The sequence below is a fragment of the Nelumbo nucifera genome, chromosome 1, assembly GCF_055504915.1.
Source record: "Nelumbo nucifera cultivar China Antique chromosome 1, China Antique-T2T, whole genome shotgun sequence".
NCBI lineage: Eukaryota > Viridiplantae > Streptophyta > Magnoliopsida > Proteales > Nelumbonaceae > Nelumbo > Nelumbo nucifera.
In genome coordinates, this window is record NC_142649.1 from 41,612,101 (window position 1) to 41,684,189 (window position 72,089).

General features: G+C 39.7%; 2 protein-coding genes across 13 annotated transcripts; both read right to left on the bottom strand.

Moving 5' to 3' along the window:
- Positions 1-2,019: 2,019 nt before the first annotated feature.
- LOC104588545 (Calcium-binding EF-hand family protein) lies at positions 2,020-31,903 on the bottom strand. 5 transcript variants are annotated; one of them, XM_010246512.3, is made up of 8 exons: positions 31,660-31,903; positions 31,516-31,555; positions 30,772-30,936; positions 5,241-5,355; positions 4,694-4,943; positions 4,067-4,269; positions 3,458-3,632; positions 2,020-2,398 (listed from the first exon to the last, which is right to left on the bottom strand). In XM_010246512.3, the coding sequence occupies exons 5-8, from the start codon at positions 4,890-4,892 to the stop codon at positions 2,283-2,285; spliced, it is 693 nt and encodes a 230-aa protein (XP_010244814.1). In that variant the 5' UTR covers positions 4,893-4,943; positions 5,241-5,355; positions 30,772-30,936; positions 31,516-31,555; positions 31,660-31,903; the 3' UTR covers positions 2,020-2,282. The 5 variants fall into 5 exon arrangements, with proteins under 5 accessions (XP_010244814.1, XP_088752680.1, XP_010244812.1 ...); XM_088896554.1 differs by having other exon boundaries at positions 31,504-31,555; XM_010246510.3 differs by lacking the exon at positions 30,772-30,936.
- Positions 31,904-62,194: 30,291 nt separating this feature from the next.
- Positions 62,195-71,464, bottom strand: LOC104588543 (phosphatidylinositol/phosphatidylcholine transfer protein SFH13-like). Of its 8 annotated transcripts, none has more exons than XM_010246508.2 (16): positions 71,321-71,418; positions 71,166-71,207; positions 70,423-70,526; positions 69,939-70,242; positions 69,570-69,669; positions 68,913-69,179; positions 68,598-68,675; positions 68,381-68,482; positions 68,245-68,294; positions 68,067-68,166; positions 67,840-67,932; positions 67,626-67,739; positions 64,356-64,491; positions 63,752-64,134; positions 63,594-63,668; positions 62,195-62,880 (listed from the first exon to the last, which is right to left on the bottom strand). In XM_010246508.2, the coding sequence occupies exons 3-16, from the start codon at positions 70,427-70,429 to the stop codon at positions 62,863-62,865; spliced, it is 1,827 nt and encodes a 608-aa protein (XP_010244810.1). In that variant the 5' UTR covers positions 70,430-70,526; positions 71,166-71,207; positions 71,321-71,418; the 3' UTR covers positions 62,195-62,862. The 8 variants fall into 8 exon arrangements, with proteins under 8 accessions (XP_010244810.1, XP_010244811.1, XP_088752684.1 ...); XM_010246509.3 differs by having other exon boundaries at positions 71,166-71,204; positions 71,321-71,417; XM_088896558.1 differs by lacking the exon at positions 71,166-71,207 and having other exon boundaries at positions 67,836-67,916; positions 71,321-71,461.
- Between the last annotated feature and the right edge of the window lie 625 nt (positions 71,465-72,089).

Genomic DNA, 72,089 nt, shown 5'->3' on the forward strand with positions numbered 1-72,089 from the left:
CCTTGTACCGGATGGCACCGACATCCGGTACAACAACAGGCAACAGCAACGCCCACGATAACGCCTCACGCCTGTGGTGATGACCCGACGAAGGCAACTCTCATTCGCCATGCCTCTTGCTTATTTTTCTTCTTCCACCTTTAACACTCTCTCATTCTCTCGATTTTCCCAAATCCCAACTGCCATTGTGAAGTTTTGGAAGGATGATTCTCTGCAGTGCCATTGTAGCGACCCACCATTAGCAATCTTGCAATATGCAAACTGTTACAAAGCAATGTTGATCGCTAACACTGATGACTGTTGGAGACACACCGGTCTTTAGGTGACCATTAACTAGCAGTGGGGGTGCTCATAAGAAACCGAATCAAGAAAATTGAACAAAAAAAAATGTGGTTAACCGAATTGACCGATATATAGTATGTTTATAATTACAAATATTAAAAAGCAAAGAACTGATCATCCGGTTAAGTGGTGATATTGGTTTTGGTTTCGGTTCAAAGAATTGCAAAACCCAATGATATTGGTTTGGTTTTAAAAAATAGCCAACCGTGAACACCCTTAACCAGCAGATCGAGAGTCCAACCTTTTCATTTTCCTTTTACTGTTAAATAGGAAAAATTGAAACATGACAATCGACAAGAGACGGTAATATGACCTCTCAGGGTCACTCTAGTTATTACTCTAATTTAGGGCCCAGATGGACAACTTCTGTTAATGGTCATTAACGGTGATATAACAAACAGAAGCTAAGTTTTAAGTTACACCTGTAAGTCTGTAACCTGTTCACGGAACTTTACATTGTTTTGGGGTCTCTACATATTTTGATATAAAAAAGCTGCATGGGGTCTCTACATATCTTGAAAAGTTAAAAGAGAGATAGAAAAAAAGTTTAGTTTTAAAATAACAACCCTAAAATAAAGAATGCCCGATTTAAATACAAAGTGGATCATCCCTAATGAAAATGTTGGATTTCCATCAGATGACACACAAAATAAAAAAGAAACAATAAGGAAGATCATGCAAATGTAAATAAAATCTACAGGCCTTCTTGTCTTCTTGCTGCATGGGTTGAAAACGTATGAATTCTATCCTGCCTGGCAAGGTAACTGGTGGACGCATTACTCTCATACTGCGTTTGATGTGGCAGGAACAGACAAAGGGATAAGTCCAGACTATTATGTATGAAATATCCCCCAAACCAGGTGCCAACTATTAAAAATTAAGACGCCAAAAAAAGTTTTCAAAATTAAGATGGGCAGAAGAATGGATAACATATTTTATGAGATGCATTGGTTTTGTACAAGAAAATCCTCAGACATACACATGACATTCTATTTTTTTTTTTCTTTTTAAGTATCCAAAATATCAGTATCCACTCATACAAGAAATGAGTAGTTAATTCTATTTTTTAAAAAAAAAAGTCAACTTTAGACACAAGGCTACTTATAAAAAAAAGCATCCACTTCATAGATGTAGGGCCCATGTTAATCTTTGTAATTCAAATAAAAAGTCATTATAAAGACCTTTAAATTACAAATTAAACCTATTTTAATTAATTAAATTAAATATAATTACTGGGTACATAGTGAGCTCAAACAAAATGCTATTAGTACTAAAAAACAAAATGATGCGATGGTGTAGTTGCTAGTATGGGATTCATTCTCCAGTCAAATATGACGAGGGTTACCAATGGCGCAAAAATCCCTACACAGCACCACGATTCTAGCAAGAACGGTAATAGAAATTATGTAAAAGTCATCAAGTGTTCGCCTAGGGTGATACCTACAAAAACAAATGTTCCATTTGATAGAAAATAAGCAACCTCATATCAGTGATATAATTGGCCATCTCCATTTCAAATCATTGACAGACTCTGAGAGCAATGTAGAGTCGGAGATACAACCCTTACTTTCCTCAGATTAACAATTTGCAATTAGGAGCTTGACAGGAACAGTTGGCCTTTGTGGATGACACATCAATTTCTAACAAGTAACATCTGCCCAGAGACATCATATATTCTTTTTCAGAACCATCACCGATTGATTATCTAATTATAATTGCATCAAATACAATGGTTCACGCCAGTCTATTTACACGAGTTTTGTTGCAAACCCAAGAGGAATGACCAATGTGATTGATTCAAAATGTTCATCAATACTTAAAACCATTATTGGGAAATCAAACCAGGACCTTACATCATAATTTGACTGCTCAGACAAGCTTAGCTTGCAGCTTTCAAGTGCAGGAAGGCAGTATTATAGGGATGTCATCTATTCTGTTATTTACACTTTCTCTTCTCCTTCTTCATCTTCAATGTCATCCATCCCAACCCAACGGGTGAAAGCAAAAAGGAACTCCTTGAAGGTGACCATTCCATTCTTATCCCAGTCCATCTCTTCTGTGGAGACCAAATTACTAGGATCAGATGAGTTTAGCAATAACCAAATCATGAAGCCAAAAAAAAAAAAAAGAAAGAGTTTAGCAATAACAAGATAATTGATACTTGGTTAGGTTAGGTAGCCTGCAAGCTTCATGTAAACTACTGAGATCACCATTATATTACTTACAAAATAAGGAATTTGGGACTCTTGCTCGAATCTTGGGCCACATGGAATAAATCAAACAACCTTCAAGGGAATGAACAAAATTGAAGAGTTCTAGGTTGGTTGACAGGAATACAAATCCCTCAAGGGTCACCTAGAGTGCCAAAGTTCTCATTTTTCAGTCAATAAAATATATAGATGGAAAAGATATAACATGGAAGGGCCTGGCAACCGATTGACTCTATCTCAGCAAATCTATGACCACAAAAAACCTGACACATCAAAAACTATGGCGCTGGCCATGCTGACACTTTACACTTTGGCACTGTAGTTGTGAAACACTGTCAGTGCTCCAAATAGTCAAAAAAAAAAAAGAAAAAAAAAACTATTGGAGCTTATCACTCCTAGAAATGTATAGTGAAGAAAATCCAATAAGGTACGAATATATTATTTTTTATATTTTCTTTCAATTTATTATTTTTATGTATTTAAATTATTTATGTTATTTAAATTATAACTGACTTTGTCTCTGTGCACGCACACACACACACACATGCTCATTTAGGGAATTAGTCTGGCTAGTCAGGTAGTTTGATGAGTTTCCTTAAACGACCTGAATTCTTTCATTTGAAACTTTAGTTGATAGCATGCAGGTCTTGGTGGCTTCTATTCATGAGGTAAGCTTCATCCCGAAAACACTTGCCAAGTTTCCACAATAAGCACTTCTTTTTGGCAACATTTACATTATAAAATTAGAACTCTGAAGTAATCAAATAATCACCATACAAGGTGGTGGTTTGTGTGTGTGTGTGTGTGTGTTAATATATATATATATATATATATATACATGCACACACACATATAAGGGGGAGGGGGAGGGAGGGAGGGAGGGAGAGAGAGAGAGAGAGACTGACCAAATCTTTTCATGGCTATTCGTCCAGAAGAGCGTTCCCCCGAAGTAGTTTCATTTATGGCCTGAACCATCTCATTCTTGCTAACATAGCCATCCCTGTTCTTGTCCAAGAACACGAATGCATCAACCAATGTTTCAAATGTTGCCTCAAGATTAGGGAACCCCATCTTTGATTTCTAGAAACATGGTTATGGAAACGCAATAGCTGATCTTGCTTGTGTCAGAACTGATAGTAATGAATATTGCAAGATGGATTCTCTTTCACTGTTTCATACACATGATCACATCCAGAGAGCTAGAAATTACCATTCAGATGGTCACTCCTAGAATTCTTTGTGACCACTAGTCCTAGTCTCCTAGATCCTTCAAAAGGTAAATACCATCATTTTGGCTTCAAGAGCAAGGAGACTCCTTAAAAATACTTCAATGGTGTTGGGGTCAGGGCTAGGCACTTTTAGTTGTGGAATAGAGCCTTTGGTATTGGGGTTTGTGCTTAAGGCTCTGTTCCCTTTGCATACGCCTTGTATACCTCTCTTTTATATTCTAAACATGGAAGACAACAAATATAGATGAAAAAGGGAGTTGGAAAAAACTATTGTATAGTGGATACAAATTGGAGAGCAGCCGGATCCTCTTTGAGAAGATAGACAAGGCAGAGGAGAACAATGAACTCATTAAACTTCATTCCCATATTCTCGTGGATATCGCACGCCTCAAAGAGGTCACTGATCTCTTCCTCTGTAAAAGATATCTCCAATTTGTGGAAGCAATGCTTCAGCTCCTCTGGATCTATTGCACCATTTGAATCCTCATCTGTCATAGGAGGAAGGGGGATATGAACACAAAAAACTGTTAGATTAGGCATCTTCAGTGTAATTGGATTTCATCTGCATCAAAACATGTATGAAGAAACTATATAATTCAAATGAGTTTCCATCACTTTAGTTAGTGATAAAATGCCATAGAAAACCTGACAAACAGAGGTGTAATATAGCCAAATTATGATAATGGAAATGCATCAAAGTGAACAGGCCAAAATAAACAATAAAACAGTGGTTGTGTAATCCAAACAGAAAAACAAAGGATAAATGAAGCTTTGTTGTTTCCTATCATCTGACCTGACAAGTCTATCTGCTACAGAAATCTCAGGCAGTGTCCTTGCTAGCTACAGTTCAATTTCCAAAATTTGAAAAATACAAACTAAGAAGGCATCTATAAACTGGAAAATGATACTTACCAAATTGTTCAAAAATGGTCTTGCAGTTTCTAAAACTCTCGTCAATTTTTGGGAATTTCAAGACTATGCTGTCAAATGATTTCATGACACATCCTTTGGATGCCCTCCTCTGCATTGCTTCTACCATTTTTGCCTCAAGCTTTGTTTCTGGAGTCCAACCCTTTCTAGGTGAGTCACCCTTCCCCAACGTGCCACCCATTTTCACGTTGTTAAGAAAATTTGGGATGTGGTATACAAGCCAAGTATGTGCCTGGGAGGACATTGGAAATGAAATATCAGTAGATAAATAAGGTCATCTCAAAGACTCCGAATCTGCTACAGACAAGACGAATACAATGGGCTACATAACCCAATCAAGAGTGAACACATTAGTGGTCCATATAATCCCATTTTACACGTCTTCTTTGTATCAGATCCCAACCATATGTCAAAGAAAAAGAAAAAAAAAAGGAATAAGCTTTAAATAAATAAATAAATGTTTCTTCCTGCATCAAACTCTCATTCCATTTAGTGAGATAAAGCACAAATGAATAAAATCATGCCAAACCTTGATTATCCTATAACTATCTTTGTTTTCCTTTTACTTTCAAGAAAGCTGCTTCTACTCCTTTCCCAGGATTCAGGTGCTATTGAATGCTTTTCATGTGCAGTCTCCCTTGTTCCTGCAAGTAACCACTCACTTAGCTCCAACATAGATACTTGTATCTATTGTTTCTGTCAAAAAAAAAAACTCATTCTATCAAATCTTTTCTTTATGATGAAAGAATCTCTGAGAATCCATCAAAAAGTGGTGCCTATAATGCATTAAACTAAGATTTTCAACAAAACAAATTTCCATCTCTGAAATTTAGCAGTTTCAAAGATCTTCACACTCAGTAATAATCAGTCAGATGATGTTGTGGAAGGTCTTTCTTGTTGAGATATTGGGCTGGATGGCTCCCTAGATGCTCCTTTCTTTATTTCTTTATTTTTATTTTTGTGGGCTTTAGTTATTATGGGCCTCAGGCCCCTTTTGTTGTTTTTATTTCTTTTGTTTCTCTTATCATTATTAATAGCCCCCCAATTAGGGGCATTCATGTAATCCCCCCTTTAATTATGATAGGTCTAATGAAAGAGAGAAAGGGGCTGGGAGAAACAAAAGAAGATCCATGGCTTTCTCCTTGACTCTCAGCCACTCCTACCAAGTGAAGATGCTAACACTAGCATTAGCAAGCGTTAACCATTTTACTAATGCTAGTGTAAAGCCAAAGGGTAGTGAGGATAAGAAGGAGAAGGCAGCCATATGTGATTAATGCAAGAAGCCTAAGCATACTAGAGATACTTGCAAGAAACTTCATCCCCATTTGATGCCAGAGAGGTTAAAAAATAACAAAAAGGGTGGAAATGCTAATGCAACCATTATAGAAAATAGTGAGAAGAGGCCTAGTGAGGAGAAGTCTATATTGTTGAGCAACTAGCAGTTGTGAGAGCTGAATTTGAAAAGTATGGGAAACTTCTAAATCACTTGGAAAGGGAAGTTAGCTCTAACTCTACAGACAATTCAGCATCTACAGCCTTTGCCCAGTCAAGTACTTGTGCCACTAGTAATCATGCATCCTTCTTAGGTAGTCATTGTATCCCTCGTATTATTGATTCTGGTGCATCTAATCACATGACTAGTATACCTAATCTTTTTTTGTTCCTATCAGCTTTTACTGGCTGAGATAAGATTTCCCATGTCAATGGCTCTCTTGCTCCTATTTTTGGAAAGAGAGACATTAGAGCCACAGAGACCCTTACCCTTAGGGGTGATCATTCTTGGGCCAGCCCGACCCAACCCAGCCCACAAATTTCTGGGCCTGGACCCAAGTTTTTGTGTGCAAGCCCGGCCCGGCCCAGGCCCGCATCAAGCCTGAGAAATTCTGGGTTGGGCTTGGGCCCATCACTTCAAGCCCGACCCGGCTTGCAATATAATATAATACATATTTTTAATTATACATTATATAATATATACATATATATTGCATTACATTATATGTTACATAAATACAAGTATATTTTATTTTATAATAAATGCTTATTATTTTATATAAGATATAATTTTAAGTATTAACATATAAATAAATATTAATAAGTTGACCCATGTCAATACATGTGTGAACACTTGAGCTAACTCAAGTATGTGAATTATCCTCCTATGCAAGGCCTTCATTCTCATTGCTTGAGCAATATGGGATTGGAAAAACACTCAATGGTAGCACTCACTATTTAGTGTTGTTCCAAGTCCCACATTGCTCAAGAATGGGAATAAAGGTCTTGACTTCATCTATAAAAGGATAGGTAAGCCAAGCCAAACCAACTCTAAGAATCAAATGAGGCCCATGCCTTTTTTGTAAGTAGGCCCAAAGCTTAGCTAAGCCCAATTTAACTTGGGCTTGTGCCATTTTACATTGGGATTATAGCTGATAAGGGCAACTTTTGCGCCCTAATATCAATAAAAGTAATACTTTTAATAAAATTTCAAAAATAGGTCAACTTTTTAAAAATAATATCAAATAAGGGCAGAAACACTGTTCATCTTCTTCCTCTTGCAAACCATTCATCAGCGCCGTCACCCGCCGCCGCCTCCAGCAACCTCTGGCAACGCCTCCGCCCACCTTCGCCTCCATCTCCGCTGCCACCTTTGCCCACCTCAGCTCGAACTTTTTTAAACTTTATTTGCCGTAGACTTTAGTTAGTGTTGTATTGTATGCAGACTTTAGAATTAATTATACATAAACCAAGCATTAGTCCATTATCATTCTGTTACTGGAATGGGTTGATCAGATGCATCTCTTCTCCGCTTATACAACCCATAAGTTGCTCTCTCTCTCTCTCTGTGTGAGTTGGAATCTCTGAGGAACCAAGAGGGAGAAGCCAAATAGCCAATGGGTTGTCCCCAAGGAGAAGATCCACAACCGGAGAAGATACCTCTCGACAATACATACCAGCAGGAACCATCTTACCCACTGTCGGAAAATGATTCAACAATGCAACCACAGTTCGATCAACCACCACCTGCTCCTCAGCCAACACAATACCCTCCATAAAACCCTCAGTATCAACCAGCACAGTACCCACCACAAAACCCCACGTACTAGCCTCAGCCTCAGCCAGCAACCTATCCATCACAGAAGCCGACGTATCCTCCTTCTCAGCCAGCTTCCTACCCACCACAGAACCTGACATATCCTCCTGCTCAGCCAGCCTCCTACCCACCTCAGGCATCTCCAGCAAACAACATTCCCCAGGCCAGTCCCTAGCAATTCCCTCCTCAGTCTCAGATGGTGCAGTTCCCTCCGCCAAGTCCACAACCTCAATACCCACCACAGCCACAGTCCCCCTACAAGACTCCACCAGGACCACAACTACCACCACCACAACCTGGTATTCCGGTAGTGCAATACCCAACGGTCCCCACTAAAGTAGGCTGGAAGACCGAGCTATTTGACTGCAAGGACAATCCCACCAATAGTAAGGATCTTCTTTCTTCTTAATTTTTACATCAATTTGCTTTCTTGAAAGAAAACTTAAGAACGATTGCCAATTAATCTCTTTCTCTGTTGCAGCTCTCATCACATTTTTCTTCCCTTGCTTGATGTTCGGGCAGGTTGCAGAAATAGTTGACAGTGGCCAAACTTGTAAGACAGACAACATTTCAGCATTAAGATTCATCTTTATGGGTTCTCTCCTTTATTTTCATCAACCATACACTTTGAGTTCTTCATCGATGATTTCACCACCAATCCCACTGGTTTCAGAGACCTAAGCAAGTAGTGACATGTGTTTCTTGTTTGATGATGAATGGATTAAAAAAGTTAAATGTTGTTGGAGGCGGAGGTGGCGGCATTGGGTAGAGGCAGAGGCAGAGGTGGGCGGAGGCATTGCCAGGGGTGGGCGGAGGCGGAGGAGTTGCCGAAGGTTTTCGGAGGCGGCAGAAAGTGGCGGCGGGCGACGACGCTGATGAATGGTTTGCAAAGAGGAAGAAGATGAACAGTGTTTTTGCCCTTATTTGATATTATTTTTAAAAAGTTAACCTATTTTTGAAATTTTATTAAAAGTATTACTTTTATTGATATTAGGGCCCAAAAGTTGCCCTTATCAGCTATAATCCCTTTTACATTTACTACATTTTATTTAATTTAAAATTTAAATAATTAAATAAATTTTTATTATTGGATGTCATAGCCCCAAACTCAATACTCATTAGGCCCAGAAAGCCTGTAAGCCAGGCCCTGGCCCATGTAAGGCCAGGCTTGGGCTTACAATCTAGGCCCAGGAGCAGGCTAGGTCAGGCTCGGGAATAGGTTAAAGCCCTTACATTAGTGGTAAACCTAACCCAACCTGACCCATGATCACCCCTACTTACCTTGCCCTCTGTCCTCCATGTACCTAAACTTAACAACCTTCTTTCTGTTAGTAATTTGACTAAGTCATTGAATTGTTGTATAACCTTTTTTTCCCACATATTGGGTTTTCCAAGACCTGAAGTCTCAGAAGGTTATTAGGAGTGACCATGAGGTGAATAGGATATACCTGCTTGACGTGCCTAAAAAGAACAAGTTATCATCACAAATGATGGCTTTGGTGTCAATTGTGTTTGAGTCTTTTCATAAAATTATGTTATGTCATTTTCATTTTGGCCATTTGTCCTTTTCCTCTTTGCATGTTTTATTCCCTAAGTTGTTTAAAAGTGTTAGTCTTTCTAGTCTATAGTGTCAGTTATTAAAGCATTCTAGAAATTCTTATGCCTTAAATAATAAAAGATCCAAATTTCCTTTTGATATTGTGCACATTGATGTGTGGGGGCCATACCATATACCTTCTATGGGTGGTTATAAATACTTCATTTTGTTTATTGATGTTTTTTTCCAAATATACATGAATTTACTTGGTGTGTTCTTGTGATGAGGTCCCAAAGTTAATAAGACAATTTCATGAACTTGTTCTCACTCAATTTAAAACTCGTACCAAAGTACTTCGATCCGATAATGCTAAGGAATACTTTGAGAATGATCTTTCTATCTATCTTGTTGACTTTGGACTTATTCATCAAAGCTCTTGTCCTCGCACCCCTCAACAAATGGGGTAGCTCTTGTCTACCTATCTTGTTGACCTTGGACTTGTTCTTGCCAGAAGCATTTTGTTTGCCTCCCATGTTCCTATAAAATATTGGGGAGATGTTGTTCTTACAACAACTTATTTGATTAATCATTTGTGCTCAACAGGTCCTTGGATTCAAATATCCTTTTAGTCTTCTTTTCCTCAATGAGGATATATTCTCTATCCCTTTCAAAGTGTTGGTTATACTTGCTATGTGCATATTCCTAGTTCACAAAGTATTCCTTAGCAGGAAATGTATCTTTCTTGGGTGTTATGACTCCACATAGAAGGGTTACCACTGTTATGATCCTCTTAGTGGCACCTGGTTTGTTTCCATGGATGTCACATTTGTTGAGTCATCTCCTTTCTATCCAGTTCCTTCTCATAGGGAGAAGTCTCCTCTTTTTGATATTCCACTTCCCGCTCTTATTCCTGGTGACATCTCTAGGAGTCACTAGCTATTCCTAGTTCTTTAGTTCCTTCTTCTCTGGTTCCGGTTCCTTCCTCCTCTCATGTCTTTCTTCTCCCCTTACAAGTCTTCCTTTGTCTACCACCCATCTGATACTTCAGTATACACATGGGCAAGTTGTTCCCCTGCCATCACAAGAGCCTCTTGGACCTCCCATCACATATGAGGCGATGGATCCAATACTTTCTAGCTTGCCTTCACCCACTATACCAAACACTTGCCTTCACCCACTATACCAAACACTGACCTTCCCAATTCCATATGAAAAGGTAAGCATAAATGCACATTGTATTTCTAAACACCTTATGGCTTGCTATCTATTATTATTGTTTTTTAGCCTCCGTTTCTTCTTAACCCATACCCAAAATGTGTTAGAAGCATTATCTAAACTATAATGGAGGGATTCAATGAGAGTCAAAATGGAAGCACTTTGTAAGAATAACATGTGGGAGGTTGTTTTTTTTTTATCAATAACACCAGCTTCATTAAATTAAAAGAAAAGAGGGAATATGGATACAAAAGGGGATATAAAATATCTTAGCTCCCCAAAAACAGAAAACAAAGGGAGTGCAAAGAGAAAAGATTAAAAACTAGCCCAAAAAACAGACTCCCTATTCACTCCTTGCTTGGCCAACCCATCCGCAAATGAGTTGGCACTCTTTCTTCACCCAGTTGTACTGAATCTCAATGTCCCTACCCAGCCATAAGAACAGTTTTTTTTCATTGTTAAAGTTCCACAAATCACTGTCCTTTGTCTTCAACTGAGAGGTATAAAGCAAGGCTAGTTGCCAAGGGTTATACTCAAGAGTATGGGTTGATTACTTGGAAATCGTTGCTCCCATCAATGATTTAAAAGCACAAGGCGCAAAAAAAGCATAGGAGTCGGCGCAAGGCACAAAAATACAAAAAATGATAAAAATAAAAAAAAATATGTTAGAAAATTCAAAAACAAATTCCAAAAATTCAAAAAAAATATTAAACATAATATTAATAAAAAATATAAACTTAAATTTTAAAATAAATGTTTTAAAAAAACTATTATCTAAAATTAAAATACATAAACATAAAATGTAAAGCATATTCAAATGAGAATTTAAAAATAAAATCAACCATATAAAACATTTTCAAGCATGTAAAACCTCTAAGCTCTTTTGTCACTCAATTGCATTACTTCAAGTAGCTAATGTAATGTAAAGCATATTACATTCCTGATTCTACGAGCCGCCTTTGTGCCACACCCCTCGATGCAAGCCCAAACAAGTCCATGTTAGGTGTTAAATTCTTAGTTCTCACACAAAAAATAATAATTTATAATTTTAATTGCTTTTTAAGAAATATTTTATTATGATGAATGAATGAACAACATTAGCAAATAGGGGGTTCTCGGAATTGTTTGGGCTAATGTTCATTCATTCATCCTAATAAAATATTTACTTAAAAAGCAATTAAAATTATAAATTCATAATTTTTTTGTGTGAGAACTAAGAATTTAACACATAACATGGACTTGTTTGGGCTTCCCTCGAGAGGCGTGGCACGAGGGTCCTGGGGCTCCGCCCCCGGCCTTCCGTTGCCCAAATGGATTCTATTCGAGTTCTCTTATGATGGCTTCTTTGTCTTGGCCTTTATATCAGTTTGATGTGAAAAAAGTGTTTTTGAATGGTGACCTTCATTAAGGGTGTATGTCTCTCTCTCTTAGCATGTATGGTAAGGAATTAGCAAGGAAGGTTTGTCAATCGAGAAAATCTCTCTATGGGCTCAAACAATCTCCACAAGCTTTGTTTGAGAGGTTTCGTAATGCCCTTGTTGGGGTTGGCTATGTTTAGACCCAATCCAATCACACCCTCTTTGTGAAGAGGAGAGATTCCTTAGTTACTATCCTCATTGTTTTTGTTGATGGCATTGTTGTTATTAGAGATGATGTCGAGGAGATTGGGAAACTTAAACATTTTGTCAATACTGAATTTGAAATTATAGACCTCGGTGCACTACACTACTTGGGTATTGAAGTGGCAAGGTCGAAAGATGGGATCTTTATTTCACAAAGAAAATATGTGCTGGATTTAACAACTGAGACAGGTAAATTTGGTGCCAAACCTGCTCCCACACCTATTAATGCAAATCACAAGTTATCTACCATAGATGGGGAGTTATTATCTAATAGGAGTGTGTTTCAGAGGCTTGTGTGGAAGTTGTTATACCTATGTATGGTGCAGCCTAATATATCTTATGTAGTGAGTGTTATCAACCAATTTGTGCACGCTCCTAGAGACTCATTTGGGTGCTGCTAAAAGGATATTATGTTATTTGGAGGATCTTTAGGGAGAGGTCTTTTATTTGCTAACCATGGACATAGGAGGATAGAGGCATATACAAATGCAAATTGGGCAGGTAGCATTGATGACAGGAGGTCTACACCTAGATATAGTACCCTCGTTGCTAGTAATTTAGTTTCTTGGAGAAGAAAGAAAGTGTTGTGGCAAGATCTTCAACAAAAGTAGAATAAAGAGCAATGACTCATGAGGTATCAATGACTCATGAGGTATCAAAATTGCTATTGCTTAGATCATTGCTAGGAGAGTTGGGAATAGACCTGTTCATGGGCCGGGTAGCCCGACGGCCCGACCCGGCTCGACCTGCACCCCGGTCGGGCTTGGACATGTAGTTGTTTCGAGCCAGTCTCGGGATTTGTCAAAAAAGCCCGGCCCAACTAATTTATATATACATATATATATATATTAATAATTTAATATATACATTTTTTATTTTTTTCTTAGTGACTTCTCTCTCTCTCTCTCTCTCTCTCTGCTCAGTCGCTTCAACAATAGCAGCAACATGAGCTTTAGACTTCGGGCCCAGGCCCAGGCTTCGGGCTTTTTATGAGGGCCGGGCTCAGGCCCAAGTTGTAGGCCCAATGGTCGGGCCGGGCTCGGGTTCGGGCCTTAAAAAAATCTATTAATGAAGAGAGAAAGCCCGGCCCGACCCATGAACAGGTCTAGCTGGGAATTAGTTATGGCAAACCAATTATGTTGTTTTATGATAACCAAGCTACTATAAGTATAGCTCACAACCCCATTTAGCATGATAGAACCAATCATATTGAGGTAGATAGATATTTTATAAGGGAGAGAGTAGCATTTGGAGAAGTTTGTCTACCATTTGCTACTTCAAAAGAATAGTTAGAAAATATTCTCACTAAGGGAGTTCCTAAGGCTAAGTTGCAACACTATATATGCAAGTTGGGCATGAATATCCATGCTTAGATTGAGGGGGAGTGTTCAGATATTGGGCCAAATTGCTCCCTAGTTTGTCCCTTTCTTTATTTCTTTATTTTTATTGTTGTGGGCTTTAGTTATTATGGGCCTTAGGCCCCTTTTGTTGCTATTATTTCTTTTGTTTCTCTTGTTATTATTAACAACCACCCTATTAGGGGCATTCATGTAATCTCCACTTTAATAAAAGAGGGAAAGGGGTTAGGAGAAAGCACGATTTCTTACCTCCAATTTGCAGTTACTCACCTCCAATTTGCAGACGATATCATAGTATTTTGTAAATGGGGAGATCTTAGGAGAGTTAGGAAATTAAAATAACTAATTCGGGATTGATCACCGATATATGCTTGCATCATGGTAGATAAACAAGCATTTTATTAATATTGTAATGTCACGGAGTAGCATATTGCAATCTAAAAAAAGATTTTTTCTGAAGGAAGATGGGTGAGAAGGACTTTACAGAAGTTGGAAGATAGAGGTCGGAGGTTCTGATTGAAGCAAAGAGTTTCAAGTTTGAAGAAGGTAAAAGTATCTTGAAGATCAGAGAGAGTAACAGGGCGACAATATTGATGACGAAGGAGGTTATAGCATGGGTGAAAGGTTTTGTTGATGGTGCTATTCACTCATGTAAGGAGGAAGGCTAGAAAAACTCTATGTCAGTTCCTAGTAAGACCTTTGCAATTGAACTAAAAAGGAACTGCAAAGGTTGGTTCATAACTGTGACTGAGTTTTTTGGTAAAAATGGAAAACAAATGGTCTGTGTACCAGAAGGGAAAAGGTAGAGAGGGTGGATGGCTTTCATGGATGAGTTGCAAGCTTTCCTTGTTTCCTCAGCTAGAAAGAAGACAGAGGAAGTGAAGGCATCTAGTAAGAAGTCCAAGGGTCAAGGCAGGAAGACCCAGGAGGAGGGAGGTATGGTGAGACTACTGGGAGTGTTAACACACAAGGCTCTAGGTCTCCTGGTTTGGTCGTTGTATGCTCTTCAAATCACTAGAGAATATGGGTAGGAGCAGGGATGGATGAATGGAAAAAAAGAATGGTCTTAGTGGTTGATAAGGGAGTCAAAGACTGGAAGGAAGTATTGAATGCAGTTGCAGGGGAGTTAGGTATTGGCAATGAAGCAATGTTAATCCCGTTTACAGAAAATAAGGTCGTTCTTGATGTAGGTGACCAAGAGGTAAGCTTCAAAGCACTGGCTGTGGACGGTGGCCTTATACAGGTCCAGAACTGGAGTCCAAGCTGTAATGAAGTTGCAGTCCAAGATGGGTGCACCCAGTTGAAGCTTATTGGCCTTCCTTTCAATCTCTGGCGGGACTCTGTTCTTGAACAAATTGTCTCCATCAAATTTGCAAGGCCTTTTTGCTCCTTTCTGAAGGGATGGGATATCCATCACATGGACGCCCAAGTCTTGCAGAATAGATAGGGCGAATTTCAAAATTTCTCCCATCTTTGCAAGGAATCGAATTCCCTTTATTTAGAAAAACATGTTTTTCAATGATCAATCTTGAATCAAGAACCAAACCAGATCTGAACCAAAAGGAATAGGAGGGAGGATGTACCTGATACGGAGAAACAGTATCTCCAAATGGAGGTATTCACGCCCAAGGAAGGATCCAAAATCTGCTCCCACTGAAGATGGCGCAGTGCAGGATGGAGCAGAATCAGCAATGTTCTTCCAAAAGAACTTGACCCTTCACAAGAATCAACTGGATGGCTTGTGAGTACAGCTCCAACCAATCTTTTCCCAAAAGATTGGAATCAAGATCAAATCTTGATTTCTCCCAAGAACTGGAGAACGAACTGAAGGTGATGGCAGCAGCAGGAAGGAGGTGGCAAAAGAGAATTCGCAGGGTGCAGAAATCTCTCTTCTTGTGATTTTCAGCTCTGAAGAAAATTGAACATCAACCACTAACTGTTGCCGCCCCTTTCTTCTTTCATAATCTTAAAGGGATCAGCTCCTAATCCCATTAGGAGTTGCTAATCCAAATCATATTTGGATTAGAAGTCCCTTTAAGTGATAAGGGATAACCCTTATCTTATCTGCAGATCAAATCAGTCATCTCCTAATCTAATTAGGAGGCTTCCAGATATAAATCTCATTTAAATCTTGGACTCTCTAAGTGGATAAGGTCTAGGCCCAATCCTATCAACTGATCCATCTCAGAATTCACCCCCTTTAATTGACTGATCAAATCAGCCCAATTCGAAATGGGCTTAAGGCCCATTTAAGGTTATGTACTCACTTAGCCTTCCAAACTGTTGCCCAGTTGGGCTTCCTTGTATGGTGTGGGACCCAAACATTGATCTACACATCAGCCACATGGGTTCAGCCTAGCCTTTGTTACAAGGCCTGGCCGAATACACTGTTATGGACAGTGCACCCCCTGAAACCCATCTTATGGGCTCATCACTTACCCTAAGTGGTCCCTAGGCCAAGCCACCTTGTAACACCTAGGGACTTGTGGGCAGATGCAAGATTAACCCATCAGGTATTATCCTCAATGGTCTTACACTTAACCTCTCAACCCATAATGATCAAACACTGCCCGACAAGGGAGGACCTCTCCCTCGACTGCAAGGAACAGTGTTGCACTCTCCGCTTACATGGATCCCGAGAATTAAAACCTTTTGCAAATCATTTCGAAACCATAACATATATATATATATATATATATATATATAAATATATTTTGCAAAACAAAATCTCAACAATTGAAATCAGCTGCCGGCAGTCTTGGTTTCCATCATGGAGAGTGCATCCCCGATCATTACCTTTGTCCGACAAAGGGGTTGATTCTGTCACTATGATCACCCACTTAGATGAATTCTCGGACTGTCCCAACATACCCAAGTTTTGACCCCCACCAAGGATCTCACTGATTGGTACATCAAAGACAGCCCAATCTGACACCTAATGTAGTATCATAATCGAGTCTAGGGGTTAGGTGTAACTTTCCAGTTTTGCCCATCTATCTCCAAGGTCCAGGGCAATACTGAAAATCTGGTCCGGTTCAAAGGTTCTATTAATCATACACTGCATGTGCTTCGAGTCTCACCCTGGTAGCTGAGACAAACCACCCCAACAGTTGGCCGCACACCAGTGTCAGCCTTGGTAGGATAAATCTCCCCAGACTTACCCAATGGCTGTGAACATTCTAAACTAACACAAGTCTCATTAAGTGTCCAGTTTAAGGGTATTATACAGAAACACACTACAGGAACATGAATCAAATGTGTACTTTATTCATTTACAATAAATTCATAATGTACATAATTCTGATTGAAGCTAAGGGCATACAACTGTCTAACACTTTCTTTAGGTGGCGTATGAAAAGGGGAAGGACTATGTGGAGAGGGCAGCAGTATGCTAGTCTTTATGGGAAAAAAGAAACTCCAGAATCTTCTCTGATGTAGAGATAGGTGTTGAAGAGTTAAGGGCCCTGATCCACATAAGGGTTATTCAATGGATGAAGTCCCTAGAGTTATTCACAGAATATACAATGGATGGCATGCTGAGGAAGTGGGGTGAGATTGCTAGTTGTACCTAGACTAAAGCAAGGATGAGTGTATCTTAGATTCCCCCACCTGTCGGTTTCATAAAACTAAACTTTGATGGAAGTAGCAAAGGGAACCCCGGAAAATCAGATATTGGGGGTGTCTTTAGGGATGAGAGTGGGATTTTTTCTTCCATGTTCTCAAGCCCAATTGGAGTGGGTGACTCTCTCAGAGCTGAGATCCACGCAGTTATGGAAGGTGTCCAGAAAGCTAGGGAGATGAATATTAGAAAACTCATAATTGAAGAGGACTCGGAAGTGGTGGTTGGTTGGCTGAACAAAGAAGATAGTGGTTTATGGAGTTATAGTAATTTGAAGAGGAAATTCAGATGGCTGGTTCGAGAAATGGAAGTTAAAATCAGTTGGGTAAAAAGATCAGCTAATTCTTTTGTTGATGTGTTAGCTAAACAAGGGGTGGACAGGGATGTCATGTTCTGGGCACAGATGTAATTTAATTTTCTTCTTTTTCTATTCTTTCTTTCTCTCTTGGTTCCTCTCTTGGGGCTCATGATGTAGTTGGAAGATAAGAAAGTTTGTCTTCATCTCTGTAAGGTGATAATTAATGAATCGTGTTATTGATCAAAAAAAATTCAGAAGTTTGAAAAGGTGTCCAATCTAAAAATCAATTTGGACAAAAGTTGTGTAGTAGGGATTAATATGAAGGAGAGTGTCCTAAATTTGGTAGTAGAGTGCTTAGAGTGTCAAATTATCCCTTGGCCTTTGACCAATTTGGGACTTCCCTTAGGAGCCAACACTAAGGAAAGCAGATTTTGGAACCTAGTTGTAGAAAGATGTGAAAAGAGACTAGCCGCCGCTTGGAAGAGGAGTTGCATCTTGGAGGGAGGATTGCCTTGACAAGATCTACTTTGGCTAACTTACCTATCTATTTCCTCTCTTCTTTTAGGATCCTACCAAGGGAAGAAAATAAGTTAGAAAAAATTATGAGGGATTTCCTTTAGGAGCTAGGAGAGACAAGAAAAGACCATTTAATCAACTGGGATATTGTGTAAAAGTAAGAGGGTGGATTAGATCTTGTGAATGTGAGAAAGAAGAACACAACTCTCTTAAGAACATGGTTATGGAGATGGCCTCTAGAGAGGGAAAATTTGTGGGCTGAAGTAGTGGATATTCATGGGAGATTGGAGAGTGGCTGGGATGTTGGTGTATCACATCAGGCTACTTTGGAAGCACCTTGGAAAGCAACCCATAACTTGCTTCCTCAGTTCCTCAATTTTATCAAGTTTGATGTTTGCTCAGGGAACCTAATTCACTTTTGGAAAGACATTTGCTTTGGTGGTCGACCTTAGGGATTTGTTTCCTTCATTGTACTCCATTTCCTTGTACAAAAATAAGGTGATTTTGAGTTTTCTAGTCCATTCTACTTCACCTTTGAACCACAATTGGGATTTTGGGTTTCAAAGGGGGTTGAGGGATGAAGAAGCCACCTATTTGTTAGAGCTTCTCTTACTTTTGGATAAAGTCTGCCTAGAGCCTTCTAAACCAAACGAGAGAGTTTGGTGTCCATATCCTAAAGACTTCTTCTCTTGTGCCTCTTTTTTTAAAGCTCTTTGCCTGTTCTCTTCCTCTTCGTCTTTTCCTTGGAAGGAAGTTTGGTTTCAGCCGATTCCCCCTAAAATTAAGGCTTTCTACTAGGAAGTAGTATATGGGAAAATTAACACTTTTGATTACTTGCAAAAAAATAGGCCTTTTTTGTGTATTTCCCCAAATTGGTGCACTTTGTGTAAATTTGATGGTGAATAGGCCTTTTTTGGGAGTGGTTTTTCTCTTTGTTTGGGTGTAGGTGGAATATGGCCAATAGAAATTAAGATGTTATTTGATCCATCTAAATTTGCTCGTCCAAATAAAAGGGGAAGAGTAATGTGGACGTGTACTAGAGCAGCAGTAGTTTGGACATTATGGAAGAAAGAAATGCCAAATACTTCCAAGAGGAGAGAAGTAAACAACAAATTATGGATTGTGTAAGGACTAGAACTATACATTGGCTACAAACTTTGGAATTGTTTAGATATTTCACTTTTGACAACATTTGGAGGAATTGGTTTTCAGTGGCTTCTAGTTTAGTGCAGAAGACTAAAACATAGATGATTTGGACACCACCCATGGAAGGCTTTATGAAACTAAACTTTGAAAGGAGCAGTCAAGGCAACCCAAGACTATTTGGAATTGGAAGGACCATAAGAGACAAGGATGGGAATCTAAGAGAACACTACTCAAGACCATTGGGGAATGGAGACTCTTTAAGGGATGAACTGTATGCAGTCCTACAAGGTGTATAGATTGCAAGAGAGATAGATTTGGAGAATTTGTGATGGAAGGGGACTCCAAGGTGGTGGTGGGTCGGCTTAGAGATCCAGATTCAGTTATATGGTGCTATAGAAATGAAATGAAGAAACTCAAATGGGCAACACAATATATCAATTTGACTATAAAATGGGTGGGAAGGGAGGCTAATGCATTTGCTGGCTTTCTAGCCAAGCAAGAAAGGAGTAGTACCATAACCATATTTCCTTAAAAATTATTCATAATTTTCAAAAGAAAAGTATAAAGTTCATATTAAAGTATAGAACATCAACATATTTATGAGAAGAAAAACAAGAAGGAAAATAAAACTCAAAAAATATAGGGGCTGAACCCTTATTTTTGTTATAGGAAAAGAAGAAAAGAAAAAGTATTGGTAGTAGTAGTAGTAGTAGTAGTAGTAGTAGTAGTAGAAGAAGAAGAAGAAGAAGAAGAAGAAGTAGAAGAATATATGGAAGAAGAAAATGTGCTGATTAAATAAAATTAAGTTCTTCCTTACTTTTTGGTTCAGGTTTTGAAGTCTTTGAGGGTTCAATACAGATTTAGCAATGTTTGTGTTGATTAAACCCTAATAATTAAGAAAATAATAAAAAGAAATTACAATATAAACTCACAAAATGATTATTTTAGTTTAATAATGTCAATTTCATAATTATAAACTCAAAAAAGAATGAAAAAAAAAAGTATTTTATAGTAGAGAGTAGAAAAGTGATTGGCGATTAGGCAAGGCAAGCCTCAAAGGGCGCCTTGTCGCCTAGGCATCACCTTGACAACTATTCTAGGGATCAGTTGTATTGGACCTAACTGTGATCTTTGTGCTATTTTTTTCTTTTAAAGAGTGAGGCCGGACCTCATGCCTCCCCTTGGGATGCTTGTAACAGTTTTTATCTTTTTGTTAATAATGAATTCTTAATGAACTTTTATTTATCAAAAAAAAAAGCATGATCACTTCTTCCAAAACCTTCTTCCTTTCTTCTTCTCTGTTCTTCTTCTTTGTTGTTTCAGATCTATTTTCCACTGCTTTTGTTTGATTAAACATACTGTTTTACAGCATTAACTGTCAACTTTACTAAACCAAGAATGGTTCCAAGTTACTCATTTGTCATGATGGGCATCCTACGGGAAGATTTAGGATTGTAGTGAAGTCTCTATTCTCAAAACAATGAACCCAGGAATTAAAATTCTAGAAAGGAAAAGGAAATCTTTCCCAAAACCAATTAACAGTAATGACATAGAATACGTTGCACTTACCTTTTCTCCCCTCTAGTCCAAGTTTTTCTTTTATATTTATCTCGCAAACATATATACCATTTCTATTATAACTTACACTGCAGAGGAAAGGGTATAAAGCCAGGCATCTACCTTCATTGGATCATTCCTGATTTTTAGAAAACAATTGAGATATAGAGGAAGAAACCATAACCTCCTGATTACATACTTCCAATATGGGGAGATATCAAATTAATAAGCAGAAGTACAACTCACCATGCACAGAATCAGTGGCAGAGAAAGGATTTTCTCTCGGGGTGGTATCTTCTTGGTAAGGACAAGGAGATGAGATGGGAGGTAGAGGAGCCAGGGTTTGGAGAGAAATAGCATGGGAGGAGATTGAAGGAGGGAGAAAGGGCCGGAGGGTTTAGGTCAATTACAAAAGGTTTTTTTCAAATGAAAAAGTAAACAAATATCCTTTCATTTTGGGATGTCAAGTGGAAAGGTGTTGGAGAGCAGGAAGTTAAGTGGGTGAGACCTTAACATTTAATGGGGAGGACACATGCCATGTGTGGTTAACAGGCGACTTTTTATTTGGGGGGCGGGGGGCAAGGACCCCCACCTAATAACTTGTCTCCACCCCTGCAAAGAATGATAAGGGAAACAATGAATAGACGGTAAAGAAACCATTTTCTAGCTTAGAAGATAACTTCACTTAGATTCTTACAGGTGTATATGGAGTTATGAACCCAACAACCCAAGAAATCTCAACTTTGGGATGAGTTAGCTACAGTGAGTACTTATGGTCAATTCCCCTGGTGTGTTGATGATTTTAACGTGACCAGATTTGTCCACAAAAAATCAAATGGTGGAAGATTGACGAGAAGCATGAGATTTCTCTTGTTTTATCTGTGAAAGTTCTTTGACAGATCTACCCCATCAAAATGCTGGCATCACCAGGTCCAATTTGCACTTGAGGTAATCAGATGCCACCTTGATAGATTCTTGATTTCCCCCGAGTGGGAAGAGCACTTTCCTAGAGCTATCCAGGATTCTGGGATTCATACCATTTCTGATCATTGGCCAGTAATCCTCAAGACCGAGAAGGTTCAGTGATCCAAAATCCCTTTCAGAATTGAGAAGTTCTGTTGTCTGTGTGCTTCATCACTCCTTCAAAAGAGGTTGTTGAGTAGTTGGAAGAATGCAGTATAGATGGTTTGAGTAGGTATATATTTTTTAAGAAGCTGCAGTATGCTAAAGGTAAATTGAGAAGATGGAGTAGGACCAACTTCAAGTCCTTAAAAAAGGCAGAATTTCAAATGAGCTTAGGGAGCTGAATAGCAAAGAGGCTATTGTTCAATTGGATAGAGATGGATTGGAAGAATGAAATAGGGTTCATGCACAGTAGGAGAAAAGTAACTTTGCAGGAAGAAATTTATTGGAGGTAGAGACCGGGAGTTCAATAGATAAAGGAGGGTGATGGCAATACCCAATTCTTTCATACATATGCTAATGCTAGAAGAAGAAAGAATCATATTTCCAGAATTCATGTAGATGGATAGGAGATAGAGGATCCCAACCAAATCATTGAGAAGATTACAAGTTACTTCAAGGATCTTTACTCTTTTGAAAGATGTTGAAGACCTCTTACTTCAGTTTGGGAGGGCCCCACACTATCAGCTAACAATAAATCTTGGTTGAAACAGAATTCAGTGAAGCTGAAATCAAGGAGGCTGTATTCAACCACGAAGAGGAAGGCCCCAAATCCACGGGTTCTCTTTGGTTTTCTATCAGGAGTATTGGGATATTATTAAACGAGACTTGGTTGAAGTGTCTGAGGCTTTCCACAAATCTGCCGAAATTAATATGGGGAATAATGAAATTTTCATCAAACTCATCCCAAAAAGGAAGCCATCCTTGGTGTTAAAGATTTCAGGCACATCAATCTCATCATAAGTCTTTATAAGATTGTGGCAAAGGTTTGGGCTAAAAGACTGAAGAGAATGATAGGTGAGTTTGTTGCTCCCTCCTAGAGTACCTTTACTAAAGGAAGAGTGGATTGTGTGCTTATAGCTAATGAATGTGTAGAAGAGAGGAAAAGAAGAGGGGTTTAGGGGGAGTGGTTTGCAAGATTGCCCTTGAAAATGCTTGTGACAAAGTGGATTGGGGCTGTTTGTGGCGCATTTTGGAGGTGAAAGGCTTTGGAGAAAACTGGATTTGTTGGATGAAGGATTCATTCAGACAGCTTGGTTCTCCATTCTTATAAATGACCCCTAGGAATTTTTTCAAAGCCACTAAGGGCTTGAGACAAGGCTGCCCCCTCTCCCCTCTCTTCTCCGTGGTGGGCAACATTCAAAAGGCTGTTCTTTGAACCTAATTCAAGGTTTCAAAGTGAGAAGGGAAAACATTCATATAACCCATTTGTAGTAGGCCTATGATACTATATTTTTCCTTGATGGGAAAGCGAAGTATCTCCTCAATCTTAAAAGAGTTCTGAAGTGTTTTGAGGCAGTTTCAGGATTAAAAACAAACCTTGAAAAGAGCAACATCATTGAAACTAATATTCAACAGGATGTCTTGATTGACCTAAGAGATGTTATGGGATGTAATGTAATATTGATCAATGGCTGATAAAATATCTAGAGTTTCCGTGATCTTTCTTAAAAACTTCTTGGAATGTGATCTCTTAGGTCAATCACATAACTTCTCCTTTCAACATATCACATAACTTCCTGCTCCTTCAATATCATCTCTCTTTCGGTTGCCACATCAAACTTATTTCAGGAAACGGGTAGCTGCTCCAGTTCCTATGCTCACAACTTCTCTTCCAAAGCATAGTTCTACATCTATTCCAGTCCTTGTAAGGGTGCCACCCCCTCTTGTTGATTATTGTTGCTTCTTCCACAGGCATTCCTCCCTTATGTCACTCTACTAGAGTTTCCACCACCTGGCATCATAATCATCACCATCATTCATGCCTTATCCCAACTATATGGGGTTGGCTACATGTATCCTATTTTGTCAATCCATTCTATTTAAAGTCATATCCACTATTAAACTATTAGTACTTAAATCATAGAAATGTATATTTCAATTAAAAACAATAATAATATTTGTATAAAAATACAAAAAAATGATAAATTTTTCATATTTAAATATATATATATATATCAACTAAAAACCAAAAATTGCAAAAAGATACATAAAATAATAAAAAATCAAATATATATTATTTCAACTAAAAGAAATAATTGCATAAAAAGACAAAAAATAATAAAAATTCAGAAAGTTATATATTTCAATTTTCAACTAGAAAACAATAATTGCAAAGAAATGCAAAAAATGTTAAAAAGCTTCTAGTAGAGAAAAGCCTAGTAGAGATGACGCGAAGAAGCCACGAGAGGCATTAATTGCACATAGACTTTTTGTCACAATTCTCTTGATGGAGAGAGAAGGAGGTTTTTGACACTTCAACGAGTGAAACTTCATCATTGGGAGGAGATACAATATAAGGTATAGTGGATTATAAAGGTCATCGAGTTGTCAAACCCAAGAGCGGCAGTTGGAAATCTACAACGTTCATATTAGGTTACTTCTTTTTGTGATTAATTGTCTTGTTGTCGTTGGCGAGATTGATCTTTGAAGGTATAAGATTCAATGGACCGTAGGAATGGAGATGGCAGAGAGGTTTGCTTGCTATAGGATTGAATCCAACTTGATAAACTATTTGACAGGGCATCTCCAATAGTCGGCAATGATGACCACCGCAAATGTGAACATGTAGTAGGAGACGGCATTGATGCTTCCCTTCAATTCTAGAGAGAGAGATAGGCAGAGTGGTGGAGACTGAGAATTGGAGGAAAATGGTTATTATATGATTTTTAAACCCTAAATGGCCTAAATGATTAGTGTATTGACCCTATGAGTACCCATGACCCACCCTAACCCAACCCTTTTACTTAACCCATATTGACCTGTTACTAAAATGGGTGGGTATGGGTGGGTCAAACGGGTAGGAATCAAAATTGCTAAGCCATCTACCCTCTTTGAGAATGATACATAGGAGCTAGTTCCTCCTCTTGATGCTCTAGTTATAGGAAGCCAGTAGGTTTATTCAATAAAGTTGAAGTCCGATGGTAGCCTTGATAGATACAAGGCTAAATTGGTTGCTCAAGGTTTCAAGTAGGAATATAGAATTAACTATGGTGACACATTTACTCCTATAGCCAAGATGACGACAATTCATCTTTTCTTTTTTTTTTTTTGATAGGAAACGGTAACTTTCATTAGAAAATTGAAAATATTACAGGCTTACCACCCACAAAATGGATGGAAAAAGAAAATCAATAACTTACAAACAGGCCAAAACAAAACCTCCCTAGTAACTCCTTGCTTAGCTAAAGTGTCAGCCATTCCATTTGCTGACCTTCTTACCCAATTAAAATGCACCCCAATCTCCATTGCTAAGCTAATAATCTCTCTTAGAGGCTGTCTAAGAGACCACACTCCCAGGTTTCTAGTTTGCATCCACCCTATTACCAGCTTGGAGTCTCCTTCCACTTCTAAATGTTGCATTCCCCACTGTTTCGCCAATTTCAAACCTTGAAGTAAGGCCATTACTTCTGCCCTTAATGAATCTCCCACCCCAATTGGGCCCAAGGAAAGGGCCAAGACTTTTCCTTCCTCATTTCTGTACACACCCCCAACTCCCAACTGACCTAGACTACCGAAGGAGCTTCCATCAAAGTTTAGCTTCAACCTGAAGTGAGGCAGTGGTACCCAACAATCTTGTACCACAGGGGAGGAAGGCGAGGATATAGCTATAGTACTCCAATTTCTAATTAAGTTCGCTGAGGAGAAATCCTTGGAAGATTATGTACTTTCAGCCAGTGCATAACCTTGATGGTGACAACCTCCACAAGTACTTCCTTGGATTTTTCTTGCCCTAGGAAGATCCTATTGTTTCTCTCTTCCCAAATTGACCATAGGATGGCAGCTCTTGTTATTCTCCACACTACCCTGCCCCGTTTTCCTTGGTTATCGGAAGAAACTAGAGTCATAAAGGTTTAGCACACCCGAGGGGGGTTCCATCTGTAACAAGACAAAGAAGAGAACCAATCCCACAAATAATAAGCAAAAGGACAAGAAATCAAAAGATGAGTAGCCGTCTCACCATCTCTTAAGCAAAGGTAACAGACATGTGGGAAAGCCTTTTTCTTTGAAGTATATCCATAGTATTGATCTTTTTGAAGAGCCCCTTCCTAGCAAAAAGCCCTAACCTTTGGCGGCATAGGAGAATAGCATATTTCTTTAGCAGGAAAAAAGACAAACACAAAAGAAGACTGAACTAAGGCGTTGAAAAAAGATGAACAAGAGAAAGTCCCTAAAGAGGACTCTTTCCAAATTCTACTATCTGGGCAGGAAAGATCTAGGAAAATTGAATTCAACAAAGTGAATAACTCATCTGCAGAAGCCAATTCTGAATCCCTCAACCCTCTTCTCAAACCCAAATCCCAAGTCCCCTCAGACACACGAAGTGAGGAATGGTTTTGAATTTATTTAGGGAAAGAGAATGCATTACTGGGAATCTATCCTTAAGGGGGGTGTTCCCAAGCCAAAGGTCCTCCCAAAACAAAATTTTATTACCTGAGCACACATCAAATCTGATGAAAGGCTAAAAGGAAGACAAGACTCCAGCAATTGCTTTCCAAGGGGAGAAATGAGAAGCCCTAGGGTCGACGCCAACATCCCATCCATTAGCTTCCATTCCATGAATACTTTCCACCACCAAGTGCCACAAGCTGTCTTGCTCCAAAGGAAATCTCTACAACCACTTTCCTAACAAAGCTACATTTCTAAATCTGATATTGCCAATGCCTAGACCCACCACTTCCTTTTTCCTAGAAACTACTTCCCACTTCACTAAATGGTCCTTTTTTGAGTCACCCAGTTCCCACAGAAAATCTCTCGTGAGCTTTTCTAACTTATTGGCAACCTTGGCAAGAAGCTTAAAGGTAGATAGAAAATACACCGGAAGGTTTGCCAGAGTGGACTTGATTAAAGTGATTCTACTCCCTAGTGAGATATAATTTCTCTTCCACACTGCTAGCTTCTTAGTGAATCTTTCTAAAACTGGGTACCAAAAGATTTCTGTTCTAGAATTTCCCCCCAGGGGCAAACCTAAATATACCAGAGGCTAACCACTTACCTCACAACCTAAAGCCCTAGCCACCAACTACACTTCATCATCCCGTAAATTCACCCCCACTACACAACTCTTGTTCAAATTGATTTTCAGATTAGAGACTCTCAAAATGCATCACCACCAATCTCAAATTATCCATCTCCTCAATTTCCCCTTCACAAAAGAGAATGATATCATCCGCAAATTGTAGGTAAGTGACAATCACTTGTTGCCTCCCAACTCTCCATCCTTTCAGTAGATTTCTTGAATCAGCCCTAGAAATCAAGACACTTAGGATATCTACTACTAAGGTGAAGAGGAAAGGTGACAAAGGGTCTCCTTGTCTAAGGCCCCTCTTTGCAAGGAAGAAGTCCCTAGCTACTCCATTCACTAAGATTGAGAAGTGACAAGAGGTAACACAACCCTTCATCCACTTACACCATCTCTCCCCAAAGCCTCTATTCTTCAACACTTCTAGCAAGAAATCCCAATCCACCAAATCATAAGCCTTTTCTAAGTCAAGTTTACAGATCAGACCCTTTTCTCCTTTTCTTTTTTTGTAATCCACACATTCATTGGCTATTAAAATATGATCAATAATTTGCCTCCCTTTCACAAAGGCTCCTTGATTCGGTGAGATTAAGGAATGAACAACTTTCTTGAGTCTTAGTGCAAGAACTTTAGAAATGATCTTATACAAACTCCCAATCAGACTGATCGGTCTAAAGTCCTTGAGCTGAACTGCAAGCACCTTCTTAGGGATCAAAGCTATGAAGGTAGCATTTGCACCCGCATTTAATTTTCCTCTTTCAAAGAATTCCAAGAAGACCTCCACTAGGTCATCACCTAAAATGTCCCAACAGTCTTGATAAAAAGCCATAGTGAATCCATCCAGGCCTGGGGCTTTTGATCTTTCCATAGAGAAAATTGTTTCCTTTATTTCTTGAACCTCAAATGGTCTTTCCAAGGGTTCCAACAATTCCCTTTCTCCAACATGCCACTCAAAGTCAGTTAGAGTCTCTCTTACTCTACTGGGGCTGTCATAAATGGATTTAAAATGCTCCACAAAAGCTTTTGCAATTTCTTCCTCTCTTGTCAGCATTGCCCCATTCCATTCCAAACTTTCTACTATGTTCTTCCTCTTTCTTCCACTTGCCAAGTTATGGAAAAATCTTGTATTACCATCTCCTTCTTTCAATCACTTGCATCTTGATTTTTGTCTCCAGCTTATCTCTTCTTTTCTGAGAATTTCCTCCAACTCTTGTTTCAACTTCCATCTCTCTTCCCTTTCTTCACGCCTCAACCCTCTCTCTACCTCAGCAACATCAAGTTCTTAAATCCTTTTACTAATAGCCTCCTTTTTGTCTTCAATTCTACCAAACTCTTCTTTGTTCCAAGCTTTGATCCTGGCTTTTAGCTTTTGTAGCTTCTTATAAAATCAAAATCCCTTCCATCTAAACTCCACCTGATCCTCTTCCCACCATTCTTTTACTTTCTTTTGAAAGCCTGGATGTAACAATTCATCTTTTCATCTACAACAAAGAATTGGGTGGTTCATTAGATGGATGTGAAAAAGGCCTTTTTGCATGGACATTTGAAGGAGACAGTGTATATGAAGCCACCCCCTAGTTATTGTGATGATCCTAATCTTGTTTGTTGCCTCAAGAAGTCACTATATAGTCTCAAACAAGCACCTAGGACCTGGTTTAAGAGACTAGATCGATTATTATTGATGTTGGTTTCACTCAGAGCTCCTCAAACTACTCTTTTTTCACCTCATAGTGTCCTTAGGGTATCACTTGCTACTCTATGTTGATGATATATTCTCATAATTGGTGATGACCAAGGTGGTATACATCAGCTAAAGCAACTTCTCAGTCAATCCTTCAAGATGAAGGATCTAGGTCCTATGACATACTTTCTAGGCATAGAAGTTGATTATAATTCTTGTGACTACTTTGTTAATCAGCAAAAGTATGCTACTAACTTGGTCAAGCTTGCTCATCATACAAATACCAAGTTGATATTCCAAGTCAATAGGATGCTACTTTGTACCCTAGGTTTAAAGTATTGACATATCTGATATGCACAAACAGACGTATCAGGTGTTCTGATGCAACAAAACACTCTTTTTTTGTTTTTTTTTCAAAATTGGTCTAGGGTCGATCTTAGGCTTGCCTACCACCTAAAAATGCCCAAATTCCCAAAGCCCCTTTATTTCCTCTCTCAAAGCCCCATCGTATGGGGCATATGGTATTGAAATTTTGAACCTTACCTATATAGTCGACTTGTGGGGGGCCTTATTTATCTCACCATGACACGCCCAGACATATCTTAGAGTTCAGATTGTTAGCAGTTTGTTCCCTCTCCTCGCTAGCCATACATGATAGTTGAGCATCCTATTATCTAATATGTTAGGGGTACCTTTATCTTATGGTCTTTTCTTTCCCTCCACTTCATCTCTCTAGCTATCAACTTATGCAAATGCTGACTGGATTGGTTGCCCAGATACTAGACACTCTATATTGGGTGATGTATCTTTCTAGGTGATTAAGTTATTTCTTGGAAATGTAAGAAGAAGTAGCAGACCATTTCCAATTCTTCTACCGAATCAAAATATCAAGCCATGTCTTCGGCAAGTAGTGAAATTATTTGGCTCGTCACTTTTCTGTTATCTCTATATTGACGAATCATCTATTATCCCCTCATTGGCTAACAATATTAGCACAACCAAGATTGCTTCTAATCCAATTTTCCATGAGAGGACGAAGCATATTGAAGTAGACTGCCACTTTATTTGGGATCTCCTTACTACATACCACATCTCACTTCCTCATGTTTCTTCTAACCTTCAATTGGCAGACATCTTCAGAAAAGCTATGACAAGAGCCAGACATACTTTTCTTATGGGCAAACTAATGCTAGTGCCCTTGCATCAGTTTAAGGGGGAGTGTAGAGACAATGAGGGTTAAAGTTGTAATTTACTTGTTCTTGTTGTACACATTCATTTATTCTTGTATTATATACTTTTACTTCTTGTATCATAAGGGTGAAAGTGCCATTTCATTTCTTTTTAATATAAATACCTTTCTCTTGGTTTGGTTGAACACAAGAAACACCACAAAATCTATTTGTCTTCTCTTGTTCGAACTGCACTGACAACTTTATGTATAGTGCAAATAGTTTACATATGTCACCTATCTAAAAGAAATAGCTTACATATATCTTGATTTGGGCTTTTGGCTTTTTGTATCAAGCCCTTGCTTTTTTGTGTATCCTCTCTTGTATTTCTCTCCTTTTGAATAAAATCATTACCCTTTTTTCAAAAAGAAAAACAAGTCGTTTACCATCAAATCATCATACGGTCCCAAGGATCTATTGCCTAGAAAGGCAAATTTTGTCACCAAAAAGTCAATCCAATAATGAAATAGAAGAATACCTACTTCAACAATAGAAACACAAACACCATGCAAGATAGAGCCAGCTCCATGTCATCATTTGATGTTGTTCAAATTAAGGACTAATACACAGTGACATGGAACCGTGATTGGTAATAAACATAGACATGGTTATCAGCATTGGTGCCTAAAGATGGGAGCTTTACATTAAACTAAGCATTGGAAAATTTTCTCCATCTTCTCTACTATCCCATATGACACATTTTACCTACAACAATGACCATAATCTGCAATTCTGTTTCCCTATCTATTAGTATTTACTTGAAACTTTGTCCAAGGAAAAGTCTAGCCTCTATTTGTGGAAGTTTCTTGTTCATTTACTTTGTTAATTGTTATAGATGGCTTTAGCTACCCTATTAAGCTGGCAAAACAACATGGTTCCTCCTTTTCATCAGTCCTATCCTATCCCTATCATTGGCCCTGCTATCTATAACATAAAGATAGCTTCTTCCTTGAGAAACAAGAACCCAATAGAAAATGTATGAATCATACCTAAGAATGCCTGAAAGAACGATATTATGAATTTATGTCCAAAGACAAATTATCCCTGTTCATCAAAAAGAACTGAAACTCCAACCCTCCTGAGTACTTCCAGAGATAGGGTTAATTGAACCCAAGCAATCTTCAGTTTAACCCAAGAAAATCAGTCCCCGTTGCCTGTTTAATACATGGCAAACGCATCATTAACTACCAGGTATTGGAATTCCAGATCTCCTTAGCATGAGACCTAAACATATCTAAAAAGAAACATGAACCGAAAACAATCTTAAGACTCTTCTTTCCTCTCATTTCCTTGGAACTCTCTTATCATCTTTGCACGTTTTAGTAAAGCGCCAACCCATCAAAGTGATCCATTACAAAAAAAAAAAAAAAACTGCATAGCCATCAAAAGGAGAAAAAAAAAAAAAAACACATTTTTAAGTATGTAAAAGAAAAGCATAGAATAGTTGCAATTTCTATTAAATGATGACAACAGAAAAATAAGTAAATCAAAAGTGAAATGGATAACCGTTAAAACAATAAAGGACATGAAAATCGATATTCATAAAGGATCAAAAGTGAAACTTCCATCGACTAAACAGAAATAAGTAAAATAAATGAGATACTTCACAACCGAAGATGCCTCTTTATCAGATTTAATCTCGAAAGAATCCCATTTCTTTTTATTTTAACTATGCCTATAGACATGGAGTGGATAGTATAATAATTTGGCATGAAACTCACGACAAAAGTCACCTGGGTCTTTCCAGCCTTTTGTTACTGAATTTCCATAGAGCTGGTAAAAGAATAGAATAACCAAATGCCACCGAGAACGCACAAGTCAGAAACACTGAGGAACAGAAGAATTTCAAACAATAGATTTAATACATGTTTGCAGACCTTTGCATGCACCCAATATTTAATCGACAGAGAGATGTCTGATCTTCCCACTCTTCTTTAACGAATCTGCAAGGAACAAACCAAACAAACAGAGCAGAGAGAGAGAGAGAAAGATTTAATTGTAATTAAGCTTGCTGCGGATGTTGTAAGTGCTTGCTATGGGATATCTTTGCACAAGAGGGGAAAGTGGAGGAAATGTGCTGCCAGAACCCAGAGGACACTTGCCTTGGGGAGAAGTAAATTGAGTTCGTTTGAGTCCCTCAGATTTTATTGGTTTTCTACCCACGACGTGCGCCTAACCCACCACGCATTATCTGTCATCTTTACACTTGTATGGCTGTACTTTCTCAACGTACAGAGAGGGGTCATCCTAACAGTGCATCCCACCGTGTATAGCAGAACATCCCGCCGTGCATTTAGAATATCATCGATCATTAATAATGGGAAAATTCCAGATTGTACCCTGTACTTTACGAGTAGTTTCAAGTTAGCTGCTGAACTTCAAAAATCATGTCACCTGTACTTCAGGGTAGTGTGAAGTTAATCCATCAACTTTAAATCGTATCACCCTATCTAAATTTTAGAAAATGTTAATTTAGTACCCGTTGTTAATAATTTATCAGTTCTAAAATTACCGTTGAAGAAGACAATGTCCTTCCTTGGACGGATATAACACTGTAATACGATTGATCAGAACCGAATATGAGAGAGATGAGTTCGTCAGCTTCAACTAAGGGCGGCAAGGGAATGCCAAAGGCTTCCAAATCGGTTTTCAGGTCTCAGAAGGCCGGTCTACAGTTCCCCGTGGGGAGGATTGCCAGGTTTCTCAAAGCCAGCAAATATATTGAGTGTGTTGGTGTAGGAGCTCCGGTCTATCTCTCGCCTGTTATTGAAAACTAGCTTGTCTTCATCGGTTGGAGCCCAGCTAACATTCGTATAATGATTAACCAGTCAATTTGTCAAAACCCAGAAAGCAAACGAACATATTTCAAGCTTTGGTGGAGCTTGAGTACATACGCGATGTTCATAGTATGGGAAACGTTAAATGTATGCAAAGCAATTTTAAGAGATGTATTTAGATAGCTTTATATATTTATATACGTATGTGTATTAGAGAAAAATTAAGAAACGAGATATATACGCTTAGAAATATTATAAATACTTTAATAAATCATAAAAATACTGAAGGAAGGTGAAATCCATCATATAGATGGCCGAACCATGTCAGATGGTTGGGTGAAATTTCAAAATTTTTTTTGTAACCTTCTGGGAATCGTATTCTCAGTTTTAGAAAAATTGCCTTTTTTTTAGAATCGTCCTTGCATCGAAACTAGACCAGATATGAAATCAAAAGAAATGAAGAAGTATACCTGATACGGATTCCACAAATGTAGCTCCCAAAGTGGTAGTTCACGCCCAAACTAAATCTCAAAACCAGTTTCCATTGAAGATGGTGCAACTTGAGTTGAAGCCAGTTCAGCAACGTAATTTTCAGCAAAACTACAACCCAACACCTTGGATTGTATAAGAGAGGTGAGCACGAATTTTCTCTGTATTTTTCTTGCAAAAATCAGAGGTGGAACTGATCAAGATCAGTCCAAGAAGTGGATGTCAAATTAGGGTTTCTAGGGCAACAAGAACAGAGAGAGAGAATTGAGAGCAGAGTTAATTGGAGCAGATTCAATCTCCTATTTTCTTAGTCTTAAGGATCATCACTCCTAATCAAATAAGGAGGTTCTTAATCCAAATATTTATTTAGATTTGGACTGTCTATGTGGATAATACTTATCCTCTTATCTTAATGGTTGATCCAGACTCGTATTCAAACCCATATTTGCCCAAATCACATGACTGCTCAATCTATCATGTGACACCCTGATTAATCCAATTAATCATGGGCTTTAGACCCAATAAGCAAGTGGCTAATGTCCCTAGGTAGTTGCTAGTCCATTTAGGTTCACTTTGTATGGTGTGGGACCCCAACAATGACCTTACATAATCCCACATGGATTCGGCCCAGCCTCTATGAAAAGGCTTGGCTAAATTCACTATCAAGTACAATGAACCCCTGAATCCATCAATATAGACTCTTAATGGGCCCAATATTTACAGTAAATGATCCTTGAGTCCAGCCATCCTATGAAGGCCCAAGGACAATGGATTTAAGTAAGATATAGTCCATCAGGTAAATAGCCCTTAATGGTCTCTTACACTGAACCTCTCAGCCCAAAATGATCAAACACTACCCGACAGGGAAGGACCTCTCCCATGGCTGCGAGGTGTAGTGTTGCACTCTCTGCTCGGATGGGTCCTAGGAATTAAAACTTTTGCAAACATTTTTCTTAAAAACATAATATTATATATATAATATAAATATAAAAATATATTTTGCAAAACAAATCATGGTTGAAATCTACCGACAGTTTTGGTTTCCATCAGAGAGAGTGCAGTCCCAATCATTCACTTTTTTTTACTAAGGGGCTGATCCTGTCACTATGATCTCCTACTCGAGTGAATTCTCAGACTGCCCCAACATACCCAAGTTTTGACCCCCAAAGGATCTCACTGATTGGCATATCAAAGACAGTCTGATCCAACACTCGGTACAGTACCATAATCAAGTCTAGGGGTTATGTATAACTTTTCAGTTTTGCCCATCAGTCTCCAAGGTCCAAGGCATAACTGGAAATTGGTCTGAGTTCAGTGTTTCAAACAAACATACACTACATGTGTTTTAGGTCCAACCCTAGCAGCTGAGAAAGGATGCCCCAACTTTCTTGGTAGCACATTAGTGTCAACCTTGGCAGGATAAACTCTCCAAGTTTAACCAACAGCTGAGAACATTCTAAATTAACATGAGTCCCATAAGTGTCTAGTTTAAGGGGTAATTACACAAAAACACACAAATCATAACATGAAACAATTATATACTTTTACTCATTTACAATAAATGTATCAGTACATCAATTTGATTGGAGCTAAGGGCATACACTATCCAACAAATACATCAACACTAAATATAAGACGTCAATGAGGTGTATATACATTAAATTAATATATTTTAATGGTTTTATGAAGAAATATATTGTAGCTAATTATAATTTCATTAAAAATCCTATGCTTAACTATAACATATAAATTATAACTCTTAAGTTCTAAAGCTTTATGGGATGGGAAAAACCCAACTCTCCTATCCCACCATAAAACATGCATTGGCACAACTTCTATGTGAAAATATAATTAATAGTTATTTATTATTCATTTATGATGGTTCACAATCTAGTCACTCCTAATTGGATGGAAGCTTAGATGTCGGTCTGCTTAGATGGTCGGACAAACTGCAAGAAAGTATGATCAGAGGACTCGGGGTGGCTTACCCGGTGTGGGCACTCTGATGCTTAAGTTAGCTAATAGACTTTGCAAGTTGAAAAGCTTATAAGCAAGAGAGCTAGTGAGCTAATATTGCACATACCTTTTAACATTGGGGTTGAAGCCCTTAAATAGGCGAGTTGTCTTAGGTCTTACGAAACACCTCCGAGATCCCTGGCCCGCGTTACCAAGAGTCTGTTCCGCACCCGGAGATGGACTTTGTGTGAGCTGATAAGCCTTATCAAGTCTGTCTGATCCAGGCGGGATGAGGATGAGGCTTTGTACGTGCGGTGTGATCCCGGAAAAGGTCAAAGACAGTTGGCTAGCTTCTAGAAGTTGGCTACGTGTCACCTCGATAGGTCGGGCCATCACTCACTGCTCAGGCCTCGGTCTTGGCCGAGGTGCCCAAGGTACCCGAGCGGACCTAGCCGGCTGAGGTGGCAAGAAATGCCAAGTCGTCATCTAGAAATCAGGTCATTCCACGTGTCCGCATGCTAATAGGTTGGGCCAAATTACCCCTCATCAATTGCCCCCCACTCCCATGCTAGAGGTGATCAACTCAGTGCAGGAGTTCATGACGAGCCTGGGTAAATTTGGTCTGGTCTCCAACTGGGTTGACATCTGGTTTATAGGTTAAACCTGATTGACCCAATTGGCTCAACAATAGAATTAGATCACGTCTCAGGAACATGTAGATGTCACGCAAACTATAAAGTCTGCGGACTTCAAACACACGCTCAACTGAATTTGACCTTGAAAGTCGAGCGACTACCCTCTTGGGAGTCGTTGGATCAGATTAATCTGGACCGTCCGTGTTCGGCCATACTGGCTATAAATAGGGCCCTTGGGGACCCATTTTTCCTTGTCTTGCTTAAGTTCTCACACTTGGAGGTCGTGCACTAACTTTGATGTCACCAGGTCGGTCTTCAGTCTTCTATCTTCAAGGTTGGTCGTCGGTCCTCTTCCCTTAGATAAGCCATCCTCCTTTGTTCTAGCTCGTTCTTTTTCTTTAAATCATGTCTAGTAGTAGTGTGTTTAGTGAAGAGGGAGTAGAGTCTGATCAGGCCGAGGAGGGTACCTCGGCTCAAGACCTGAAGTCCGGTTCGGACAAGGTGGGTACCTCGATTCAGGACCGGCGAGTCTCCCATAAAAGGGCCTTGTCTTCCCATTACATAGCTTGTCCTAGAGAACCAGACCGCTTTGGTCCTTCCACGATGTCTACCGAAGAAGTCAGTGCTTTGGCTGCTTGGTACAAATTCCATGATTGGTATGGTTACTACCTTCCCTTAAAAGGTTTTCCCTAGGACCATGATGACGAGGAGATAACCGTCTTCACGGAGAACCTAAAGGATGAGCTTTGCTTTGCACTTCACCCATTCATCGTTGAAGCCTTGAAATTTTTTGATGTCACCATTAATCAGCTTCACCCGAACTTGGTCCGTACCCTGGTCAGCACCATTTCTCTTTTCCATGACTTCCGCCTCCCTTTAGAAATAAATACCTTCAGCTTGGTATGCTCAATAGAACAAAATCCCGTTAGTCCTACAGCCAAGGACAAATTTAGTTATTATAAGTCCTTCCGACCTGGATACAAACTCCTTCACAAGTACCCCTCAAAATTCCTGACCTAGAAAAGGAGATACTTTACTCTTGCTGTTGATAGGGGTGGCATTTCCCAACGCACTGGAGGAAAGGCATTAAGATGTACAACCTAGCAGAGTTTGGCCTGAAATTAGAGGATTACTTGACCAAGGAGAAGCTGGTTAAGGCCAGGCTTAGTCCTCTAGGTAGGTCACCACTTCGGGTGAAGGCACCTATTTTCATATTACTTCACTTTTGTGTTGCTTTGACTGACTTTCTACTTGTCTTCTACAGGCATCATGATTGATCTTTCAATGAAAGGGCTCTTCTCTGACATGAAGAAGAGGAAGAGGAAGGCACCCTGAGGCGATTCTTCTCATGAACCGACAGCTGAGCCCACTGCCCCTGCTAAGGCTGAGGAGGTTCCAGTTATTAACTTGGTCAAGGAGGACCAAGAAAGGAGGTCACCACCTCGTCAGCCAGAGGTGGCCTGATATTCCGAGCTGCGGTCCAATCATCTCGGGGCCGGCTCTTCAAGTGAAGGCCTTGAGGAGAACCAAAGCATCATTCCAGACCAGTCTCAAAAAGATTATGGAGGCTACTTTCCCCGAGGAGGTCTCCCATCTTGCCGAGCATTAGAGTGCTAAATTGGGCGCGAAGATAATGCGCTATCTCATGGTAGTATGTCTCGACCTCATTACTGTGTTGTTGCTGATGTTATCTCTAATACTTACTGAAATTTGTTCCTTTTGTAGGCCAACTCTATGACTCACGCACTCCTGAAGTAGTCCGAACAACAGCTTTCGAGGGTGAAGAGTGTCGAGGTGGTGGTGGCTGAGTATCAGGTCAGAGTGGAGAAGGTCGTTGGTGTCATCAGCAAATTAAAGGATGAGGTGCAAGCGAAACACGAGCACTCCAGAAGACAGGCGCTTGATATAGAGCAACTACAAAAGGAGAACAAAAGGCTAAAGAAGGAAGTCGAGGAGAAGAAGACCACTTCCGCTAAGCGAAAATCTATTCTCCTTAAGGGGATCAAAGATGCCAAGGTTCTCATTGTCAAGAAATGTAAGGCTTCAGTGGAGTTTCACGAGGATAGACAGAACCTCAGTACCACTGCCTTCGGCAAGGGCTTTAAACTCTGTTGCTGGATGACGAGATAGGAATTTCTCGAGCTCGACTTTGGATCTATCACCACCTCGGTCATCACTTCGGCGATGTTGGATAGGGCCAAAGAAGACCCAAACTCCGAGGAGGAGGATGACAACTTCAACAAGGGAGTTGCGGGAAAAGACGATTTGGATGCTGATGCAAATGAAGCCATGGAAACCGACGAAGCCAAGGATGACACCACTACTACTGAGGAGGATGGGGGCAAGGAGCCCTAGAATACTTGATCTCTCTCTTTGACTCTTTTCTTGGACCCCCATTGTACAAACATTACTCATTGAGCCTCCGAGCCCGGTCTAGTAGGCTTTTCACTTTTTTTACATTGATGTATGAACTCACATTTTGAAGTAATGAAAATGCAATCTTTCTTTTGACCACCTCACATACAATCATCTTCTAAACATTGAACTTCAAAAAATTTTCTAAGTGTAGGTTCTCCCGAAGGTGCCTAACTTCTAGAATGGCTAGGCATGGTATGGGGTAACCCAGAGTGAATGTGAGCCAAGGCGACTAGGCATAGTATGGGATGTAATCCAAACTGCCTATCCACCAACAAGGCATAATAAAAGATGTCACTAAACCGCCCATATGCTTAAAAGTGACTAGGTCTTATTTTATCGCAGTGTTGAGGTCATCACCAGCTCGATACAAGGGCCCTTAGGCTTAGAGTGACTCAACATCCACTTTTCCATACATAATTTAGCCATCGTGCAGCCTGACCAAGTTGCCGAAGCAAGCGGTCATCCATACTTAGAATAACTTTGATGTGGCGGATGCTTGATTTCCGAGCTCATATGTAGTACTTCCTTAGGTTATCGACGTTCCAAGCGCGGGGTACCTGCCTCCCTTCCAATGTCTCGATCTCGTATGTCCCTTCACCGAACACCCATCATACTCTGTAGGGACCTTCCTAGTTCGGTCCCAGCTTACCTACACCGGGCTCAAGTACCATGACTTTCCGAAGTATAAAGTCGCCAACTCGGAAGTGTTGTCGCTTGACTTGGGCATTATAATACCGATCTACTCGTTGTTGGTAAGTTATAGTCCGTATATAAGCCAAGTCGCGCACTTCTTCGATCAGGTCGAGGTTGGTCTATAGCTCATTGTCACTGGCCTCCTCGTCGTACGCTTCTAACCGCAAAGTCGGTACTTCGATCTCGGTAGGGATGAGGGCCTCCGTACCATACGTCAAGTTGAATGGGGTCTCTTCGGTTACAGTATTAATGGTAGTATAGAAGACCCAAAGGACACTATGCAGCTCGTGAACCCACAAACACTTAGCTTGAGAAAGTTGAGCTTTGAGTCCGCGGAGGATTGCCCTATTCGTTACCATGGCTTGTCCATTTGCCTGTGGATGTGCTAACGAAGTGAAATTCTGCTAGATCCCCATTTCAGCACATCAATTCTGAAACTTTATGTCCTCGAACTGCTTCCCATTGTCGGATATCAACACCTTCGGTAGTTTGAATCTGCATAAAATATTATTCTAGAAGAAATTTTGTATGTTTCGGGTTGTGATGGTCACTAGTGGCTCTGCCTCCACCCACTTCGTGAAATAGTCAACCACCACAACTAGGAATCTTCTTTGCTTGGTCGCCAGGGGGAACGAATCGAGGATGTCTATACCCCATTAAGTGAAGGGCCACGGGCTGGTGAAGTATATTGGCATGCCTCTGGTAGCTATCACATTTCCAAACGAGCTCAAGTGCATCCGCCTTCATTGTAGGCCAATAAAATCCTTGCCTTAGTGCCTTTTGAGCAAGTACTGTGCCCCCTAGGTGTCCTCTACAAAGACCTTCATGGATCTCGTGTAGCACTTGGCTTGCTTTTAAGGGCTGCAAGCAGCGCAGGTAGGGGAGCGTAAAGGATCTCCTATATAGCCACTCACCAATGAGGACATAGCGAGCTAACTGACACTCTACCCTTTGAGCTGCCTTACAATTTGCTGGTAGGGTCCCATGGAGCAAATAATCGATGAGCGGATCAATCCAGCTCGGTTCTACGGTCAACACGGGAGCGACCTCTTCTGTCGCCATCACAATGCTAGGTTGTAGCAAGTCTTTAATGTACACTGTCCTCATTGTGAGATCGCTTGTGCTGGCTAGCTTAGAAAGTGCATCGTCCTTAGCGTTTTTTTATCCTGGTACTTGTCGAATGAACTAGGAGTGGAAGCCGAGTAGGATCTCCCTCACTTTGGCCAGATAAGCTATCATGGCGGGTTCTCGAGCCTCGTACTCACCATTCACCTAGTTCACAACCAACTGAGAATCGCTGCACACCACGACGTGCTTTGCGCCGACCTCCTTTGCCAACGCCAGCCCGGCTATCAGTGCCTCATACTCCGCTTCGTTGTTTAATGTTTTGAATGCAAACTGGAGGGTGTACTCCAGCTTCACCTCGCTTGATACATAGAATATGAGTCCAACTCCTTTTCCTCGTTGATTAGATAAGTCGTCGACATGGAGGATCCATGGCTCCTTGTCCTAGGCCGAGGTCTCTCTGGTCAGAATGGGTGTTGCGCTGGTGGATGCATCTGACGTGTTGGTCAGCTCAGTCACCTAAGCGGCAGGCATACTGAACGTGCACTCGGCGACAAAGTCAGTCAAGACCTGTTTCTTAATTTTTGGGCATGGCTCAAACCAGATGTCGTATTCACTTAGCTTGATGGCCCACTTCATCAACCATCCTGAGACCTTGGGCTTTTGAAGAACATGCCTTAGAGCTTTACCAGTTAAGACGACAATAGTGTGGGTAGTAGGGACATAGCTTTTGAGCTTCTATGACTAGTGCAAATGCCAACTTCTCGATGTCGGGGTACCTGGTCTCAGCTACCTTTTACTAATATAGTAGATGGGTCTTTGGACCTGGTCTACTTCCCTTATTAGTATTGAGCTGACTACCTCATCACTCCTAGAGAGGTAGAGTCTTAGCTCGTCTCCAGGTTCAGGTCGGGTCAATACAGGTGGTGAACTTATGTACTTCTTGAGTTCGTCAAATGTGAGCTGGCACTCTTCGGACTACTCAAAGTCCTCGTTCTTTTTTATGGCCTTAAAAAAAGGTAAACATCGACTAGCCAACTTAGATATAAATCAGTTCAGGGTGGCAATTCAACCAGTTAATCGTTGTACTTTCTTTATTGACTTAGGTGGTGTCATATTTAAAATAGCCTGGATTTTATCCAGTTTGGCTTCGATACCACGTTGGTGCACTATATAGCCAAGGAACTTGACCGATGTGACCCCGAAGACACACTTGTCAGGGTTGAGCTTCATGTTATATTTTCTTAAGATTTGAAAAAACGCAATTTAAATCATTAATTAAAGAATTTGAAAATTAGGTCTTCATGACCATGTCATAAACATAACACTCAATTTTATTGCCTATCAAAGGCTCAAAAACTTTATTTACAAGTCGCTGGAAGGTTGCTCCATCACTTTTTGGTCCAAAGGGAATGACTTTATAATAGTATAGCCCCAACTCAACTCTGTTACAAATGCAGTTTTTTCCTGGTTAGGTATGTCCATTCAGATTTGGTTGTAAGCGGACTAGGCATCCATGAAGCTCAACAACTAATGCCATGAGGTCATGTCTACCAGGCAGTCTGTTCTAGGAAGTGGAAAACTGTCCTTTGGGTAGGCTCTATTGAGGTCGGTGTAGTCGACGCATATGCGTCACTTGTCGTTGGCCTTCTTCACGAGCACAAGATTGGCTACCAAGCTTGGGTACTGGACCTCTCTAACGAAGTATATTGCAAGGAGATTCCCGAACTCCTCATCTACTACCCTCCACCTCTCTACGACGAGGTTTCTTTTCCTTTGCTTGACTGGCCTGACTAAAGGTTCCACATTAACTTTGTGAGTAATCACACTTGGGTCTATGTCGGGCATTTCGGATGCCAACCATGCAAAAACATCTAAAATTTTAAGTAAAAAACCAAAGTAGACTGAAGTGGCTCATTCAAGCGAGCGCTGATCTGGACAGTCTTTGTGGGCTCAGTGTCAGAGACCGGGACCTGGACTGTATCCTCCATCAGTGCAGCTCGCTCATCGATATGCTCGAGAGGTGGCTCCAGCTCGACATCGTCTGCCAGCTCCGCTTTTCCCTTTAGTGCCGCAATGTAGCACTCCTGAGACTCCAGTTGGTTGCCCCGTATGACCCCCACTCCATACCTCGTCGGAAATTTCATCGAGAGGTGGTAGGTCGACACCACTGCATGAAATAAATGCAAAATGGTCCGACCTAGAATTGCATTGTAGGGGGACGGGGTGGCAACCACGAAGAAGGTGTGCTCAAACCGGACGGTGTTGGGCTCGGTTCCTGCTACAACTGACACTTTCATTCTGTTAGTGAAGGCGTATTTCGGTCTTTGTACCTGTTGAGAATGCTGATGTGTACTATTATGTTAGTTTGAGTGCCTCTTACTTAAATAAGGGCACTTATGTCTTTTCCAATTATATTAATAATATAATAATAGGTCTGGCCGAAACTAGGGTTGACTCTTTCCTAATTCGAACCAGACCTTTTCTCTTCTTCCTCTTTCTTCCTTCTTCTTTCCTCTCTTCCTTCTTGTTGTTTACTTTACTTTTCAACTAACAAACAAAACAGACTTCTAGGGCAGGCCGAACTTCAACATGGTATCAGAGCCACATTAAACAAATCAGACTTGCTAGAATTCTATTTTCTATGCATTCGAACTAGGGTTTCTCTTGGATTTCTCAGCCGTTGGTTGGAGACTAGGAAAAGGGCTGAAAAGGAGTGATCGCCCTCTTCCCTTGGAGGTTTCTATGCCTCTGGTGGTGTTGTTGGTCACTGGTTGTTGTGGTTTCTAAGCCCTCCCCTAATTAATGTAGGGTTGGTGCGTGTGGTGCAATGGTGTTTCATTCCTTTGTGTGGTTGGCCTTCTGGCGATGAGGTAAGGAGTTTTTTTATGCATAATTTTTGTTATGGAACACATGGAGGTGCGGTACAGATCGTATGATGGGTTTTCGGATTGCAGTAGGCTAGGGTTTATGCTGGTTTGTGTGTGATTCGAAGGGAAGTAGTGTTTACTTAATGGTGAAACTTCCGGTAGCTGTAGAGTAGGGTTTGTTGTGTTACAAGTACGGCTTTTAGCCTTTATTATTGCATAAATTAGTGTGCAGATTTCAGTGAAATGTCTGTGTGTAGTGTGCAGTGTGTAGTGCTCAAGATTCAGTGATAAGGGAATTCGGAAATGGCAGATAACAGTGATAGTAAACCTAGTGTGATGATATCTACTAACTATCTGAATGTCTCAATGACCTCCATTAAACTGAATGGAGAGAATTATGTCCCTTGGGCCAAGTCTGTAGAGGTTTTTCTGAAGGCGAAGAAGAAGGTAAAGCACATAAGAGAGGAGAAACCCCCCAGTAATTCTCAGGAGTATGAAGACTGGAAGCAGGAAGATGCACAGATCATCACATGGTTGTGGAACAGTATGGAACCCAAAATCAGTGTGAACTTCATGTTTCTTGACACAGCCAAAGAGGTGTGCGATCATGCTAAGAAATTGTATTATAGTCGGGATAATACAACTAGGATATATCGACTGTATCAGGAATACTTCAATCTGCAAACAGGGAAATCAGAGCCTTGAGGAGTACTATGCCAGTATGAGAAATATCCGTAATGAGTTAAATGTCTATCATCCTCTCACCTCTGATGTCAAGGTTCAACAGCAACAGAGAGAGCAGCTTGATGTGACTCGGTTTCTGGTGCAGCTGAAGTCTGAGTATGAACTAGTACGAGCCCAGATACTAGGAGGATCTGCCCTTCCATCTTTAGAGGAGGTGTTTGCTCGTCTTTGGAGGACTTCCATTGGATCTATGGAAAACTCTAATATCTCAGAAAAATCAGCATTTGCAGTGTCAAGAGGTCGAGGTGGCAGAAGTGGGGCTCGAGGAGCCCAGCTTGGCTGTGGTGGCAGTAGTGGTCCAGTGTATGGTCGGAGTGGTAGTGGTGGATCTACACATATCCGTGGTGGTGGTCGTACTGGAGGCAGAGATTCAGGGGGAGCTCGTGGTAGAGGACGTGGCTCGGGTCCATGGAGGTGTACTCATTATGGTTTGGATGGACATACTATTAACTACTGCTATGACTTACATGGTCCACCCTTGACATGGGCCAACCATGCCATGACTAATGACACCAGTTCCAGCTTTAGACAGGAGAACCGGTCAGCTGACCAGATGCCTTCTACCTCTTCAGATGGTCCAGGCAAGGAGATGGTGAGTGTTCCTCGTGATGAGTATGAAAAGTTTGTTCAATCCACGTCGCAGCAGAACACAACTACCTTTGCACACTTAGGTATGGATTATTTAGCATCCACACCCAACCCATGGATTATTGATTCTGGAGCCTCTGATCACATGACGAGAACTCTAGGTATGTTTTCATCTCTCACTCATTGCTCAACATCACAATCCGTTACCCTTGCTAATGGCTCCACATCATCTATTCGTGGTGTTGGTAATGTTGATCTAGACCCTGTATCCCTATCCTCTGTTTTATATGTACCTAAGCTTCCATTTAATCTTATGTCTGTTAGTAAGCTGCCCAAGTCCTTTAATTGCTCCATTACATTTTACCCCTCTATGTGTGTTTTTCAGGATCTCAAGACGGGGATGAAGATTGGTGGAGGGCATGAAGTTGGTGGACTGTATTATCTTGATGGTGGTGGAAGAACGTCAACAGCCCTTCAATCATCTATTTCTCCTCTTCAGTGGCATTGTAGATTTAGTCATCCTTCGCTGAAAGTGTTGAAGTCCTTGGTCCCTTCATTGAGTCAACTTTCTGTTCTAGATTGTGAGTCGTGTCAATTTGAGAAACACCATCGTATTCCCTTTAGTTCTAGGGTTGATAACCGTGTGTCGAGTCCTTTTTCTTTAATTCATTCAGATATTTGGGGTCCTTATAAAGTGATGTCATATAATGGATACAAAAATTTTGTTATTTTTGTTAATGACTTTTCAAGAATGACGTGGCTCTATTTAATCAAAGAAAGAAGTGAATTATTTGCCATCTTCCAGAAATTTTATGCTGAGATCTGCAATTAATTTGGCATTCACATCAAAATTTTCCATTCTGATAATGGTCGTGAATACTTGTCTTCATCTTTTCAAGAATACTTGGACAAACATGGCATTATACACCAAACTTCATGTACCTACACCTCACAACAAAATGGGGTTGCTGAGAGAAAGAACCGACATCTTGTAGAAATGGAACGCTCACTCATGCACTACATGAATGTTCCCAAACCCTTTTGGAGTGATGCAATGCTCACCTCTTGTTTCTTAATTAATCGGATGCCCACGTCTATTGTTGATGGTTGTTCTCCTTTTAGTGTCTTATTCCCCAACATGTCTTTGTTTCCGCTTCCTCCTCGGGTATTTGGGTGTGTCTGCTTCGTCCATAATCTAGGTCCCGGGACTGACAAGTTAGATGCATGATCCCTTAAGTGTATCTTCCTTGGCTATTCCCGAACTCAGAAAGGGTACAAGTGTTACCATCTCAGTTCTCATCGTTCCTTGGTATGTGCTGATGTTACTTTCTTCGAGTCTACTCCATTCTTCGTGGGGTCCGGTGATGCTGCTTCCTCCACATCACCTCCTCCTCTTCCCCTTCCTGTGGTTGATCCTCCTCCTCTGGTTCCAATCGTGCCTACGTCCTTGCCTCTGGTGCCATCGTCCGTTGACTGTCCACCTATCTGTCACGTGTATACACATCGCCCACGTGTACCAGCTGCGACTCCTCCGGCTTCATCACCGTCAATAGATCCAGCTCCAGATCTGACACCAGCCTCCGACTTTGATCTTCCTATTACCTTACAGAAAGGTAAACGTACCTGCACCCTTCACCCTATTTTCAATTTTGTTTCCCTTACTCACCTCTCCGCCTCCCATCACCAGTTCATCTCTTTGTTAACCTCAGTGGTTGTTCCTAAGGATGTCCAAGAAGCCCTTACCTCTCCAGAGTGGTGCCGTGCTATGGAAGAGGAGCTCTTTGCCCTCCTTCAAATCACACTTGGGACCTCACTGCTCTTCCTCTTGGGAAGCAGGCTGTCAGTTGTAAGTGGGTGTATACCGTTAAGTACTTGCCAGATGGTCGTGTTGAGCGCCTGAAGGCGCGACTGGTTGCAAAAGGGTACTCCCAAACCTATGGCATTGACTACACAGAGACATTCTCCCCGGTTGCTAAGATAGGGTTAGTTCGTGTTGTCATCTCCCTTAAAGCTATGTATGATTGGCCTCTATATCAGTTAGATATCAAAAATGCCTTTTTGCACGGTGATTTGCTCGAGGAGGTCTACATGGAGCAACCACCAGGGTTTGTTGCTCATGGGGAGGATGGTGAGGTATGCAGACTTAAGAAGGCTATATATGGACTTAAACAGTCCTCTCGAGCATGGTTTGGTAGGTTCAGTGAGGTGGTCAAGAAGTTTGGTATGAAACAGTGCCAAGTTGATCACTCTATCTTCAGTCATGACTCTCCGGTAGGCAAAATACTACTGGTGGTGTATGTAGATGATATCGTTGTGACTGGGAATGATAAAATGGGCATTGACAGATTGAAGGCATTCCTACAGGAACACTTTCAGACAAAGGACCTTGGCAAATTGAAATACTTTTTGGGTATAGAGGTAGCAAGATCTAAGCATGGCATTAATTTGTGTCAGAGGAAATATGTGCTTGATTTACTACAAGAAATAGGTTTGTTGGGTACTAAACCGACTGAGACACCTATGGAAACAAATACGAGGCTGAGCAGTGATATAGGTGAAGTATTTGAAGACCCTGGCAGATACCGATGACTTGTAAGCATACTAAACTACCTAACCATTAGTCGGCCAAATATTTCATTTGCGGTTAGTGTGGTGAGTCAGTTCATGTAGAAACCTTTGGTCCCACATTGGAATGCAATGCTAAGGATTGTGAGGTACTTGAAAAGGGCTCTTGACCGTGGTTTGCTGTACAAAAGTGGCGGAAAACTAGAAGTAGAAGGATACACCGATGCTGATTGGGCAAGTTCTATGTCTGATAGATGGTCTACCACAGGCTATTGCACCTTTCTGGGGGGTAACCTGGTAACGTGGAAAAGTAAGAAGCAAATAGTTGTGGCAAGAAGTAGTGCAGAAGTAGAATATAGGGCCATGGCACATACTGCTTGTGAATTAGTGTGGCTAAGAAACCTTCTACAGGAGATAGGATATGACATCAGTACTCCAATGAAGCTCTATTGTGACAATCAGGCAGCGGTTCATATCTCTTCCAATCCGGTGTTTCATGAAAGAACCAAGCACATCGAAGTTGACTGTCATTTTGTGAGAGAGAAGGTGTTGAATGGAGTGATAGAGACTGCATATGTTAATACGGGAAACCAGTGGGCAGACTTGTTTACAAAAGGTTTAAGTCGGGGGAGAGTGGACTACATATGTAACAAGCTGGGATTATATGATATATACTCACCAGCTTGAGGGGGAGTGTTAGTGAAGGGGTATTTCGGTCTTTGTACCTATTGAGAATGCTGATGTGTAATATTATGTTAGTTCGAGTGCCTCTTACTTAAATAAGGGCACTTATGTCTTTTCCAATTATATCAGGAATTATGAGTAGTTCCATCCAGCACATCACCCATTCCATTGTTATGTGACAGACAACACTGGAGCCATTGCTCAGGCTAAGGAGCCACGAGCCCACTCGAAGTCGAAGCACATCGAGAGGAAGTACCATGTACTGCGGGAGATAGTTGGAAGAGGGGACATCTTGATTCAGAAGGTAGCATCAGCGGAAAATGTAGCAGACCCATTAACTAAGCCACTAACACAGAAAGTGTTTGAGAAACACGTAGAAAGTATGGGACTCCGGCTTGAACCCGATTGGACCTAAGTGCAAGTGGGAGATGTTAGACAGTTATGCCCTTAGCTCTAATCAGATTGATGTACCTTTTTGACATTTATTGTAAATGAATAAAGTACATAATTGATTCATGTCATTGTGGTGTGCTTCTGTGTAATACCCTTAAACTTGACACTTATGAGACTCGTGTTAGTTTAGAATCTTCACAGTCGTTGGATAGATCTAGGGAGATTTATCCTGCCAAGGCTGACACTGATATGCCTCCAAGTTGGTTGGGGTGGCTTGTCTCAGCTGTCAGGGTGAGACCTAAGGTACATGCAGTGTGGGTTTTCTTGAAACCCTGAACTGGACCAAAATTCCATTATTGCCCTAGACCTTGGAGATGGATGGGCAAAACTGAAATGTTACACCTGACCCCTAGACTCGATTATGATACTGCACTAGGTGTCAGATTGGGTTGTCTTTGATATGCCAATCAGTGAGATCCTTAGAGGGGGTCAAAACCTAGGTATGTTGAAACAATCTGAGAATTCATCTGAGTAGGTGATCATAGTGACAGGATCAGCCCCTTTGTCGAACAAAGTGAATGATCGGGGATGCACTCTCTCTAATGGAAACCTAAACTGCCGGCAGCTGATTTCAACCGTTGAAATTTGTTTTTGCAAAATATATTTATATAGAGATATACATATACATATTATGGTTTCAAAATGTTTGCAAAAGGTTTTAATTCCCGGGATCCATGTGAGTAGAGAGTGCAGCATTGTTCCTTGCAGCCGAGGGAGAGGTCATCTCTTGTCGGGTAGTGTTTGATCATTATGGGTTGAGAGGTTAAGTATAAGACCATTGAGGGTAATACCTGATGGGTTAATCTTGCATCTGCCCACAGTCCTTGGGTTTCTCTTTCATGACCTTCTATCACACCTTGTAATTCTTTCCTTTCAATCCCCTCAATTTGAGCAATTAAGCCAACTTTTTTCTCTTCCAATCTTCCAAACTCCACTCTTTAATCTCCCCTTTCAGTCTTTGTAATTTTCTCAAAAACTTTTGTCCTTCTCAAATAGGTTGTGGACTTTGGGATTCCCACCACTCAACCTTTTACTTGAAATCCGGATGGGTGAACCACATGTTCTCAAACCTAAAAGGAATAGAGCATCCCTCGATAGACCTCTGAGACAAGCAAATTAACCAATGATCTGATGTAATTCTAGGTAGAGACTTTCCTCTCAAACCTACCCAACGCTCTTCTCAATCAGGAAACAAAAAGAACCCTGCCCGGTCTGGAGAAATAGGGTTAGCCTGGAGATTGGACCAAGTAAAACAAGATTGACCTAGTGGGAAATCTCTTAACTCAAATGCCTCAATAAAGTTATTAAATTTCCTCATACTTGAAGTGACCCTCTGTCTTCCTCCACTTGATTCATCCAGAAATTTGATCACATTAAAGTCACCTCCTAAGCACCATGGGCCATCCCACAAACCTCTAATATCTGCTAATTCTTCCCGCATCACATTCCTTTCTCTATACGAGTTTGGCCCATAAACATTGGTAAGGACCCAATCAAACCCATCATGATTATTTTCCAGTTTTACCGAGATTGAAAATCTTCCCACTAGCTCTTCACAACAAGTAAACATGTCATCCTTCCAGGCTGTTATTATTCCCCCAGAAGCACCCCAAACTGGTGCAAAGCTCCATTGATAGTTTCTTTCTCCCTGAAAGCTCCTAATTCACTTCCTATCAACCTCCTGACTTTTTCCTAATTCAAACCAGACCTTTTCTCTTCTTCTTCCTCTTTCTTCCTTCTTCTTTCCTCTCTTCCTTCTTGTTGTTTACTTTACTTTTCAACTAACAAACAATTTCATTAATCAGTCTGTAAATATGGTACAAAAGAGAGAAAATTTCTTAACTCCCCCTACTGAGGCTAAAGCCCCAGACAAAAGTCTGAAATTACAACTGAGCCCAAAATAAAATTTCCCTACCCACCCCTAGCTTAGCTAACTCATCATCAAATGGGTTAGCAGATCTCTTCACCCAACTGAACTTCACTTCCTTCTGGACACCTTCCACAATTGCACAGATCTCAGAACTGAGAGAATCCCCTGTCCCTATTGGGCCTGAGAACAGAGCTAAAACGGTACCATTCTCATCCCTAAACATGTCCCCAATACCCCGGATTCCCTCTGTTACTTCCATCAAAATTCAGTGCAGAGGGGGAGCCGGTTGCTCTAGCAGTTCGGGGAAGTACAAATTCAAATGTTGGAGGCTCTTTTAAGAAGAGTGATTCACAAAAGAGAGTGAACGACAAAGACAAGATTTGGTGCACTCATTGTCAGAAGACCAAGCACACTAGAAACACATGTTGGGACTTCCATGGGAAGCCTAAATGGGCTTAGGAATTGAGCAAGAAATCAGCATCTGATCAAAGTAAGAAGCCAACCCAGCAAAATTAGAAGAAATATACCTCATGAGCAGCACTCTGGTTCTGACCCCAAGGAAGAGATTATCAACTCTTTTCATGACCATTTGGAGTTATATGGTAGGACATTTCGCCTGATGGATTCTGGCCCTACTCCTTCTACCTCCTTTGTGTCTACATCAGGTAGCACTGCCATTGCTTTCCATGTATCATCTCATAATCTGATTCCCCCTGAATAACAGACTTCTAGGGCAGGCCGGACTTCAACAGATTCTATCGAGGGGCTTTACCACATCTCGTTGAAGCCGATAAATGGCACATTTGCTGGATGTAGATCCTTCCGGTCTAACTCCATCTTTTCAAACGCCTCTCTAATGTGTTGCATGTTCCTAAATTACCTATCAATTTAATTTCTATTAGCAGTGTCACTCACTCCTTGAATTGTTCAGTTACCTTCTTTCCTTATTCATGTGTGTTTCAGAATTTGGCCTCAAGGAAGACGATTGGTAGAGGAAGCATGGTGGATGGTCTCTATGTGTTGGAGAATAGAGCAGTCTTATGGCTACTGAGCCCTTGAAATCATCTAGTGAGAGTCATGCCTACTTATGGCATATTCATCTTGGTCATCTTTCTTTTGAGTCATTAAAACTTATGTTTCCAGAGTTATTTAAGTCTTTGACAATTAGTGAGTCACAATGTCAGACATGTCAATTGAGCAAACACAGTAAAAGTTTTTTTTCCTTTAAGAAATAAAAGATCCCAATTTCCATTTCATATTGTCTATTCTAATGTTTGGGGCCCTATTACTCTATCTTCTGACACTGAATATAAGTATTTCATTACTTTGATTGATGACTACTCTAGATATACTTGGGTTTATCCTATGCGATCTAGAGATGAAGTGCCAAAGATTGTGAAAGATTATCAATGCATCATTTTTACTCAATTCCAAACTGAGATTCATATTTTCCAGTTGGACAATGCAAATGTGTACTTCCATAATGATCTCACGGAGTTCTTTGCTTTGTGTGGATCTCTGCATTGAAGCTCTTGTGCTAGGACACCCTATCAAAACAGTGTCACTAAAAGGTAAAATTGTCATCTTCTCGAAATGGCCCATGGGTTATAAATCCATATGAATGTTCCGAAACACTTTTGGATGGATGTCGTTATGTGTGTTGCATATATCATCAACTGTATACCATCTCGGTTACTAGAGTATAAGGCCCCACATCAACTGTTGTTTCCTACGGCTCCTCTGTCCCCTAATCAAATGCATGTCTTTGGGTGTCGTTGCTTTGTTCATGACTTGTCCCGTACTTGCGATAAGCTCAATCGTTGTGCCATTCCTTGTGTTTTTCTTGGTTACCCTTTATCTCAAAAGGGCTACCAATGCTATGATCCTGCTTCACGCAAGTGCTATGTCTCCATGGATGTATCCTTCTTTGAGTATTAACCTTTTTTCCCGGTTTCTCCTTAGGGGAAGAGTAAGGTTAAGGAGAAACACACCTAGGCTAAATAATCTCCTCTTCTTGACCTTCCATTTCGTGTCTTTCTTTGCCACCATAAGAGCCAATAGAGTTCAAGATCCATAGAACCTGAGACTATGCAACTAACATCATTAGACTCTCCAGAAGCAGATCTTCATCATCAACTAGGTACACTCGTTCCCATTGATATGCCTAAACCTCTCGATATTGATCCCCCTGTTCTTGATGATCTTGATGTTCCTATTGCTAAGAGAAAGGATATTAGATCTCATACTACTAAGCATCCTATCTCTCACTCTGTGTCCTATGATCATATCTCACCTTCATATCATGTGTTCCTTTTGTCCATTGACAATGTTTCTGTTCCTAAGAATGTGGAAGAAACCTCCTACATACTGGGTCTTTGACTCTACAGAGATAGATCTTAAAGGATAATAGGATTATCCCAGTCTGCTTACATTGACAAAATAGTCAAGAGATACAGCATGGAGAACTCCAAGAAAAGGATGTCCGCCAAACTCCGAAGAGATTGAGGGCATGAAAGAGGTTCCCTATGCCTCAGCCGTATGGAGCATCATGTATGACAACATGTTGTGCGCTCGTCCTAGCATTTATCAAGCAATGAGTGTGGTAAGCAAATACCAATCTAACCCAGGGCAGGAGTATTGGACCGCTGTGAAAAACATACTAAAATACCTTCGAAGGACAAAAGAGTTTTGTCTGGTATTCAATGGTAGTTCACTACAGATCCAGGGGTATACTAATGCCGATTTCCAGTCAGATCCAAATGATAGAAAGTCTACATCTGGTTATATCTTCACGATAGGATCGTGTGTTGTTTGCTGGAAAAGGGTCCACCGCAGATTCCACAACCGAAGCCGAATACATTGCCACAAGTGAAGCTGCCACAAAAGCTGCCACAATACTGGATCCTGCGAGCATCGTCCTCAATGAAGTATATGACTTCCTCCACTCGAGAGCTCTTCGACGGGTTCTCGTCTTCGTGCTCCAACTCTCGGACTGCATTTTTACCTGCCGTTGTACTGCAACACGCAACTATCAATCCTTCGGTGATCATATTAATCACCCCATGGATCGGTCTCTCTGGTGTTGGTGGATCCCGAGGTGGCTGGCCATGGTCATGCTGCCTGCTCAACTCCGGTGCATCCCTGCGCTACTCAGCAGGTCGGTTGTCTCTGTTGTCATAGTTTACAAACTGCCTGAGGTAACTGCGATGGACCAGCTCCTAATCTCGTCTTTTAAATTCCGATAGCTTTCTGTGTCGTGACCGATGTCACGGTGGAAGTGACAGTACTGGTTTGGGTTGCGATTGGCTGGATCTCCTCTCATCTTGGGTGGCCACTTAATATACTCGTCCAACTTGATCTATATTAATATCATACCCCGCTTTGCATTTAGGGCAGTATAGTTGCCATTCTTGACTAGGGGGTTCTAGATCGCCGACCTGATCTAGAACCCCGGCATGGTTACTTGCTCTTTCTTGGCGACCTGCTTCGCCTGTTGTGAGGTGACCTACTTCTCTTTGGCGACTTGTTTCTTCGCCGCTGCTTCTTGCTACTGCTACCTTCCTCTTCCCAGCCTGCTACAACTCTAATCGGGATCCGAGAGCCTCCTTCGCCTTCGTGAACTTGTCGGCTTCTGTGAGGAGCGCCTCAATGGAAGTTAGGGGGTTCAACTCGAGCTGCTGACGCAAATCGGGGTGGCAGACTCCTTTCACTACCGAGATGAGCTGCACGGTCGGGTCGAGATTTGACACTTGGAGCCTCTCAAGGTTAAATCTTTTAATGTAATCCCTGAGAGGCTTGTTTTCTCGCTGGACCATGTTCAATAAACTAGTAGCTAACTTCGAGCACCTCTTTCTTGTAGCGAAGTGTGTGGTGAAGAGATTCACGAACTGGCTCCAATTTTTTATTGAACCGGGGGGCAACCCCGGTACAACAATCTTGTTGTACCTCTGAAGGTTGTGGAGAAGGCCATACAGAGGCAGGCATCATCTGCTCCATGGAGTAGCATCAGAGATTGGAAAATGTCACTTTGGTCGATTGGGTCGGTCGTCGCATCGTACGTCTCCAGGTTAGGTGCTTTGAAGTTTTTTGGTCATGGAGTTGCGAGGATCTCTGGTGCTAACCAGAAGGGCCGACTCAATTGCAGTGAGGTCAGTTGCACAATGACCAAGCTGACTTCATCTTTCTTCTCCTTCTCGGTCTCCATAGTAGGGGCAGCACTGCTCTTTCCGATGGTGCGATGTGTGTGTTTGTGGCGTCGCTTCTTTGATACTTTGTTGGTGTTTTTCCCCTATGTGTTCGCCGGGGTCGCGGCCTTGGTGTTTTCTTACACAGGGGCCAGGTTCCAGTTGTCAAGGTGGTAGGACGGGTTAGGGGCTAGGTCCCTGCTCCTCACATCGGGCTGCTAGTTACTAGCCTACTGGTCATTCTGTTGACAACGGTGCTAGTTGTTCTGATGATTGTTCTATTGTTAATTATTCTGCTGGTTGTTTTGTTTTGTTTGTTGTATTGCTGCTGCTGGACCACAATGGGTCGAGGTGGTGTTGGACCCCGAGGTGGCGATGGACATTGGGGTTGCTAGTGCTACTGAGGCTACTACGACGGCATGAAGGCTCTGAACCTCTCCTCCCATGCGTGCATCTGGAAATTCATGCTTTGAACATATTGCACGAGCTCATAGAACTACCACGTGTTGATCCTTGCGGGAACCGCATATGGCTCTATCGCAGGGAGATGGGCATTCACATGAGGCAGTGGTGCGTTTACCTATTGCAAAGGGAATGTTGGGTTCGACACCACTGCTACTCCTGGAAGAGTTAGGGGCATAGTGAACTGCCTGGTTGTCACAAAGGGGATCTCAGGGTTCATCACGAGCTGCTCTTGCCCCCCAATGACCAGTACTTCTCCGTTGTTGGTGTTGGTGTTGCTTGAAGATGCCATTGAGTTGATGAAAATGGAAGTTAGGAGGTGAGAATTTAGCTTTTTGTTGCGATTCCCACAAATAACACCAATTGATGGTGCATGATCTGGTCGCTTCTAGCTGGATGACAACTCGGACGTTGGTCTGCTTAGATGGCCGAATGAACTGCAAAAAAGTATGATCAGAGGACCCAGGGTGGCTTACCCGGTGTGGGCGTTCCGATGCTTAAGTTAGCTAATAGAGTTTGCGAGCTGAAAAGCTTGTAAGCAAGAGAGCTAGTGAGCTAATATCACGCGTACCTTTTAACGTTGGGGTTAAAGACCTAATATAGGCGAGTTGCCATAGGTCTTACGAAACACCTCCGAGATCCCCGACCCGCATTACCAGGAGTCTGTTCCGCACCTAGAGATGGACTTCGTGTGAGCTGATAAGCCTCATCGAGTCAGTCCGATCCGAAATGGATGAGGATGAGGCTTTGAAAACATGCGGCGTGATCTTGAAAAGGTCGGAGACAGCTGGCTAGCTTTTAGAAGTTGGCTACATGTCACCTCGGTAGGTCAGGCCATCACAAGTTGCTCGGGCCTCGGTCTTGGCTGAGGTGCCCGAGGTACCTGAGCTAACCTGGCCGACTAAGGTGGTAGGAAATGTTGAGTCATCGTCTAGTCATCAGGTCGTTCCATGTGTACGCGTGCTAATAGGCCAAACCAAATTACCCCTCATCGATTTCCAAAAATTATAAAAAATAAATAAACATTATATAATATATTCAAAAAATAGTTACTAAAGAAGAAATTTCAATTTCTTTATGGATACGATAGATCATCCATAGAATTATAATATATTCAATCATCGTGATCAAATAATAAAATATAATTAATTAATTAATTAATTTTTTAATTCTATGAATATAAAAATAAAAAATAATAATTATTAAAGAAGAAATTTCAATTGGTCTATGGATATGATAAATCATCCATAGAATTATAATATATTCAATTGTTGTGATCAAATGATAAAATATAATTAATTATTATTTATTTTTAATTCTAAAAATAAAAAAAATAAAAAAATATATATTAAAGAAGAAATTTCAATTGCTTTATGGATATAATAGATAAATCTATAGATCTAAAACATATTTTGTCTTTATAGGCAAAGAAAAAAAATTACATTTTCAATTTTTTTAATTTATATTTTTCCCAAGTATCTTAATAAAATTTTCATAAATCTACTGATAACACAAAAAAAATTAACGATTCACACTTGTTTCTTGCAAACTTTTGCAAATCTAGCACTCTAGGAATGAAATTTGGAGTTTTAGAGTCATTTGGGGGGTGAAAGAAGGCTTATTTTGGGGAAAAGAAGTTTGATTTTCCCCTTTAATTATTTTTTTTTAGTTTTTTGCCGTATCTTTTTCATCCATAGCTATCAATACACCTCGATACGCTCTCGATATGGGTCCGCTATGCATAAAAAAGAAAATAACAACGTCTGATTTCCATGTATATCCCATATCTATTTTTCAAAGATGTAGTACTTGAAATTGAAAAGGAATTGAAAGATCTCCTTCACCACCCAGTTGTGAAAAACTAATTAAGTGTATCCCATATCTATTTTTCAAAGATAAAGTACATAATCATTCATTATAATGACAAATAAAAACATGACTAATAGTAATAATATATTATTTTCTATGATTCACTTAATTAGTTTTTCACAGCTGAGTGGTGAAGGAGATCTTTCAATTCCTTTTCAACCACATATTTCTGATTTTGTTTTCACAGTTTAACTGAAAATACCAAACAAACTATTTTGTTACATCTACCTTCAAAAAATTGAGTTCGCATCGCTAAAAATTTTCTGTATCATCCAATTAAAATCGAACACACCACCCTCTCCCTCTAAAATTGACGGAGTCCAAACTTGTCGGCAATCTAAACTTCAAAAAATTATCAAATACAATTAATCCGTCCAATTAACGAATTCGGATGATGGTTATTCGGTTGGCTGTGAAACCAATTATGACGTCAGTAATAAATTCATGGGCGCCACTGTGATTGGTGCGGGCCCATATATATTACAGCCGTCTCATTCCCTCTTTATCTTCTCCATCCCCACCATCCCTGACTCCTCTGCACAGCACCGAACCTCAGCGACACAGCCCCAATCTCCACCGCATTCCCTCTCTCTTCTCTTCCCCTCCATTCCCACCGCCCAACAAAGTTTGAATCTCCACTTCCCACACAACACCACTGTCAGAGACCTCTGCATTTCATGAATTTTAATTTCTTCAAATAGGGTTTGATTAATCGAAACAGAGAAATAGCTTTGGTTTACAAGGTTTCTACTCTCATTTGCAGTTGCAAAGCCTTACAGACATCTCTAAACAACAAAAGCCCTAATTGGAGCAGCATTGCTTCGTCTTGGGTACGGATTTCAAATCCGAAAGACCACTACAGTTGGAGAAAGAAGTGGAGCCTAGCAACCTCTGCGTCACTTCTTCGACGAGTGGCCACCAAAGAGTAGAGATTCATGCCTTGATTTGGAAGACAACCGATCGAACCCAGCTCTTGTTTTCCATTGCCATACCATCTTCTGATTTTGCAATCTCAACTCCCGAACCCAAAATAGTAATATGATCTAAAAAAACAGGAAAATTTGCGTGAATGTACCAAGCTCCCAGAGTTTGAACCAGAAACCGAACAGAATTCAATAAACATATTATGGACCAACGGTCCAACCTCCAGTTCTGAAAAGAAACCCTAAGCATCCATGACCTCCAAAGAGTCGATAATTTGCAGAGATTCCTTCATTGTGTTCAGAAAACATAAGAATAGGTTAGAAACCCTATTTCAAGAATTTGAAATTCAAGAAACGCAAAGGTCTCCCACGGCGATGTTTTGTAAAATATTTTCAAATTTCCGTTGAAGTTCCTAGGATAGCCATTTTTTGAGAAACAAATAATTTGAACAAGTATTAATCTGCAATTTACCCATTATGCTCCCTTTTATTTTTCATGTAAATAAGGCAATGGTAATCTTAGCCATAAAAATTTCTTTATTAAAATGGGCATTTTATCTCATCCTAGTTAATTTATCCACTTAGGATACTCACGAAAATAAACTTTCACCGGTCCCCACATAAATCTGAAAAATGAACATGAATTTCTTGATCAATGAGGATCAAAATCCCACTGACCAACTTTTCTCTCTCTCAAATTCTATAAAAAGAACGCCCCCTTAGAATTATCTTCAATCATTTGGTTGCTCGTGTTGCAAGGAATGGGATTGCCTATGCATGACCATTTGGGAGAATAGGACGTTTTAATTATTTACCAGAAAAAATGAAGAAAAAGAAACAGTAAATTGGGAAATTGGATTTCTAAATCTTCCACAATAAAATTGGGAATTTGGATTTCTAAATCTTCCACAATCAAAACCAGCAACCTCACAGTCCGAAACTTTAATGGAAAATAAAATATCTAATAATTATGATTCTTCTCCATGTGATCCAGAAAGGTAATATGATTTAAAACGTTATAGTCTTGTTGCGGATTTTCCTTCTTTTCTTTGTAGTCAATTTCTTTTTTGGGATGTCCTGAGCTTCCTTTACATATGAGGTTACATGCTCTATTCTTGGAAAAGTAAACGAACAAATTGGATGATTTTTTTGGGACAAATTTCTTAAATTATTTTTAAGTTTTAGGGAATTGACTAACTCAACCCCTATTGTATCTTTAATTGTCTTAAAGTATCTTTAAATTTTTGGCAATCGACTAAATTTCCCTTTTCATTAATAGACATTAACTAAAAAACGGAAAAGACTATTTTATCTGTCATTTTTCTTTAAATTTTCAAAATGGAACATTTGAATAACACCTTACTATCTTCTCCATCTTCTCGAGAGAAAACTTTGAAAAGAAAAACAATTTCTCCACTCCCAACCAATGTTCAAAATATCGATATACCCGATACGTTAGTAGAATCGTATTGGGCTGTATCGGTAGTTTTTTTTTTAAGATTTTACTTATTTTTTTCGAAACCGATTCAAAGGGATCGGTTTAGGCCCGGCTACCCTCTGAACCAGTGACTGACTCGCTACAACCCCTGGAGGGATATATTGGAAAGCCATTGACACGATACATATCGGCTGATATAGGCCGATACGTATCAATACTTTAAACCTTGCTCCCAACAACTCATTTGCTCTTCTATTGGCCACAAATGCTACACTTAATACATAAGATGTTTTTACTTTTTATGTTTTACAGGTTCAAGGGAAGTTTCAATTGCAATAAACCACCGATGTGCATCGAGGATACCTAGATTCCCTTCGTTGCAATTCATACTTTTTTTTTTCGGAAAAAAAAATAAAGCCTCTTCAGCCATTGACAAAAGTCACAAAATACAATCATTTCTGCAACCCCCCGCTGAGTTAGTATACCATAAAACTATGTTGAATCACGAATCGATCTAAAGAGGCACTTCAAACAATTGGGGCATCACTAGCTTTGTAATGCCTCCAATAGTCAAACAAAAACATCAGGTCGGAATCAACAATAGCACAAACAGCCCTTGCAGTGGGCAGTGCCTTCACGATCCACCAATCTACCAAGAAAAATTGAGGAAAAGAAAATAAAATTCACTATAAGAAAAACAGTCTAAAGCGGCGGTTTAGAGCCGGCGTTCTTTAAAACTGTCACTTGAGAGAGAACTAAGGTGGCATTCTCAAAAAGACGGCCGCTTGTAAAACTAAACTAAACAAAAATAAAAACTGGGCGGTGGTCTTTGGCACCTGACCCGACACTTTAATGATTGAACCGGATTTGAGCCGGTCTAAAACCCATTATTCTACCTGATCAAATGCCAACCCAAAATGCCAAAACCTAAATGCACTTTCAGTCCCTCGCATCTTCAAATCCTCTGATCCTATCTTTCATTCATTTTCATCTTCTGAAATCTGTGTTCTCTGTCATACCTCTCACACCTCTCTCTGAAGCCCAAAACCACATTTCTTTTGTATAAGTTGCTCTCTTCCCCTTGAAATTTAGGAGGAAGACAAAAGGGTTAGCACTTTGATAGATCACCGTGTCAACTATGAATCCACCGTCTCATCTTACAGCTCATTAGGAGCAATAAGCCCTAGGATAGGATAGTTAGCATTCTCTCTCTCTCTCTCTCTTAATTGCTGCTTATTCAGCTTCAGCATGGAGATCTTTGTTATACTGAGCTGAGAACTCTTTTGACTGCACAAGAAAGTCACGGATGTGATTCTTAAATGTGGAGAGATTGTTCCATATTCAAACAACCCATCTACAAAACAAGTGACCTCTGCTGTGGTCATGTTAGGAAATGCTTCTCCCAAAAGCATTCACGAACAAATATCATGTTGTTGAGATATGGATAAGGAACAGTTGAAGCATCCCACAAAGGTTCTGTCAATGCACATGGCAAATGCTCAAAGTAAGTTGGGCAGAATTGTTTGCAAAACTTAAAAGCCTGAAAATTCTTGAATGTTTTCTGATGTTTCCCTCCAGTCCCAACTCCCAATTGCTGTTGCGCTATTTCCGCTGAGGCACCACTGAGAAATTGTCGGAGTCTGTCTCTTGTTGCGGGTGCTTGAATGGAGGAAGGATAGGGTTTTTGAGGTTTTCATCTATTGAATTTTATTTTGAAATTTTGAGGAAGGGATCATCGTCTACTTCCATGCCAATAATCAGCGATGACAAGGGATGGTGCCTTTTAGAGATAGAAGACATTGCACTTCAATAATTAGAGAAAAATATTGAGTTTTATGTTAACGGATTCTAATAGAATGCTAACGGCAGGAGAGGATCTAATCAATTAGAAAACTTATAGATTACTTTAAGACAATATGTAATCAGTACGGATAGAGATAGTTAATTTCCTAAAGCTTAAGAATAATTTATGAAATTTTCCCTTTTTTTAATTCTTCAAAACACATCATCTACTTGTCACACAAAGTTATATGAGGTCCATAGCAGGGAGGAACCGGAGGTGAAGGGGGACGAAGAAAAAGGAGGGAGGGAGAGAGAGAGAGAGAGTTGAGCTCAAGAGATAGTTTCAGCTTTCAGGTTACAGCGACAATGATTGTCAATGAGAGGGATGAAATGGAGGGGCGGGTTGTAGAAAAGATAGTGGGAAGAAAGTAGAATGAGAGTGGGTGGGAGAGGGAGAAGCAAAAGCGGTAGAGAGGGGTAAGAGCGGGTTAATAAAATTTAATTTTTTTTGGAGTCCAAACTTCCTTTCCGTCAGTTTCAATTCATTTGGGAGTGGGTGACGTGTTCAGTCCTCATTGGATAGGACAAAATTTTTTGTCCCTAAGGGACAGACGATGTGAGCTCCAAAAAATTGACCTTCTTTGGTATTGAAGGCTTTTTGTTTTATTTAATAGGTGGAGTTGGCATATCAAATATGATTGAGAACCTCTGCAAGTATGAAGCTTAGTCCGATTTTTTTCTTCACCTCTCTTTCTTGTTCTAAGTTATGCTCATCAAGCACAAGTTCAGCCTCATGTTTTTGTATCAATTTTTCAATTGCTAGGATGAAAACAACTATTGCCTTTTTTCCTTTTCTTTTTCCAATTAATGTATATTGTTTTGATGATTCCATAGTGAATATATTTAAGCTCAAAGAACCTTGTTTTTTATTTAATTTAATCTTGCATTACTGGTTGGAATAAAATGTTTCTGGGTTCTAAGTCTTCTGGCACATCATTAACAGTAAAATTTTCATTGACTTCAGCTTTAGACATAAAATATAGGGAAAATTCTTGATCAGCACCCTAACTCGAGTGACAATTTGGTCTCTCAAATTTTAAAATGCAACAATTCAGTATCCAGACTTTCAAAATGTGACAATCTAGTACCTTTCGTTAACCAGTCCAGTAATCAGCCATTAAGTGGCATTTGAAAAGTCAAAAATGCCCTAAGAATGTCCTATAATTCTCTTTATCAATCATCCAAACATTGAAAATAAAATAATCCCAAATTCTAGATTCTTCTAAACAGTCACCAATTTTTTTGAATAGAAGAGGTTAGGATTTGGGACTGTTCAGTTTTTTGTCAATGTTCAGTACTGGATTATTGCATTTTAAAGTTCAGGGACCAAATTGTCACTCAAGCCAAAGTATAGGATACTGATCGGGAATTTTCCCTAAAATATATAGTTGAATGGAGAGATCAGCCTACATGATAGATTGATTGATCACATTTGATATCATTAGTTATCTTCTCTTATAAAAGAAGCAACTAAACACAATTTCAATCTCAGAGATGTACATGCACTTAAACTATACAAAATCAACTTCTGTTTCAGCAATAAATATGACTTAAGAAGTGGATCATGACTTTAACATACCTATATGATAGTTCAAAGGGGGTGTCAATTGGACCAGATTTGCTCAAATCCTATCCATATTCATTGGACCTTTTGGACCGGTCCAAAGGATCAAAGGGTAATTGAGCTAAGCATGAATTTGAGAGGCAAAGACGGCTATGGTCTTGCTGGTTGAACTTGAAGTGAGAATGACTGTGAAGGAGTTTGTGATGGAAGCACTTTTATCTTTCCTCTTCTAAGAATCATACAAGAACAATTTGGTTATTTTTATCATTTTACCAAGCCTATTAATTTTACACAATTGTTTCTTTGTGGGATAGCCGAATAGGTTTCAAATTTGTAATTCATACTATAGCTTTGTTTAAACAATTAAACCCTTAAAAATGTGAATAAAAGGTAGGAAAATACAAGACCAATTAAAATTTTGAAACATTTGAAATTTCATATTTACATAATTGGATCCATCATCAATCCCATTTAAGATAAATCAACCACTTATCAACTTTAACTTGTCCCGTATCCTTTGGCCCACGGGCCCCACCCGCTAGTATTCAATTGAAATCTGACTCAAATATGAATATAAATGAATCCAATTTGGGTCTACCTTGGATCCGACCCAATCCTTTGCAGTTGCAGCCCGACAAAGAGATATCCATGACAAATTCAAATTTTGTAACATCGCTTTATTTACTCGACTTCCATTTTCCCTTTATACTCTTCGTGATTGTGTGAGAGGATGACACGTGTATAACAATCGTACGCCAATTTTTGTTGTCGAGGACTTGAGGTTAAAGTGAGAAATAGAAAAAGAGAAGTGTCTTGAAGAACTTCATCGAAAGTGCGCCTCAACATTTCATCCACCAAGGGCAGCAACGCCTCAGCCAAAGCATGTTCCCTCAAGCACCCAGTCCCTGGAGGCTTACTTTGTAGGGCATATAAAAGCCAAGAAAAAATTCTCTTCAAAGCACGGTGGTCCTCCTCCAACGTCTCCGAAACTTCAACAGAATATCCGTCGCTGCAACAAGACATCATCCACATTATAAGTTGTCTACCGGGGCTTTCACACCCTTTTTACATCTAAAAACCGTACAATTATAAACCTTGAACATATAGAAAAGGCCAAACAATTATTATTATTATTATCAGGGTTTTCGAATCATCATTGACCCAAACAGTCAGACCGTTCAAACCAGGAACCATCTAGGCAACCGGTTCTGTTTTACTCAAACCCGATCCCTGGCCAAAAACCATTGAATCAGTCAACAACCCGCTGACCTGGGCAGTCGAACCATCGACCCATTCAACGGTTTTGGCCATTGTTTTATTTTTTATTTTGTCAGAACAGGACACCCGTTCGAACCGGACAGTGGAACCATCAATCCAGAAACCAGTGGCCAGAATGGTTCCATTTCATAGTTGTTTTTTAAAACCATTATTATTATTATTATTATTATTATTATTTTGGTAGAACGAAAAGGGGCTAAATCTCAGTTTCCGTACTCAATTTTTTGCAACTGAACAATACCAACTTACCCAAAGTATAAGAAAATTGTATTGCACCAGACAATTGAAAACAAAATAGAATAATTGATCTCCAAAATCCATGAAACCATAAGCGGATGATCAGCACTTGATCTAATATAGCACTTGAACCACATATAATTTTGACCTGAATGAGATGTTTCAGCTTAGCAGACCTACATAGACCAAATTGGAAGTTCATCTTACCCGAAATTTAGATTCCCGCATATCCTCCAACAGCTTCACAATCTGTTGTTGCCTCGTGCCCATATCATGTAGTACCTGAAACCCAATGCAACAATTAATTAAATGATGATCCAGGAACCAAACACATGGAAATTCAATTTCACTGATAAAAGGCTTACACTTTTTGTCTTCTCAAGGTCAAGTTGAACAGATTTGATCCGATCCGTTGATTCCAAGAGCAATTGCTCCTTATCCAGAGGAATTTCCACAGGCTTAGTGCTAAGTTTCTCATATAACATCTCAAGCCTCTGAAGACGTTGTAAACATTGAAGGACGTGGTTTTCTTCCTTTACAGCTTCTGAAGCAGGACAAATTTCTGGATTTGATCCCTCCAATCTGGAAGGTAGAACGTTAACTTGTCTTCTCCCAAGACCAAAGCGTAAAATACGGAACAAGGAAAGTAGTTTGACCATGAAAACTATCAACCCTCTAGCTATATATCGGAAACTACTATGTTCTACAGTGTTCTCCGTGCTATTTAACCTATTAATGACAGCAGTGCCTGACAAAACAACCAAAATTTAGACAAAGACCACCCGCAACATTGATGGAAAGAAACGATACCATTTGAAACTGCTGAAGAATCAGAATATGAATTAGCCACGTTCTGTATAAAAATCATCTCTACTTGTGATTACAATTGCTTTGTACCCAATAAAGGCATGCATAAAAAAGCCTTTTTCACATAAACAGAAGGACATATTGTTAAAGAATAGCAAATACCTTCTGCCCTTCGTGATGTCTTACTTGAAGGATTCTCAGAAGGTCTAAATCTTCCTCGGCCATAGTCTATAGCTTTATCAACCACAACAAAATGGTCAGCACAACTGTAATATGCAGTTCGATCAGATGTCCGACCCTGTAGTGAGCAAAAAAAAATGAACATCAGGAGCCCCAGGAAAAATTAGGGGACTACTGATAATTGACTTTGCATATCATCTACATTAACTATTTTCATGGGAATGTCATTGATCCAATGAAAAATGTAGCTCTAAATCATGGCAAGGACTAAACTGTTGGTTCATTCATGTGCATTGGTAGGTCAACCTTAAAATTGTATTATAGGGTGGAATGGATATGCTGGAAACCGAAAAACTTAGGGCAACAGAGGCAAAGGAAAACATGTTTATGTTAAAAAGATATAAAATAGTAAAAGTGTTAATGTTTTAATTATTAGAAACAGGATATAGAAAAACAAAGAAACAAAAGACCTATAAATCACTTGGTGAAAAAAAGGATGTTTTTCTTTTGAAAAATTCTCTAAGATCCTCAATTAATTATTTATTTTTCTATAAATATTTATAAATATTTCACCAGTCCCCAACCCTGGTTGGCAGCAGGATTTGATCCTAGGTCTCTGCTACATTGAGTTATTGATTCTACCAACCGAGCCACCATCGGTTGGTATATGTTTTAGTTCCTTCAAATAAACAAACTCAAAAATTCTATATAAACCATCTCTATCTCCTTAAGCAGATACAATTACTTTCATCAACAATTTGTGGTTACATGCCATACACATAAATGCCCTGGGTCCTATATCTTGCAAGATTTTTATATTTGGAGATAGCAGAACTGCTGTCAAATAGATTTCACCAGGAGACATTTGTCCGTAAGCCTAAAATATGATATGATCCCAGCTGTGTTATCAATAGATACATTTAGTTGCTAGAGAAAAGTTCAAATAGATCACTTATCAAGCTTTACAGAATTAGAAGATTAAATTTCATGAATAAATGCTTTTGTTGTATGTACTCTGTTAAATGACACCCATCCAATAGTAGGTTCGGTCCTGTTTTTCTAACTATACAATAGATGGCAAGTTATGGGGCCACATACAGCAACTGAATTTCTATAGCTCCATCTTGAGGATGCACCTTAATCCCTTTGGCTGTGTTTGGTTGCAATGTAAATCTATCTTAACAGATGCAAAACTATGGTAGTGCAAATTCTGATTTATTCTTGTTTTAAATCTTACCTTATTTCGTTTAATTGCAGTACAAATGAAGCAAAATAGGACATGAAGCAGAATACAGCAAAATCCAAAACAAAATTAAACCAAAATTTGTATTTATTTTTCACTCCCATGCATTTGTATTAGTGCAAATAAGATTACACTGCAACCAAAAGAAGCCTAAAGTTTTAGAAGGAAAGTAAAGATAAACCCAAAATTAGAGATAAGCCCAACAACAAGAAGTTACTTATTATTTCTCCTTGGTTTAAAGGGGGTGGAAGTAATAAGCAAATAATTAGACATCAAATTGTAAAGTTCAAGGAATGATATCTTCTAGCAAAAAAAAATCCAACCTTCAACGACATACATATTTTAGGGTATTTTTCCTTAAGAGACAACATGCCCTTTTTTTCTTCAACCTAAACTGACAAGGATCAATTTCAAGGAGATAACAACATTTCCACGTTTCTTCTTCTTTATGTGATATTACTAAACCAACATTTTGTTAAATAATTTAATCCTAGTAAATACCAGGGCAAATTATTATTTCACAGTTAGCCAAAACTGATACTTAACCTTCTGCCAATACATACCTACATACGTATTGATGGATAGATCATTCCCTGCATCTTAATGTACGAGGTGTCAACATACTACTATTGGTATGCCCTCAAGTATAATCAAGAGACTAATTTTCAAGGAGATAGATCATTCCCAAAAAAAATTGCAACCTTCAAGGACATACATATTTTAAGGTACTTTCCCTCAAGAGATACAACATTCTTTCTTTTTATATAACCTAAATCGAGAAGGATCATTTTCGAGATAACAACATTTTCTCATTTTCTTTTTCTTTACAAGATGTTACTAAAGCAATGTTTAATTAAACAAATTGATCCTAGTCAGCATCAGGGCAAAATATTATATTCATAATTAACTAAACACTGATAGTTAACCTTCTGCCAATACACACATACATCATACATATTGATAGATAGATTATTCCCTTCTCACATCTTAATGTACAAGGTGTCAACCAGTGTTTTAAAAGGCATGGGAGGCATGCACCTAGAGGCGTGCCTCCAGGCGAGGCGCCCCCAAAACACCCTGAGGAGGCTAGAGGTGCTGACACCTCTGAGGCGTACGCCTTAGGTGAACTTTTTTCACGAGGCATGCTAGAGGGGTATGCCTCATGCACACCTCATGAGAAGGGAAAGAAAAGGGAAGGGAAGGGAAGGGAAAAAAAGAGAAGGAGAAAGAGAAGGGAAAGAAAAAGCCCCTGGACCCCCTTGGCTGGGGGGAAGCAATGCAACCCCCTCTTCAACTAGTGCTATGCATCTTCATTCTTCTTAATATAAAAGATTTTTATTAAAAATAAAGAAAAATTAGATCCTCCTCCCCTTCCACCTCCTCCTTCCTCTTCATCCCCCTCCTCTTAAGGAGGTTTAGGCCTCCTTGTGTTCATTCTTCTTAATATAAAAGATTTTTATTAAAAATAAAGAACAATTAGATCCTCCTCCCCTTCCTCCCCCTCCTTCCTCTTCATCCCCCTCCTCTTAAGGAGGTTTAGGCCTCCTTGTGTTCGGGAGGCTTATGCCTCTTACGTTCTGAACTACTTCATGCCTCTTACGTTCTGACCGCAATTCCAAACACCCCCTCTCCATTTTTCCTTTGTTTCTTTTTTCCTTTTCTTTCTCCATGTTTTGTATCTTTCGTGCTCTCCCCTGTAATATAGCTTCAGTATAATTTCCAATATCAGTTTTCAAGGAGGCCATCAATATAACAAAGTTGACCTTTTCCATTTGTATTTTCCTCAATACCATGAAAGACTAATTCTTAGCCATTAGGATATTAAACAATTTTGCTATTCTTGTTCCTTATCCATGTGATCTGTGACTCTACACAAATCAAAAGAACTATCATAAGACTCCAAAAGAAATAAGCCAATAGAACCATCAACATGAATGAAGGTTAAAATAAGTAATACTGTGAACATACAATTATGAACAACAAACCAAATCAGAGGTTCCATTACTCACTTCTTCATGAACAGGGGTCAATCGTGTAAACCTAGAATTCCCAAGTCCAGTGGGAGAACAAGGATCATCCATATCAGATCCTGATTCAGCTGTAGAAGTATCACTACTTCTTCCCTGATGGCAAAAATAAATAGATGAATAATGTTAAATGGCAACAAAAAATCAACACCATATAGTCCACAGCTTAATGTAAATCTCACAAATATAAACCTGCCTTTGATGGGTATAACTTAAAATCAACTTTCTGTTCCTCATCAAATATTCCTGTGGCTTGTCTCTCACGTGTTGCTTCTGCATTATGTACAAGCTATGAATGGTACAAACCATTAGTGCAACATGTCTTAGGTTGTTAATCATATTTTGAACCAAGGTAAAATCTCACCTTATTTGAATTACCCATAATTAGCATAAAATTGTGTAAACAACCTATGATGTCCTTACCTTCATTATTTTAGGGTCATTCCATGGTCCCTTATTAGATCTGAGGCACCCTCCTTCAGCAGAACATGTGCATGAACCGCCCAAGAAATCAGGCAATTGACTGATAGAAGGGAAAAAGAAATTAAAGACATGTTAAATGAACAATTAAATAACATAAACTGAATAGACATATACAGACCACGAGTCAATGACTTCCAGAAGTTTACTCATAGTCTTAGGTTCTAGCACCTGCAGATTCAGAGGTTAAATGTACACACATCACATAATGCTAAAGTAAAAGCTCAGACAACTTTTCAAGTCTTATTTTTCTTTACTTGTATCTTTGCAATAGTCTTTGGGTCAACAAATTTCTTTACAGCAAACCAAAGCATCTTGAAGCCTGGACCAGCATTAACAATGAACATCCGATGTAGTGTCTGCATAGAAGAAAGTTGGATAATTGCTAAAAGCCCAAAGAATGTCTACCAAAAATGGATTTATTTTAAACTGAGTTTTGATAAAAAAGTATGTATGTTTCCACAAGTCAAGTACCTCAGGGTAGTAATTCCCATCTATTCTGGCCATCCCAGCTAGGAGGTCTGCTGCGGTCTTGGTGAAATTCTTAATACCCTGCCTCTCAAAATACAACAACCATAGGTTAAAGTGATAAAGTCTGGCATAGAGGTTAACCAAATTGCAGAAATACAAATTAAGCAAATATCATTTGATGCAAATAACTTGGAAAGTTGATATTCTCTTAGAAGTGTAGGAAGATTTTGTATTTGCATCTTAGGAGATGCAGCAGTTACATATATAAACAACCTTCAACATGCAATAAACCGGCTATAAATAGAGCTCACAGCATACCAAGCCTTGCACATCCAAAATTGTTGTTGTTGAACCAATATGTTTTTGTGCTGCAATTGAACATGCAGGTAGCTTTTCACGCAAAGCCTTCTCAAACTCTTGTACATGGTACTTCAAATAGCGATCAATTGTGGTTGTGTGTGCTAGCTTATTTGGGTGAGCTTTCCCAAGTCTCTCAATATAGATGGGCCTCCCTTCTTTATCAACTCCATGGTAACCTTGAGGGTAATGTTGCAAAACTTTATCAAGCTCTTCAAAGTTGAAGTCCTTCAATTAGTTCAATATGGCATTATATCAGATGAAATATGCCAATTCAGATGCGGTGCTACCAAAATAACTACAGATCTTCTAAAGCATGATATTGGAACATGATACAATTCATACATAGGATGCATGATACTCAAGTGCAAGAATAAACCAGTCCCATCACACTAGGATTCCAACAATTCCATTTAGCTCCAAAAACACATTCTTGTGTGATGAATATGGGATAATTATTCCTCACAGCTACAACACAGCACCATACAATTGTAAAGGACTTATAAAGCCCTTTTTTTTTAAATGATTGGTCCATTAACTCCTAAGTGGTTCAACATCAAAGGAGAAGACTTTGAATGGTGAGTGAAAAAGAGTAAGTGCTTAAGATGATGTCCAGACCTCCAATATGGTTTCTGTTCCATATTCTCTTCTCCATTGAAGCATTTCTTCCCACATTTGGATTGTCCTCTCAATGTTAAATTCCCTTGCTTTCAAGAATCTGTAGCAGCAGTAAGGTAACATATGATTGGAAAGTAAAAAGGCTAAGAAAGGAGATGAAATTAAATATCTACAAGCGACTTCATATGCCACAAGCCTACACATTCACAAACACCACACTATGATTAAAAAAATGTCGATGCAGACCTGCTGTATCTCTGACTTTCATTTATAAAGGCATTTGAACCAGGTATTAAATTGTGGATCAATAATCAAACTAGCCAACTGGTTCAAGAAACTATTATATCCACTTTGAAAGAATATACAAACCTTAACAAAGTGTGATAGTCATCATGCCTAGGTGGTAACAAGTCCTTGGATAGGAGTTTTTGACGCAACTCATGGACTGCAGTCTCCTCTCTTGCATCTCGTATATCCTCTATTGAAACAGAAGAAACTCTGTAATCAGATTTTCTCTTTCCTCGTTTTTTAAGAGAATGGGTGAACTTGCTAGAAGCATTTATGGCTTTCTTCTTGAGAGACCCTATTTTTGTGCGGCGCCTCTCATCTTCAGAGTTCTCTACATCGCATCTCCCTTGTTTTATTTCATCATAGGAGTCATGTCCTTCCAGGCCTTCAATATTATGAATCAAAAGGGCAGTGGTTAGACATTTTTTTACGGCAGTACTGTCCGTGCATTATCACTAGCTCGTCAGTACAAAAAATTTCCAAGCAGTCGTTGGAATTTATAATGGTTCTATTTATCAGTGTTTTCATATGGAGATGCGAAAAAAAAAAAGAAAGAAAGACTTACCTGACATTTCCGTTCAATAGAAAAAAAAAGAAGATGAAATTCAGCCTCAAGCTCTAAAGAAGAAACCAAATTTTACAGCAATCCCATGGAAACCCAAATTGCTTCTACAGCAATAACAACAATAAAAGAGACAAGATAAATCTTCAATTGTAGCTCGTGAAATGCAAATAAAGTAGCTGCACATGAAAAATTAGAGAAACGGGATAAAAAGGAAAGAAAAATAAATGAAAACGGATGACCCATCCTTAGATTTGTCCACACCCCTCTAGATAATATTGAAATTCCAATAGAAAAATCATAGAATTGAGAAGTACGTTCTTAGAAACAAATGGTACCTTGAAAAATAAAATGAAAAACGAAAGTGACAATCAACGTTTCTAAATTTGTGAATGTCATAAGACAGCCAAGCTTTTTCTTTTTGTTTTTAAATTTCGGAAGTTACACAAATCAGACCTTATGCAATTTAACAATTTGTTCAACGGAACCAAGAAAAAACGGGAAAAACTTTACGCAGAGCTACCATATAGGACATAGACGACGTATGGACAAAAGAATCAACAGAAAAACGAATCCTTCTGAAACAATCCAAGTTAAAAACGGAAAGAAAAAAAAAATAATGAGAATAAAAAGGCAAAATCTACCAAAGCATCCAAATCATGAAAGCCAAACCGTTGAAAACTTTTACATATTCAACCACTACTCAAATTCATTGAACAATAAATGTCGAGAAACCGGAGACTGACCAAATGTGAAAAGTGCCGGCAAAGGACCGTCCGAAACGCCTACTAAAGATGAAGAAAGAAAAGCAGGAACTCAGAAACGGAAGCTCTTCGTGTACATGATGCATACAATACAACTAAATATGAAGCCAGTATAAAAAACGAGAATCCAAACGTACCCTTGGGCAGAGATAGTGGGAGAAGAAGGAGATGATCTGGTTTTCCTTGCATACGCATTCTCTCCTTCTCTCCAAGAAATGAGAATGAGAAAACGAAATAAAAAGAAGCCGGAAGGTTCCTGTTCCTCTCTCTCTTCCCTTGGCTTTCGCAACCTCTCCGCTGCCTAACTTTAAACATCGTATACGTGTCCTTAAAAAATCATTTATTTTACGTTAGAATAAAAATAATAAATATTCTTCGCGATTGAACTGTTTGTTTTTTTTGGCAAACGGACGACATCGAACCGGAAATTAACATCAGCTAAACTGATTGGTTCGATTTTGATTTGATATTTTTTGAAAAATTCTGATTATTATCAATAGACCTGGCAATCGGGTTGGGTGGATCGGGTTCGGGTTGGGTTTATGTAATTCGGGTTGATTCGGGTTGGTTTGGGTTGTCAAATACTGGACCCTAATCCTAAATGTTCGGGTTAGGGTTGACCCATGGGTCAATTCGGGTCATCCCAAAAAATAATTGAAATTTAAGAAAATAAAAAAATTACATGAAAAATGTCAAAATTAAAAGAATTAACCTTAAAATTCTAAATATAAAATAAAAACTTGAACATTTAAGAATTTAACGAGTAAAAAACAAAAAATAAAGACTAAATAATAAAAATTAAATAGTAGAAACTTCTAACAATGCATAAATAATCCCAATTAGACTTGACAATTGGGTCAGTGGGTTGACCCATGACCCAACCCAACCCAACCCAGTTTTTTTCGG

Coding starts and splice junctions, on each gene's coding strand:
- LOC104588545 (XM_010246513.3), bottom strand. CDS start 4,892: ATGGGTGGCACGTTGGGGAAGGGTGACTCACCTAGAAAGGGTTGGACT. Junction 4,270..4,693: donor GACCATTTTTGAACAATTTG/GTAAGTATCATT, acceptor CTCCTATGACAG/ATGAGGATTCAAATGGTGCA. Junction 2,399..3,457: donor AATAGCCATGAAAAGATTTG/GTCAGTCTCTCT, acceptor TGGTCTCCACAG/AAGAGATGGACTGGGATAAG.
- LOC104588543 (XM_019196167.2), bottom strand. CDS start 71,378: ATGCGTATGCAAGGAAAACCAGATCATCTCCTTCTTCTCCCACTATCT. Junction 70,243..71,165: donor GCCGGCACTTTTCACATTTG/GTCAGTCTCCGG, acceptor ATAATATTGAAG/GCCTGGAAGGACATGACTCC. Junction 69,180..69,569: donor GAACAGAAACCATATTGGAG/GTCTGGACATCA, acceptor AACTAATTGAAG/GACTTCAACTTTGAAGAGCT.